General features: G+C 37.7%; 3 protein-coding genes and 2 pseudogenes across 3 annotated transcripts; 3 read left to right on the forward strand and 2 right to left on the reverse strand.

Moving 5' to 3' along the window:
- Positions 1–4263: 4263 nt before the first annotated feature.
- LOC102959293 (olfactory receptor 52N2) lies at positions 4264–5229 on the forward strand. Its single transcript, XM_007083133.1, has one exon. It carries the CDS (start codon positions 4264–4266, stop codon positions 5227–5229), a length of 966 nt encoding a protein of 321 aa, XP_007083195.1.
- A 28745-nt stretch (positions 5230–33974) lies between these two features.
- LOC102950677 lies at positions 33975–34848 on the forward strand (annotated as a pseudogene).
- A 6991-nt stretch (positions 34849–41839) lies between these two features.
- On the forward strand, positions 41840–42778 carry LOC102959579 (annotated as a pseudogene).
- Positions 42779–52663: 9885 nt separating this feature from the next.
- On the reverse strand, positions 52664–53611 carry LOC102950988 (olfactory receptor 52E8-like). Its single transcript, XM_007083265.1, has one exon. The coding sequence runs from the start codon at positions 53609–53611 to the stop codon at positions 52664–52666; it is 948 nt and encodes a 315-aa protein (XP_007083327.1).
- Positions 53612–62294: 8683 nt separating this feature from the next.
- On the reverse strand, positions 62295–63245 carry LOC102951276 (olfactory receptor 52E8). Its single transcript, XM_007083266.1, has one exon. It carries the CDS (start codon positions 63231–63233, stop codon positions 62295–62297), a length of 939 nt encoding a protein of 312 aa, XP_007083328.1. The 5' UTR covers positions 63234–63245.
- Positions 63246–72089: the final 8844 nt, after the last annotated feature.

Here is a 72089-nt window from a genome sequence, read left to right on the forward strand (position 1 = left end):
AATGCACTATATATTTTGCTTATTATGTTCCAAGTGGTGGTGAAAATTTCCATGGTATACTTAATGTTTCCATGGTTTGCTCATTTTACAGTTGGGCAATTTGCTTTAACAAGCCATCGGTTCTAATCTTTTCGTACTTTCTAGAAGGAAAATTGCTTTTATCATTTTTACATGTTGACATATTTTTGTATGGCATCACTTGAAAGTTTTCACTTGTTAAAAGTAATGGGTAAAATCACACAAACAACTACCTGAGGCTAAATTGCTCTGTCTTTCTCTTTCTTTCTTTCTCTTTCTTTCTTCTCTTTCTCTTTCTCTGTCTCTCTCTCTCTTTCTTTCACACACACACACACACGCAATGGAGAGATAAAATTGAAACAATCAAAATTAGAACTTTTGAAAAGACTGTTTAATGGGGTAGACTGAAATATAACAAAGGAATATATAAATTAATTTTTATAAATGCAATAAAATATAAAATATGTTGCTGTGCGAAAATGAGTAAGTCAAGTTGCAAACAATAGCTAAGGAAAGACTTTTCAAACATAAGAGGATTTTTCTCAGAAACAAAACAGAAAAGAAAGAGATCCTGAAGTCATAATTTCAAGCAAAAATCTTTCAGGTTAAATCCACATACCAGGACATAGAAGAAAGGTAGATGGAACTGTTTTCAAAAAACAAACAAATTAAGAATGCTTTTCCCTATCCAATATAATTTTCATAGTTATTTGGGACTAAACATAATATACCAAAAGTAACTAAAATAATTATGATTGTTGTTCATCTTTTATTTAGGAATAAAACTGATGTCCTACCATCTTCTTGTATAGGACATTTTTATTGGTATAGAAAGTAACATGCTTTGCAATTGACTATCATGTATGGAGTCAACAGCTCCAGCCTGACAACAAGATACTTCATTCTCAATGGGATTCCTAAACTGGAAGCTGCACACAGGCTGACAGCTCAGAGCCTGGAGCCCACTTCCGATTCTGTGTCCTCCTCTGTCTGCACCTCTGCTGCTTGCATTCTGTCTCTCCCAGGGTCTCAAAAATAAACAAACATTTAAAAAAAAACTATTTTCAAAGAAGTTTTATAGAAAATCTGAAAAATGAACAGGATTGCACAAGATTGACTCAATTATTTTGTGAGATTATTATATGTGAGAATTTTGAATTTAACATTTCTACATTTTATATAAGGAGTCAAAGGCATAAAGTCAATAGAAAAAAGGTTTGATATTAGTCTTGGGTTTCCCCCTGGTTCCTTTGAAGCAATAAATACGTGTAGAAACTAAAAACTTACCTTGCCAAACTATACTTGCCTAAGTATAGTTTGCAAAGGTAAAGTACTGCCACCTGTTGTAGTGATAAGAACTCTGGTCGCAGTGAAAGCCAGGAGTTTGGGGGTCATAAAAGAGGACAGTCCAGAGGAACAAAGGAGAGAGAGAGAAGGGGTGGAATAGAAGGGAAAGGAGGAGAGCTGATCACACTCTGAATATTGTACAGGAAGACGTGGTACAATGCAAAAGAACAAGCAGCGATGATTTTAAGGAAAGGAAAAGGACAGATTTGGAGGAGGGGTGCAATATTCTCCACGTCTTATTACTACAAATATAGGCACTTCATTTAGACTAACATCTATATTAATTGTTACATTACAAGTATATAGTTATTGAATATTACACATAATAACTATAAAATGAGTAAATGAAGTACACAAAACTTTTTATTTTTTTAAGATTTTATTTTTGAGTAATCTCTATACCCAAGGTGGGGTTCAAACTCACAACCCCGAGATCCAGAGTAGCATGATCTACCAATCGAGCCAGCCAGGCTCTCCTGAGGTATAGAAAACTTTTTAGGGTGGTTATTCCTCTGTATTGGATTTACAAGTGATTTTCTAACTTTTTAATACTTTTCTGTGTTTTCCAGAGTTTCTACATAAAGGACGTATTTCTTTAGTAATAAGAGAAAAAACAGGTTTTAAGTTTATTTATGTCTTTTGAGAGAGAGAGAGAGAGAGAGAGACAGAGAGACAGAGCAAGCAAACTTGAGCAGGGGAGGGGTAGAAAGAGAGGGGGAGAATCCCAAACAGGCTCCACTTTGTCAGCGTGGCCCGATGTGGGGCTCCAACTCATGAACCGGGAGATCATGACCTCAGCAGAAATCAAGAGGCTGACATTTAACCCACTGCACCACACAAGTGCCCTGAGGGGGAAAAAAAAGTTATTGATGTTCATCACCACATTTGGTGGTCACATTTCTCACTTGGGAAAAGGCATTAACTTTAATGCGTTTTGTTTTTTTTGTTCCCTTTTCTACTCAGAAGCTTCTAAATATAGATCTGTTACCACCAGGCCAGAAGTTTATTCTCTTTCAATGAGAATCCCTCTGAGACATCTAATTCTGGAGCCTCAGTCTACGTGGGACATCTCACTGGAGATTCTCCAGGGAAACAAAAATCCTATGTAAGAAGATGTCATCCCAGATTTTGAAGAACTCCTAAGTACTCTCAGCCATGAATAGAATTGTGCCTGACACTGAGGTGAGTTTGGGAAATTTTCACAAATGGTTATTTTAGGAAAGGTAACAACATTGATGGCTAAGAACACAATGGCCTAGAATATGCAGACAGTTTTAAAAATAGACATTAGCAAGGGGCAATGAATTCCTCTTTCCCTTTCACTTCTGCAGGGGTAATGAGTCTCTTTCTTCCTGTGTGGCTTCTGCTGGACTCTTACTTTCCAGTCACCCACTCATTTTATTGTGGTGTTCACATAAAAGACAGCGGACACGGGAGATTGTAATCTTTACATTTCTCTGGTCTAGGGCAATGAAATGCTGGTTCCTCCATGGGGGGGACATTTCTGGAGAGGTCTGGGAGAACTCTCTCACAAGAAGAGTTTATTTACATGAGAGGCAATCACCTTAGGAGCCAAAGACCATGAGCCAGTGAACCTTGTATTCTTCTGTATACTCTTTCCGTGGTGACTTCTATGTACCCTGGCCAATAGGAGTGGACACAAGAGTGATTTCCAGATGATTTAGGTAACAGGAATCTATGTCTTGTGTCTTTAGAGCCATGTGCTACATGTCATCGTATTGCAAGTTTCTACACAGTCCTGCTGGATGGGGGATTGTTCGGCATTGATTTGCTGCATGGAAAGGTGCCCACCCGGAGCTTAAGGACCATTTTATTTTTTTCAATGGAGAGAAATAGTTGACCATTTGGTAACTACAACTTTCCTCAAACATCCCTGAGTCTGTAAATTCCTTGAACCATCACTCAGTTCTATTTTCTTTACAAGTATTAGCAATCCAAAAATATGATATTATCTTTTTTACTGATAAACTGTCCAGTTATAATAAAAGAAATATTATTTACATTAAGCATTATAGACAATTAGTAATCCTTAGACCTTCAAGGGCTTCCTAAATATAAAGCTTGTATTAAAAATGGCTTGGAAACTAATTTAAGAAAATGCAGAAAAGCAGAGAAGCCATTTATGAAGTTGGGGGTATCTGATTGAATTCATCTCTTCAGTAAAATTTTTACAAAAATTCCATAAAACTTGCTAATGATTTAGAAGCAGAAGTGCTTTGTTTCTTCTCAAGAACTTCCTTTGAAATTTCATTGTGTAAGAAAGCATGATATTGATATCAGATACTAAGTTCTTACTAATTCAAACAATCATTTGCTCATATATATTTTTATTGAGTATCTAAAATGTGTTACCTTAAGCACGTTATAGGGAACATTATGGGAAGACTTTACCTGGATCATTAGCTTTCTTCATAATCTTCAAGGCAGGACAAAAGTCCTGTTGATAAGAACTAGTCGGATTAGGGTGATCCTCGAAACATACTCACATGATCATAGTGACAAGACTCAGAAAGAATCTGAGAGGAGAGAATAAAAGTGGCATATTGGAAGACAATTATGGCCCAGTTCACAGAATGTGGAGGAATATAAGAGGTGTGCTGGAACTTTAGAAAGTGAGGGTAGATACTTAGACAAAATATTCAATGAGCCTCCAAGTAGTACTGTTTAGTTATTTTTAGACACCACAGTTCAAAGACTGTCTTGCTAGAGTAGAGGAAAAAAATAACAAGCTGCTACCATGACAAGGTTCATGGCATTTGTGAGTATTATTACCTGAACTACTCCCTCTTATGTGGTTTCTAAGCCCACCTCTCTCTCTCCTATGCAGAAAGCAAATGCTGATAAAGAGCATAAAATGCTCTCCTCTTCTCCACAGTCATGTGCGGGGAAAACAGCTCCAGCCTGACCCCGGGATTCTTTATCTTGAATGGGATTCCTGGGCTGGAAGCTGCACACACCTGGATCTCCCTGCCATTCTGCTTCATGTACGTCATCGCTGTCGTGGGGAACTGCGGGCTCATCTACCTAATCAGCCATGAGGATGCCCTGCACCGGCCCATGTACTACTTCCTGGCCCTGCTCTCCTTCACAGATGTCACCCTGTGCACCACCACTGTACCCAATATGCTGTGCATATTCTGGTTCAACCTCAAGGAGATTGACTTTGATGCCTGCCTGACTCAGATGTTTTTCGTCCACATGCTGACTGGGATGGAGTCTGGGGTGCTCATGCTCATGGCCCTGGACCGCTATGTGGCCATCTGCTACCCCTTACGTTATTCCATCATCCTCACCAACCCTGTCATCGCCAAGACCGGTCTTGCCACCTTCCTGAGGGGTGTGCTGCTCATTATCCCATTCACTTTCCTCACCAAGCGTCTGCCCTATTGCCGGGGCAACTTCATTCCCCATACCTACTGTGATCATATGTCTGTGGCCAAGGTGTCCTGTGGCAATTTCGAGGTCAATGCTGTCTATGGTCTGATGGTTGCTCTCCTTATTGGCGTGTTTGACATCTGCTGTATTTCTGTGTCTTACACTATGATATTGAGAGCGGTAGTGAGCCTGTCATCTGCAGATGCTCGTCACAAAGCCTTTAGCACCTGTACATCCCACATATGTGCCATTGTGATCACTTATGTTCCAGCTTTTTTCACTTTTTTTGCCCACCGTTTTGGAGGACACAATATCCCCCACCACATTCACATCATTGTAGCCAACCTTTACCTGCTCCTACCTCCTACAATGAACCCTATTGTTTATGGAGTCAAGACCAAGCAGATCCGAGAAGGTGTGTTCAAGTTTTTACTTGGAGACAAGGTTGTCTTTACTCAAGACAAATGAATTGGAAAATATACATATTGCTTAGTAGGTGGGGGGGGGGGGATAAAAAAAAGTGACTAAAATGGTATTAAACACATGAGTCCCTCTAATACGTAGATTCTCTGAAGGCTTTGCAAATATATACTATGAAACATTTCTCCTGTAAAGATCTGTCTAGGAAGAGAATGCAGAATAAAAAATTATATACCCATTCTTTACAAGTTTTATGTTTTACATAGGGTTTACAGACTCATATGTCTAGTGAGAACTGGCAGGTAGTAAGATGACTGATGCAGACCTGGTGTCAAAGTTCTATTGTGTGAGAGAAGTGGAGGCTATGGGGAGTGATGGGGAGCAAGGATGTGCTCTCTGTAAAGAACAAATTTACACAAATCAAGCATGTTATTGCAATGGGTAATAGGCCCAGTGTTGCAATAACCTCCAGTATTTTATTTTATTTATTTTATTTATTTTATTTTTTTAATTTTTTTTTAACGTCTATTTATTTTTGAGACAGAGAGAGACACAGCATGAACGGGGGAGGGGCAGAGAGAGAGGGAGACACAGAATCGGAAGCAGGCTCCAGGCTCTGAGCCATCAGCCCAGAGCCCGACGCGGGGCTCGAACTTGCGGACCGCGAGATCGTGACCTGAGCTGAAGTCGGACGCTTAACCGACTGAGCCACCCAGGCACCCCATATCCTCCAGTATTTTAAAGACAAGCTGGATTTAGATGTTTTCTCTCATCTAAAATTGGGTAAATCCAATTTTAATTATTGGATAAATGATTTTAAAAAATTTTTTAACGTTTATTTATTTTTGAGACATAGAGAGACAGAGCACAAACAGGGGAGGGTCAGAGAGAGAGGGAAACACAGAATCTGAAACAGGCTCCAGGCTCTGAGCTGTCAGCACAGAGCCTGACGCGGTGCTCAAATTCACAGACTGTGAGATCATGACCTGAGCCAAAGTCAGACACTTAACCGACTGAGTCCCAGGCACCCCTGGATAAATGATTTTTTAAAAATACCCTATATTTTATTCAAGACATGTCTAGGAGTTATTTTTTCCCCCATTTCAACAGTTAAACCTCCATTTAGGATGTGCTTATGATATATAATTTTGATCTTTTAGCGAAACAGACAAAAGCAATGAATTAATTGCTAGTATGTGTTATAATTCATTCACTAATTCATTAATTTTTTGAGAAACTTATTTAGGTCATATTATTTGTCATACCTTAGTTTTCATGAAGATGAGACCACCCCTTGCCTCAGGGTGCTCAGAAGCTAGGCTCTGGCCAAGTATGCACAAGAGGAATCGTAAGTGAAAGAAAGAAGAGGTGTGATAAAAATTTATGCAGTATGGAAAGAAGAAAAGTTGGTAGGGAAGAGTGGGGGAAACATGAATTTTGTATTCAGATAGTCCCAAAATTTAAATCTTGTGTCTTAATTTCTAGTCATTAGACTTTAACAGGCTATTTTAATCTCTCTAAATTTCAGCTTCTATACTTTTTATTGATTGTGGGAAAAACATACCACAAAAATTTATCTGTCTGGTTAAATGCTCTAATGTAAAAAACAAAAAACAAAAAACAAAAACAAAACTTTAGTATAATTTCTAATATATACTAACTACTTAATAAGTTATACTGAGATTGCTGTTTTTATTATAACCTATGTGTTTCAACTCTGATTCCTTCTGAACATCGTAGTTTGAGGAGAAATCTTTCCAATTATATAGGCAGTAGAAAATCAATTTTATTTTATCTCCCAAACATGTCATCAAAATCAGCCAACAAGGTTTTCTGGATACCTTCTATGTGACTGACTCCATGTTATGCACCGAAAAATATAAAAGAATACAAGAACACTAATGCATTTCTAGTCTAGTAGAAGACATAAAATGCAGTTGAATCATTATTTTAAAATGGTAACAAGGTCATTGTACAAAAACATTATTACAAAATTCATGAAAATTAAATGCTTATCAACGGCCATTAGGGATGGTAGGTAAAGATTTTACAGAGAAGGCACTAGATGAGCTGAGTCTTGATATGTGTGTATTTTAAAAGAAAGAGTGGATGGGGATTATTATTTTTAAAAATGCAAAATAGGCTACACAATCATCGCCATTCTGAGCCTAGAGATGTTTCACGGTGACAGGAGATAAACAAGAAAGAAGGAGGAGCAAAAGACTGGGTTGGAAAGGCAGATGGAGGCACCACCCGGAAGTGCCCTATGAGTTTCAGCATGATCTCAGTAGGCCAGCCGCTGCTCTTCAACTTTGAGAGATACCAAGTTCTTAGAATTGCCCTTGACCCAAAAGCAGTTACAGCCTCATTTGTCACTTGCCTGGACTCCTCAGATCTCCAACATAACCTCTGCCTCTTAAGCCTGTCTTGCTCTTTCTTCCTTCTCCAAAGTTCTTCTCTCATTCCTAGAAAGTCCATTTCTCAATTTCTACTCACTTCTTCAGCACCCCACAAGAGCTTCCCAGCATTTGAGTCATTCCGGCCAAGGGAAGATTCCTTATGTATTCCTCCTGAGTTACTTTCTGTCAAAGGGTTGACAGCTTGACCCCACAGAAAAATGGCTTTCAAGAAAATAGTAAGAACAGCAAGAAACATACCCAGCATTTATTTTCCACGTACTTTTCCAAGAATTGTATACATATTTGATCCTAAAAACAACTATCAGAATGATGCTGTTTTATGCCCAGTTTACAGATAAACAAACTGAGGCACAGAGAGGTTAAATGACTAAATGAAAGCCACATACCCAGTAAGAGACAGAGCATGGATTTAAACTCAGGCCATTTGGTTCCAGAGTCTTTGATTGTAATGTCTATAATGTACTGTGTGGTTTCTCCAAGAGATTAAAAACTTAAGGGTTTGTGGCTCACTCTTTATGACTGGGATGGTGAAAAGTCCCGTGATGACCCTGCACTACCTCAAATGATTTATTTTATATTTTTTTGGACAAAATGACATACTAAAATACAGAGGCCCGACATCAGATTCTTCAAGGTGCCTCACAGGACAGTGTCATGAGCAAACATTATTATTGCCTCTTTTCTGGTTCACTCTGACAGATGACTGCTACAAAGAGCCTGAGGACAAATTTTTGCAAGTAAATACTTCACATTGAAACTTCTGGACTTGCTCCCACCGTGAATGTAAATATCAATTCCTTGTTCCAATGGGACCAAATCAAAGATGACCCGAAGACCATATTTGCAAGTGTTGCCTAGTACTCCTGATTTTCTTTACCTTGCTCTCATTTTTTATAGTGGTAGTTCTATTTTAAGATACATTTTTTAAAATTTTTATTTATTTTTAAATATGAAATTTATTGTCAAATTGGTTTCCATACAACACCCAGGGCTCATCCCAACAGGTGCCCTCCTCAATACCCATCACCCATCCTCCCCTCCCTCCCACTCCCCATCAACCCTCAGATTGTTCTCAGTTTTTAAGAGTCTCTTATGCTTTGGCTCCCTCCCTCTCTAACTTTTTTTTTCTTCCTTTCCCTCCCCCATGGTCTTCTGTTAAGTTTCTCAGCATCCACATAAGAGTGAAACATATGGTATCTGTCTTTTTCTGTATGACTTATTTCACTTAGCATCACACTCTCCAGTTCCATCCACGTTGCTACAAAAGGCCATATTTCATTCTCATTACCACGTACTATTCCATTGTGTATATAAACCACAATTTCTTCATGTATTCATCAGTTGATGGACGTTTAGGCTCTTTCCATAATTTGGCTATTGTTGAAAGTGCAGCTATAAACATTGGGGTACAAGTGCCCCTATGCATCAGCACTCCTCTATCCCTTGGGTAAATTCCTACCAGTGCTACAGCTGGGTCATAGGGTAGATCTATTTTTAATTTTTTGAGGAACCTCCACACTGTTTTCCAGAGCGGCTGCATCAGTGTGCATTCCCACCAACAGTGCAAGAGGGTTCCTGTTTCTCCACATCCTCTCCAGCATCTATAGTCTCCTGATTTGTTCATTTTAGCCACTCTGACTGGCATGAGGTGATATCTCAGTGTGGTTTTGATTTGTATTTCCCTGATGAGGAGTGACATTGAGCATCTTTTCATGTGCCTATTGGCCATCTGGATGTCTTTTTAGAGAAGTGTCTATTCATGTCTTCTGCTCATTACTTCACTAGATTATTTGTTTTTTGGGTGTGGAGTTTGGTGAGTTCTCTATAGATTTTGGATACTAGCCCTTTGTCTGACATGTCATTTGAAAATATCTTTTCCCATTCTGTTGGTTGCCTTTTAGTTTTCTTGATTGTTTCCTTTGCTGTGCAGAAACTTTTTATCTTGATGAAGTCCCAATAGTTCATTTTTGCTTTTAATTCCCTTGCCTTTAGGGATGTGTCAAATAAGAAATTGCTGCGGCTGAGGTCAGAGAGGTTTTTTTCCTGCTTTCTCCTCTAGGGTTTTGATGGTTTCCTGTCTCACATTCAGGTCCTTCATCCATTTTGAGTTTATTTTTGTGAATGGTGTAAGAAAGTGGTCTAGTTTCATCCTTGTGCATGTTGCTGTCCAGTTCTCCCAGCACCATTTGTTAAAGAGACTGTCTTTTGTCCATTGGATATTCTTTCCTGCTTTGTCAAAGATTAGTTGGCCATACTTTTGTGGGTCTAATTCTGGAGTCTCTATTCTATTCCATTGTCTATGTATCTGTTTTTGTGCCAAAACCATGCTGTCTTGATGATTACAGCTTTGTTTTTAGTTAGAGGATAAATTCTGGGATTGTGATGCCTCCCGCTTTGGTCTTCTTCTTCAATATTACTGTGGCTATTCGGGGCCTTTTGTGGTTCCATACAAATTTTAGGATTGCTTGTTCTAGCTTCGAGAAGAATGCTGGTGCAATTTTGATTGGGATTGCATTGAATGTGTAGATTGCTTTGGGTAGTATTGACATTTTAACAATATTTATTCTTCCAAACCATGAGCATGGAATGTTTTTCCATTTCTTTATATCTTCTTCAATTTCCTTCATAAGCTTTCTATAGTTTTCAGCATACTGATCTTGTACATCTTTGGTTAGGTTTATTCCTAGGTATTTTATGATTCTTGGTGCAATTGTGAATGGGACCAGTTTCTTTATTTGTCTTTCTGTTGGTTCATTATTAGTGTATAAGAATACACTAACGCAACTGATTTCTGTACATTAATTCTGTATCCTGCGACTTTGCTGAATTCATGTATCAGTTCTAGCAGACTTTTCTGGTTTTCCATGTATAATATCACGTCATCTGCAAAAAGTGAAAGCTTGACTTCATCTTTGGTAATTTTGATGCCCTTGACTTCCTTTTGTTGTCTGCTGATGCTAGCACTTCCAACACTATGTTAAACAACAGCAGTGAGAGTAGACATCCCTGTCGTGTTCCTGATCTCACGGGAAAAGCTCTCAGTTTTTCCCCATTGAGGATGATATTAGCTGTCGGCTTTTCATAAATGGCTTTTATGATGTTTAAGTATGTTCCTTCTATCCAGACTTTCTTGAGGGTTTTTATTAAGAAAGGATGCTGAATTTTGTCAAATGCTTTTTCTGCAGCGATTGGCACGATCATATGGTTCTTTTCTTTTCTGTTATTAATGTGATGTATCACATGGATCGATTTGCAAATGTTGAATCAGCCCTGCAGCCCAGGAATGAATCCCACTTGATCATGGTGAATAATTCTTTTTATATGCTGTTGATTTTGATTTGCTAATATCTTGCTGAGAATTTTTGCATCCATATTCATCAGGGATATTGGCCTGTAGTTCTCTTTTTTTGCTGGGTCTCTGTCTGGTTTAGGAATCTAAGTAATGCTGGCTTCATAGAATGAGTCTGGAAGTTCTCCTTCCCTTTCTAGTTTTTGGAACAGCTTGAGAAGGATAGGTATTATCTCTGCTTTACATGTCTTCTAGAATTCCCCTGAGAAGCCATCTGGTCCTAGACTCTTATTTGTTGGGAGATTTTTGATAACTGATTCAATTTCTTCACTGGTTATGGTCTGTTCAAATTTTCTATCTTCCTGTTTGAGTTTTGGAAGTGTGTGGGTGTTTAGGAATTTGTCCATTTCTTCCAGGTTGTCCAGTTTGTTGGCATATAATTTTTCATAGAATTCCCTGATAATTGCTTGTATTTCTGAGGGATTGGTTGTAATCATTCCATTTTCATTTATGATTTTATCTGTTTGGGTCATCTCCCTGTCTTTGTGAGAAGCCTGGCTAGAGGTTTGCCAATTTTGTTTATTTTTTCAAAAAACCAACTCTTGGTTTCATTGATCTACTCTACAGTTTTTTTAGATTCTATATTGTTTATTTCTCCTCTGATCTTTATTATTTCTCTTCTTCTGCTGGGTTTGGGGTGTCTTTGCTGTTCTGCTTCTATTTCCTTTAGGTGTGCTATTAGATTTTGTATTTGGGATATTTCTTGTTTCTTGACATAGGCCTGGACTGCAATGTATTTTCCTCTCAGGGCTGCCTTCGCTGCATCCCAAAGCGTTTGGATTGTTGTATTTTCATTTTCATTTGTTTCCATATATTTTTTAATTTCTTCTCTAATTGCCCCCATTGACCCATTCATTCTTTCATTCCTTAACCTCCATCTTTTGAAGGTTTTCCAGACTTTTTCCTATGGTTTATTTCAAATTTCATAGCATTGTGAGCATGGTATGATCCCAATTACTTTATATTTATTAAGGGCTGTTTTGTGACCCAGTATGTGGTTTATGCTGGAGAATGTTCCATGTGCACTCGAGAAGAAAGTATATTCTGTCGCTTTGGGATGCAGACTTCTAAATATATCTGTCAAGTCCATCTGATCCAATGTATCATTCAGGGCCCTTGTTTCTTTATTGATCCTGTGTCTAGATGATCTATCCATTGTTGTAAGTTGAGTATCAAAGTCCCCTGCAACTACCACACTCTTATTAATAAGGTTGCTTACGGTTGTGGTTAATTCTTTTACATATTTGGGGGCTCCAATATTCGGCGCATAGACATTTATAATTGTTAGCTCTTCCTGATGGATAGACCCTGTAATTATTATATAATGCCCTTCTTCATCTCTTGTTACAACCTTTAATTTAAAGTCTAGTTTGTCTGATATATGTATGGCTACTCCAGCTTTCTTTTGACTTCCAGTAGCATGATAGTTCTTCATCCCCTCACTTTCAATCTGAAGGTGTCCTCAGGTCTAAAATGAGTCTCTTGAAGACAGAGAATAGATGGGTCTTGTTTTTTATCCATTCTGATACCCTATGTCTTTTGGTTGGAGCATTTAGTCCATTCCATTCAGTGTTGTTATTGAAAGATATGGGTTTAGAGTCATGGTGATGTCTGCAGGTTTCATGCTTGTAATGATGTCTCTGGTACTTTCTGGTCCTTGCAACATTTCACTCACGGAGTCCCCCTTAGTATCTCTTGTACAGCTGGTTTAGTGGTTGATGAATTCCTTCAGTTTTTGTTTGTTTGGGAAGACCTTTATCTCTCCTTTTCTGCATGACAGACTTGCTGGATAAAGGATTCTTGGCTGCATATTTTTCTGTTCATCACACTGAAGATTTCCCTCCATTCCTTTCTGGCCTGCCGAGTTTCAGTAGATAGGTCTGCCACTAGTCTTATGGGTCTCCCTTTATAAGTTAGAGCCTGCTTATCCCTAGCTTCTTTCAGAACTTTCTCTTTATCCTTGTATTTTGCCAGTTTCACTATGATATGTAGTGCAGAAGATCAATTCAAGTTATGTCTGAAGGGAGTTCTCTGTGTCTCTTGGATTTCAATGCCTGTTTTCTTCCCCAGATCAGTGAAGTTCCCAGCTATGATTTGTTCAAGTACACCTTCAGCCCCTTTCTCTCTCTCTTCCTCTTCTGAAATTCCTATTGTACGGATATTGTTCCATTTGATTGCATCACTTAGTTCTCTCATTCTCCCCTCATACTCCTGGATTTTTTTTTATCTCTCTTTTTCTCAGCTTCCCTTTTTTCCATAATTTTATCTTCTAATTCACTTATTCTCTCCTCTGTCTCTTCAATCTGTGCTATGGCCGCCTCCATTTTATTTTTCACCTCATTTATAGCATTTTTTGGCTTCTCATGACTATTTCTTAGCCCCTTGATCTCTGTAGCAATAGATTCTCTGCTGTCCTCTATGCTTTTTTTAAGCCCAGTGATTAATTTTATGACTATTATTCTAAATTCTTATTCCATTATATTGTTTAAATCATTTTGATCAATTCGTTAGCTGTCGCTACTTCCCGGGATTTTTTTTTTGAGGAGACTTCTTCCATTTTGTCATTTTGGGTAGTCCCTGGGGTGATGCCGAACTGCAGAGCACTTCTCCTGTGCTGTCTGGAGTAACTTGTGTTGGTGGGTGGGGCCGCAGTCAGACCCCGTGTCTCTCCCCAGCCCACCGCTGGGGCCACAGTCAGACTGGTGTGTACCTTATCTTTCCCTCTCCCAGGAGCAGGACTCACTGTGGAGTGGTGTGGCCCCTGTCCGGGCTACTTGCACACTGTCAGGCTTGTGGTGCTGCTTTGATGTGATCTGGCTTATTAGCCAGGGTGGATCCACAAGGTGCACAGGGGTGGGAGGGCCAGGCTTAGCTCACTTTGCCCTAGGTGGTCTCCTGTTGGAGGGGCCCTGAAGCACTGGGAGGGAGGCAGACCCGTGGGAGGGAGGGATCCACAGAAGCACAGCACTGGGTGTTTGCATGGTGCAAGCAAGTTTGGTGACGGGAAATGGTTCCCTTTCGGATTTCGGCTGGGAGATGGGAGAGGGAGATGGCACTGGCCAGCGCCTTTGCTCCCCATGGAGCTGAGCTCTGTCTTCCAGGGCTCAACAGCTCTCCCTCCCATTGTCCTCTTGCCCTCCCGCTCTCCAAGCAGAGCTGTTGACTTATAACACTCCTGAGGTTAAGTCCTGCTGGCTGTCAGAACTCACGGAGTCTGGCCCTTCTGCTTTTGCAAGCCAGACTCGGGGGCTCTGCCTTGCCGGGCGGGCTGCCCCTCCACAGCCTGGCTCCCTCCTGCCAGTCTATGTAGCATGCACCGCCTCTCCACCCTTCCTACCCTCTTTCATGGGCCTCTTGTCTATGCTTGGCTCCGGAGTCCATTCTGCTAGTCTTCTGGTGGTTTTCTGGGTTGTTTAGGCAGATGTTGTTGGAATCTAAGTGATCAGCAGGATGAGGTGAGCCCCGAGTCCTCCTAAACCACCATTGTCTCCACTGCAATCTTGATAATATATCGATACATCTTTTTTTTAATGTTTATTTTATTTTTGAGGCAGAGAGAGACAGAGCATGAGCAGGGGATGGGCAGAGAGCAAGAGACACAGAATCTAAGCAGGCTCCAGGCTCTGAGCTGTCAGCACACAGCCCAACACATGGCTCAAACTCATCAACTGCGAGATCATGACCTGATTCAACATCAGACGCTCAACTGACTGAGCCACCCAGGCACCTCTATTTTATGATACATCTTACCTATTCATTATGTTACTGTTTCTTGGATGCCCTTCCCAACTCTGCTCTTTAGGATTTTAGTATCATGACCACAGATCTTTACCTTATTTGTTTACTGATGTGTTTCAAATCCAGGGTGATAGCCTGTCACATGATAGATGCAATGAAAGCATTTCATCAGGGACTTAATCTAGACAACGTGAGTAGGAGACTCAGAGTTGAGAAAAGGACATTTCATTTGCCACCTGAAAGTAGACAAAGAGCCAACTAGACAAAAAAAAAAATGATCCATATATGACATGTCTTATCATATAGTTATCCTGTAAATTATGAAACTCTCATTTTATTTTATAACATAGTATGAACATTTTCATGCCAATAAGTATACCCCCAACTTATAATTTTTGTTCTAGATAGTGATCATATATTTTGTTTTGTAGGGATGGAAAAGTTTCTTTTTAGGCTGGTCTGAAAATTAAACTGATAGAGAGTCTAGCATAAAAAAAGCATGCACATTTTATTGAATTTTTACATGTACATGGGAGCCTTCACAAGAGAATGAAGTGAAGAAATGACCAGAGCAGGAAGCTTTTATACTTTATAGACAAAGAAACAATAGGTTTGGGGAGAATTGAAACAGAGGTTTGGGCTCTGGGAAGTAAAAGGTGAAGAAGTAAATAAAAAGGTAACAGTGTAACAAGGTTTGTTTATAGGTTCCTATGATGCCATTGCTGGGCTGGGAAGTCTGTCTCCACTAAAAGAATTTATTTCTTGCCTCAAAAAAAGGGGAAACTGGGGTTGGAGGGAAGATGGCGGCGTAGGAGGACGCTGGGCTCACCGCGCGTCCTGCTGATCACTTAGATTCCACCTACACCTGCCTAAAGAACCCAGAAAACCACCAGAGAATTAGCAGAATGGAGTCTCCGGAGCCAAGCGCAGACGAGAGCCCCACGGAAGAGGGTAGGAAGGGCGGCGAGTCGGTGCGCGCTCCACGCACTGGCGGGAGGCAGCCGGGGCGGAGGGGCAGCCCGCCGGCCAAGCAGAGCCCCCGAGTCTGGCTGGCAAAAGTGGAGGGGCCGGACGGACTGTGTTCCGACAGCAAGCGCGACTTAGCGTCTGGGAGGTCATAAGTTAACAGCTCTGCTCGGAAAGCGGGAAGGCTGAAGGACAAAGGGAGGGAGAGCTGCTGAGCCCCCGGACGACAGAGCTCAGCTTGGCGGGGAACAAAGGCGCTCACCAGCGCCATCTCCCCTGCCCATCCCCCAGCCAAAATCCCAAAGGGAACCAGTTCCTGCCAGGGAACTTGCTCACTCTGTGCAAACACCCAACTCTGTGCTTCTGCGGAGCCAAACCTCCGGCAGTAGATCTCACTCCCTCCCACTGCCACAGGACCCTCCTAAAGTGGATCACCTAAGGAGAAGCGAGCCAAGCCTGCCCCTCCTGCCCCTCTGCACCTTACCTACCCACCCCAGCTAATATGCCAGATCCCCAGCACCACAAGCCTGGCAGTGTGCAAGTAGCCCAGATGGGCCACGCCACCCCACAGTGAATCCTGCCCCTAGGAGAGGGGAAGAGAAAGCACACACCAGTCTGACTGTGGCCCCAGCGGTGGGCTGGGGGCAGACATCAGGTCAGACTGTGGCCCCGCCCACCAACTCCAGTTATACACCACAGCACAGGGGAAGTGCCCTGCAGGTCCTCACCACTCCAGGGACTATCCAAAATGACCAAATGGAAGAATTCCCCTCAGAAGAATCTCCAGGAAATAACAAAAGCTAATGAACTGATCAAAAAGGATTTAAATAATATAACAGAAAGTGAATTTGGAATAATAGTCATAAAATTAATCACTGGGCTTGAAAACAGTATAGAGGACAGCAGAGAATCTCTTGCTACAGAGATCAAGGGACTAAGGAACAGTCACGAGGAGCTGAAAAGCGCTTTAAACGAAATACAAAACAAAATAGAAACGACGACAGCTCGGATTGAAGAGGCAGAGGAGAGAATAGGTGAACTAGAAGATAAAGTTATGGAAAAAGAGGAAGCTGAGAGAAAGAGAGATAAAAAAATCCAGGAGTATGAGGGGAAAATTAGAGAACTAAGTGATACACTAAAAAGAAATAATATACGCATAATTGGTATCCCAGAGGAGGAAGAGAGAGGGAAAGGTGCTGAAGGGGTACTTGAAGAAATTATAGCTGACAACTTCCCTGAACTGGGGAAGGAAAAAGGCATTGAAATCCAAGAGGCACAGAGAACTCCCTTCAGACGTAACTTGAATCGATCTTCTGCACGACATATCATAGTGAAACTGGCAAAAACAAGGATAAAGAGAAAATTCTGAAAGCAGCAAGGGATAAACGTGCCCTCACATATAAAGGGAGACCTATAAGACTCGTGACTGATCTCTCCTTTGAAACTTGGCAGGCCAGAAAGGCTTGGCACGATATCTACAGTGTGCTAAACAGAAAAAATATGCAGCCGAGAATCCTTTATCCAGCAAGTCTGTCATTTAGAATAGAAGGAGAGATAAAGGTCTTCCCAAACAAACAAAAACTGAAGGAATTTGTCACCACGAAACCAGCCCTACAAGAGATCCTAAGGGGGATCCTGTGAGACAAAGTACCAGAGACATCACTACAAGCATAAAACATACAGACATCACAATGACTCTAAACCCGTATCTTTCTATAATAACACTGAATTTAAATGGATTAAATGCGCCAACCAAAAGACATTAGGGTATCAGAATGGATAAAAAAACAAGACCCATCTATTGGCTGTCTACAAGAGCCTCATTTTAGATCTGAGGACACCTTTAGATTGAGAATGAGGGGATGGAGAACTATTTATCATGCTACTGGAAGCCAAAAGAAAGCTGGAGTAGCCATACTTATATCAGACAAACTAGACTTTAAATTAAAGGTTGTAACAAGAGATGAAGAAGGGCATTATATAATAATCACAGGGACTATCCATCAGGAAGAGCTAACAATTATAAATGTCAATGCACCGAATATCGGAGCCTCCAAATATATAAAATAATTACTCATAAACATAAGCAACCTTATTGATAAGAATGTGGTCATTGCAGGGGACTTTAACACTCCACTTACAGAAATGGATAGATCATCTAGACACACGGTCAATAAAGAAACAAGGGCCCTGAATGATACATTGGATCAGATGGACTTGACAGATGTATTTAGAACTCTGCATCCCAAAGCAACAGAATATACTTTCTTCTCGAGTGCACATGGAACATTCTCCAAGATAGATCATATACTGGGTCACAAAACAGCCCTTCATAAGTTTACAAGAATTGAAACTATACCATGCATACTTTCAGACCACAATGCTATGAAGCTTGAAATCAACCACAGGAAAAAGTATGGAAAACCTCCAAAAGCATGGAGGTTAAACAACACCCTAATAACGAATGAGTGGGTCAACCAGGCAATTAGAGAAGAAATTAAAAAATATATGGAAACAAACAAAAATGAAAATACAACAATCCAAACGCTTTGGGATGCAGTGAAGGCAGTCCTGAGAGGAAAATACATTGCAGTCCAGGCCTATGTCAAGAAACAAGAAAAATCCCAAATACAAAATCTAACAGCACACCTAAAGGAAATAGAAGCAGAACAGCAAAGGCAGCCTAAACCCAGCAGAAGAAGAGAAATAATAAAGATCAGAGCAGAAATAAACAATATAGAATCTAAAAAAACGGTAGAGCAGATCAACGAAACCAAGAGTTGGTTTTTTGAAAAAATAAACAAAGTTGACAAACCTCTAGCCAGGCTTCTCAAAAAGAAAAGGGAGATGACCCAAATAGATAAAATCATGAATGAAAATGGAATTATTACAACCAATCCCTCAGAGATACAAACAATTATCAGGGAATACTATGAAAAATTATATGCCAACAAATTGGACAACCTGGAAGAAATGGACAAATTCCTAAACACCCACACTCTTCCAAAACTCAATCAGGAGGAAATAGAAAGCTTGAACAGACCCATAACCAGCGAAGAAATTGAAACGGTTATCAAAAATCTCCCAACAAATAAGAGTCCAGGACCAGATGGCTTCCCAGGGGAGTTCTATCAGACGTTTAAAGCAGAGATAATACCTATCCTTCTCAAGCTATTCCAAGAAATAGAAAGGGAAGGAAAACTTCCAGACTCATTCTATGAAGCCCGTATTACTTTGATTCCTAAACCAGACAGAGACCCAGTAAAAAAAGAGAACTACAGGCCAATATCCCTGATGAATATGGATGCAAAAATTCTTAATAAGATACTAGCAAATCGAATTCAACAGCATATAAAAACAATTATTCACCATGATCAAGTGGGATTCATTCCTGGGATGCAGGGCTGGTTCAACATTCGCAAATCAATCAACGTGATACATCACATTAACAAAAAAAAAGAGAAGAACCATATGATCCTGTCAATCGATGCAGAAAAGGCCTTTGACAAAATCCAGCACCCTTTCTTAATAAAAACCCTTGAGAAAGTCGGGATAGAAGGAACATACTTAAAGATCATAAAAGCCATTTATGAAAAGCCCACAGCTAACATCATCCTCAATGGGGAAAAACTGAGAGCTTTTTCCCTGAGATCAGGAACATGACAGGGATGCCCACTCTCACCACTGTTGTTTAACATAGTGCTGGAAGTTCTAGCATCAGCAATCAGACAACAAAAGGAAATCAAAGGCATCAAAATTGGCAAAGATGAAGTCAAGCTTTCACTTTTTGCAGATGACATGATATTATACATGGAAAATCCGATAGACTCCACCAAAATCTGCTAGAACTGATACATGAATTCAGCAAAGTTGCAGGATACAAAATCAATGTACAGAGATCAGTTGCATTCTTATACACTAACAATGAAGCAACAGAAAGACAAATAAAGAAACTGATCCCATTCACAATTGCACTAAGAAGCATAAAATACCTAGGAATAAATCTAACAAAGATGTAAAAGATCTGTATGCTGAAAACTATAGAAAGCTTATGAAGGAAATTGAAGAAGATATAAAGAAATGGAAAGACATTCCCTGCTCATGGATTGGAAGAATAAATATTGTCAAAATGTCAATACTACCCAAAGCTATCTACACATTCAATGCAATCCCAATCAAAATTGCACCAGCATTCTTCTCGAAACTAGAACAAGCAATCCTAAAATTCATATGGAACCACAAAAGGCCCCAAATAGCCAAAGTAATTTTGAAGAAGAAGACCAAAGCAGGAGGCATCACAATCCCAGACTTTAGCCTCTACTACAAAGCTGTCATCATCAAGACAGCATGGTATTGGCATAAAAACAGACACATAGACCAATGGAATAGAATAGAAACCCCAGAACTAGACCCACAAACGTATGGCCAACTCATCTTTGACAAAGCAGGAAAGAACATCCAACAAAAAAAGACAGTCTCTTTAACAAATGGTGCTGGGAGAACTGGACAGCAACATGCAGAAGGTTGAAACTAGACCACTTTCTCACACCATTCACAAAAATAAACTCAAAATGGATAAAGGACCTGAATGTGAGACAGGAAACCATCAAAACCTTAGAGGAGAAAGCAGGAAAAGACCTCTCTGACCTCAGCCGTAGCAATCTCTTACTTGGCACATCCCCAAAGGCAAGGGAATTAAAAGCAAAAGTGAATTACTGGGACCTTATAAAGATAAAAAGCTTCTGCACAGCAAAGGAAACAACCAACAAAACTAAAAGGCAACCAACGGAATGGCAAAAGATATTTGCAAATGACATATCGGACAAAGGGCTAGTATCCAAAATCTATAAAGAGCTCATCAAACTCCACACCCGAAAAACAAATAACCCAGTGAAGAAATGGGCAGAAAACATGAATAGACACTTCTCTAAAGAAGACATCCGATGGCCAACAGGCACATGAAAAGATGTTCAACGTCACTCCTTATCAGGGAAATACAAATCAAAACCACACTCAGCTATCACCTCACGCCAGTCAGAGTGGCCAAAATGAACAAATCAGGAGACTATAGATGCTGGAGAGGATGTGGAGAAACGGGAACCCTCTTGCATTGTTGGTGGGAATGCAAATTGGTGCAGCCGCTCTGGAAAGCAGTGTGGAGGTTCCTCAGAAAATTAAAAATAGACCTACCCTATGACCCAGCAATAGCACTGCTAGGAATTTATCCAAGGGATACAGGAGTACTGATGCATAGGGGCACTTGTACCCCAATGTTTATAGCTGCACTTTCAACAATAGCCAAATTATGGAAAGAGCCTAAATGTCCATCAACTGATGAATGGATAAAGAAATTGTGGTTTATATACACAATGGAATACTACGTGGCAATGAGAAAAAATGAAATATGGCCTTTTGTAGCAACGTGGATGGAACTGGAGAGTGTGATGCTAAGTGAAATAAGCCATACAGAGAAAGACAGATACCATATGGTTTTACTCTTATGTGGATCCTGAGAAACTTAACAGAAACCCATGGGGGAGGGGAAGGAAAAAAAAAAAAAGAGGTTAGAGTGGGAGAGAGCCAAAGCATAAGAGACTGTTAAAAACTGAGAACAAACTGAGGGTTGATGGGGGGTGGGAGGGAGGGCAGGGTGGGTGATGGGTATTGAGGAGGGCACCTTTTGGGATGAGCACTGGGTGTTGTATGAAAACCAATTTGACAGTAAATTTCATATATTAAAAAATAAAAAATAAAAAAAAAAGAAGGAACCCCCACCCCCCCCAAAAAAAGGAAAAAAAAATGAGAACAAACTGAGGGCTGATGGTGGGTGGGAGGGAGGGGAGGGTGGGTGATGGGTATTGAAGAGGGCATCTTTTGGGATGAGTACTGGGTGTTGTATGGAAAACATTTGGACAATAAATTTCATATATTTAAAAAAAAATTAAAAAAAATTAAAAAAATTAAAAAAATTTAAAAAAGGGGAAACTTATTCTGTGCTTACTTCTTAATTGCTTTTAGCTCAAAGTAATTTTTATGCCAAAGAGGCATATTGTGAGTTTATAGATTCCGGTCTTTCAGTTTTATACAGGAATGAAATTGAATATTCAAAATTACCAAACACTGTATAGTGAAATAAAATATCTCACAACCCAAAACTCCTCTCTGGAGGCAACCACCATCATCAGATCCTACATGTTTTTCCAGAATCTTCCAAGTGCGTAGACTTTTTAAAATCTAAATGGTAGTATACTCAGTGCTTCACTCTTTTTCATTTTATAATATATTTTGTTATTCCTATATGCCATATCTCTTTATACACAACTTCTTTTATCTTTGTATGATAATTTCCCTCTTTTACATTTGGAGTATATCTTGACAATGTTGGGGGGGGCAAAAACTGTACAAATCTCATTTTATCCATTTTAGCTTAAATGAAGCTTAAAAATTATTTCTGGGAGGAATTGTCAGATCATAGGTTATCTTCTCCTTCTTCAGAAGGTGATACCAATTCACACCCCCATGAGCATAGGACAAGATCAAATTTTTCCTACATCCACTAAAAAGTGTTTTAGCAGGTTTTCAAATATTTGCCATTTGGAGAGGTAAAACAATGTATCTTTGTAATTTACATGTTTTCTTCTTTTGAATGAAATTAACCATACATCCTTATATTTATAATTGATTGGTTTTTATATGCACTATCTATCCTTACCTTCACTTGCTGTTTTATTAAGAATTTGAAAGTGATTTTCTACAGCTGTTTACTTAGTGAGGTATTCATTCCTTTGCCTGTGATATGAAACACATCCTTCTGTGCCCTTGGGTCTCTCTCTGGATGTTGTTTGTGGCTATTTGTGAAAGGGAATTAAAAAAAAACATTTAAATGTTTTTATTTATATTTGAGACAAAGAGAGATAGAGCATGAGCAGGGGAGGGGCAGAAAGAGATAGAGGGAGACACAGAATCTGAAGCAGGCTCCAGGCTCTGAGCTGTCAGCACAGAGCCCGATGCAGGGCTCAAACTCACAGACTGTGAGATCATGACCTGAGCTGAAGTCGGGCACTTAATCGACTGAGCCATCCAGGCACACTGGGAATTCTTTAAAGAGTGAAATGTATTGATCTTTCTTTTAATGGCTACTCAGTTTTATTGCAAGTTTAGGATAGTTTTTGTTCATCTGAGGTTATTAAAATAAAAATATTCTCTGGGGTGCCTGGATGGCTCAGTTGGTTAAGCATCTGACTTGGCTTGGGTCATGATCTCACAGATAGTGAGTTCGAACCCCACGTCAGGCTCTGCTCTGGCAGTGCAGAGCCTGCTTGGGATTCTACCTCTCTCTCCCTCTTGCTCTCTGACCCTCTCCCACTTGCATTCCCTCTCTCTCAAATACATAAATAAATAAACTTAAAAAAATATTATCCCATATGTTCGTCTATATTGTTCTTTTATTTTAACCCTCACTACTTAAAATAAGTGAAATGTAACACATATTCACAACAGTGCACTAAGCTTAATAAATTGTCAACACTCATGCAACTACAGCATAGATCAAGAAGTAAAACACTGCCAGCCCCCGGAAGCCACTGTCACGACTTTTCTACTTACTACCTTTCCTTCCACATACATTCAAATAGTAACCACTATCTTAACTTTTTTTGCCAATATGTTAATGGTTTTCTCTGTGTACTTTCATCATTTAGCATGCATCCCTAAATGTTTAGCTTGATATATTCTGTATTCTATCTTATATGAATGGAACCATATAGTATATGTTCTTTTGTGTGCCTGGCTTCTATTGCTCAACATAAGAATAATGCATGTTGTTGCACATATCTCTGATTCAGGCATGTCTATTGCTGCATAGCAATTCATTATGTGAATATAGCACAATTCCTTTAATCCATTCTACCATCAATAGGCATTTAAGTTAGTTTCAAGTTTGGGCCATTATGAATAATATTTTCACACATTTCTTCATACTCATTCATATGCATGGCATTCCCCTGATCCAGGTTGATCTGTTAATGGATTCTTCTGAATGCCCAACCATCCAAAAGCAGAGACCAATGTTTGAACTTCTGATACAAGACCATTTCCATGGGAGAACGGCCAGCCAATTGTTGGTGGATTCCATGATGATGAGAGTAATAGCAGGGGTATCATTTCCTTATGTGAGGAGACATGAATGTCAAATACAAATATGCCTTTACTGTCTGCAATACTACTCACAGAACCACTACTTGTGCCTAGAGTTCATATTATACTATTCTGAGGCCAAATGAACTCATTTTTCAAATAGAGTTGTAACACTGTAATCACACCAATAGGATTCATGAAATTTACTATGTACTTTATTACCCAAAGCAGATGGGCTGAGAGAATAAAAGGATAGATTATACATGATAAGGAAAGCTGACAGCTGGGAAAAAATCTTCAAATAAGAGGTGCTATTCCCTACAGCATATGGTATATGCTTGAATAAGGACAATTTATGGTGTCATATCCTCTCTAGCCATATTTCTAAATCCAGTAACCAAGGGATGGGGGTAGGAGTAAACTTTCTTACTATTACATGTCATAACTGAGGGGGTTCAGGGAAGGCCACTTCAGAATGTGCCTCTTTGGCATGTGGATTATTTAGAGCTGAAAGACAATCTAGGCCCAGAAGACACAGGAAGAGCTTTTTACCTCCCCCTTGCCTTCCTAAAAGAATTTAGATAGGGGGCACTGTACCAGGAAGACAGCTCTGACCAAAAATAACTTTTTATATGGGAAAGATGTATCTGCATGGTGTGGCAAACCTTTGTTTACTAAAGATGTATTCTTCTCAGCTTCCTGTGAATTGCCTTCCTCCCCTTTGAGACCTCATTTCCCTCTCCCCTTCTGCTTAGCTCAGGATGGTATATAGGTTTCCCTCACTTACCAAAAATAAAACATTTCTATAACATCTTTTGTAAGCTGAAATGGCATAAAGCAAAAGAAGAAATTACCATTAATTTACATGGAAAAAATTTTGAGCATATCCAGAATATATTTTTGTATCGCCATAACTATGGATTTGGCAGCTTAGAGGTCCGAGTTTCCAAGAGAGATAAACTTCTACTAGAAAATACAGCCATGATTCTATTTAATTAAAATGCAAGATTACCCCCCAATCATTATGGATATGTCATGGCATTTTCCTAGCTGGGATGGTTAATCTCGACTATCAAGAAGAAATTGTGCTGCTTTTACACAGGTTTTGAAAGATGAAATTAATTTATGGCTTGACTAGAAGCATCGCATATTTATCTCTGGAGATACTGGATGTATACTTTTTAATTCCGGGACAAGATAAGGGCAGTAAGGTTTATGATGTGTCATTTAAAGTGTGAATTTTCCCTGGAGACCCCAAGGTCAGTTTGCAAAAGACCTCACTGATTAACAGACACTTATTAAAAGTAGAAATTTAAATGACCAAGAAATAAATACCAAGATTTTAAACCTCATTAGTAACAGGGAAATGCAAATTAAACCACAATGACACGTTTTGACATATTTAGCAATTTTCTACATGGAAACATTTTTCAATAAGCATGGTTAATCAGAAAATAGAGCAATGGAAGCTTCTATACTGTGAAGTCCAAAGTATAAATTGGTACACTCCACTTTGGACAGTATTTTGAACTTACCAAGTGAAGTTAAACATACCCCACGACCCAGTAATTCAACCTCGGGGATACATCCTAATGAAATTCATAATTCTGTCTGTGAGGATCTGGTTTTCCTAAAGTAGACTGCAGATGTCAACATAATGATCTAAAACCACGGATGACCAATGTAACAACTTACATTCCAGCGAACGAATGAATGAAGATCATCTGTATACGGCAATCCTCAAAACTGATCTCCCTCATCCTGGGGATAGTACATGTGAATGAAGTCAACAGTGGCTACCATGAACAGAAACGAAAACCAATTCAGGTGTACATTGCTTGCAACCATAGAACTCCCACTAGTAAGACAGGAGCTGTGAATCTGAGTGCCATTCCAAAGAGATATCTTACCTTTCTTCTTTTGGGATTGGGGGGTGGGGGGTGGGGTGGTGAGTGGGAACAATGGCAAAGATAAATGATCAAACACAATAGCAGTTGGGAGTTAGGAATCAGGTAGGGGCGCCTGGTGGCTCAGTCAATTAAGCAACGGACTCAATTTCAGCTCAAGTCATGATCTCACAGTTTGTGAGTTTGAGCCGCACATTAGGCTCTATGCTGATAGTCTGCATCCTGCTTGGGATTCCTCCTCTCTCTCTGCCCCTCCCTTGCTTGCATTCTCCCTATCTCTCAAAATAAATACATACATACATAAATAAATAGATAAATAAGTAAACAAACAAACTTTAAAAGAAGTTCAGAATCAACTAAATATTTAAGGATATCATATGTCAAGCTATGTAGTTTGTATTTTTCAATTCCAACAAATAATTGTTGAATAATAATATTTTTGTTGAATAATTGTTGAAATTGTTAAATAATTGTTGAAATAATAATCCCTACAAACCAATGGAACAAAACAAGAAATGAAGACAATTTGAAGTTTCTAATATTCCGGGGTCCAGGAAAGAGATTTGGGGGGGGGCTAAAACATGGAAAAACAAAAGATAGGTCATAAGAAAGCATTTTTAAACGTTAAAATCAATATTACTTCTTTTTTACTTGAATGTGTAGGATGTCATATCTGCAATATAATTCTAGTACTTCCAGAATGTAAATGTTTAATTTTGTCAATTTTTTCTTCCAAAATGAAAACTCAGCCCCGTCCTTCCTTTGGCTTACCTTTTTGTTCACTTAAAATTCCACTCTTTCATCTTCAATACCTGGCCTTTAAGTGGGTAATACGAATTAAAGTTTTATTTCGTAATGCCTCCTCCCACATTCCAAATCCCATCACTCAAATGTAAGTAATTCACTGGCTATCCATGCCTTGAGGGACAAAATGAATGGGGACTTATTTTGCATGAATTTGCTCACTAGTTAACAAGATAACAGATTCCTTGCCCTGGGATGCTTGAAGTACTTCAATACAATTGTGTAAACTTTCTTCTGGATTCCACGGAATACAATAAGCCAGTCCAGTCTATTAGCCTGCCAGGAAACTTTGGACAAAATCACTCTTACAGCAATGACTCCTCAGTTTCAATTGTTTGTCATGTTGAGGATATTTTCTACCATTTTCTTAGGAAGAACAGATTGAATGAAAAGTAAAAGAAAAATAGGAGGCAGAATTCAGACATCAGACTGGGAAAAAAGTAGCCTTTAGTGGGAGGTATAGTGGACAAGATCATTTTGATCTCTTTCTCTTCCTGGTAATTTGTCCTGCTGCCCAAGTTTGTGGTGTAATAAAGTGAGGCTAGAGCATTTCATGTATTTTGAAGCTGCTCAGCCTTACAAGTAAAATGAGACCCTACAGATAGGGTGGCAGTGGGAAAGAATTAGAAAATATCTTGCTTAGCAGTGCTTCCGCTTTAAACATTGGGGAAGATGGCTTTTTAAACAAATGGAGTAGTGGGGCACCTGGGTAGCTCAGTCAGGTGAGCGCCCAACTCTTGGTTTTGGCTCAGGTCATGATCTCACAGTTTTGTGAGTTCGAGCCCTGCATCTGGCTCTGTGTGGGCAGCGTGGAGCCTGCTGGGGATTCTCTCTCTCTGCCCCTCTCCTGCTCGCACTGTCTTTGTCTCTCTCAAAATAAATAAATAAACTTTCAAAAATGTTGTTATCTCATTTAACAAAGTAGAAGTTTCATTATGAGTTTAATTCCTAGTTATTGGTGGGGAACAGGATGGAGGGCAATTGCATATGTAACTAGAGTAGCTTCTAAAAATTATGCCTTTCATGGAGGAAATTTAAATGACACCTCTCATTGTACTTTTGCTACAGAGGCAGAATTCTTCCATTTTTGCCTCAAAAGCTTCAACTTATTCCAATGAGAGTTTGAAGGTTAGAGATTTAGCTCTTGGCTACCTGAGTTTAGGGACTTCCATGAACAATAGCACCTGCCTTAGCCATGGCCCATGGCATCTCTCAGGAACACACTGCTGCCAGACTCTCTCCTTTTGAGTCTGTCTGTTTGAAATCTCCATAGGTCATTTATACCTGTGCTGCAACTTCCCTTCAAACTGCCTTCTAAGAGTAAATGGCGCGACCAGAGTCATTTTAAAATAAAACCCAAGGGGAGCCTGGGTGTTTCAGTCAGTTAAGCATCCGACTCTTGGTTTCAGCCCAGGTCATGATTTCACAGTTCATGAGTTTGAGCCATCCGGCTCTGCTCTGACAGTGCAGAGCCTACTTGGGATTCTCTCTCCCCCCTCTCTGCCCCTACCCCATTCATGCTTGCTCTCCCTCCCTTTCTCTCTCTCTCTCTTTCTCTCAGAATAAATAAATAAACTTAAAAAAAAAAAAAGCCAGAGCAGGTACTGCACAGAAAGTACCTTACCTGCCTTGGTTTGCATTGGGCCAAAACCTCTGGACTGGGCAAAATGGCAATTGTTTTAAGCAAGTGCTTGAGAAGTCAGCGAGAGAACAGACATCCTGATCACAATAGTAACAGTTGTGGACTTTCTGAAGGTAAAACCAGCAGTCTGTCAATGTATAGCCCAGAGTAGTTTACCCTGTTAAAACACTCATGGCAACTTGTTTCCTTTTTCTTTACCTCGTGTAATTGCCCCTTTCTTTTCCTTATAAAAATTCCTTGCTTTTGCCCTATTAGTGAGACGCTATTTGGGTTTCTACCTGAATCTATTCTCCCTGAATTGCAAACCTTTGATCCCAAGTAATTGCTCATTTGCCTCTCATTATGGCTCTTTATTTTCAGGTTAACAGAAGGTAATGATCACATGAAGCCTAGAATCCTAGAATCTAGAAAGTCCCTAACGCTGAAAGCATAGATGTTCAATCCATCTGCACCCACCACGGCCTGTCTGAGCCAAAGAACTACCATTCTTCATTACTACTTTCCTCCTTTTTTTCTCCACAGATACTTACTGTTAGCTTAAATTACACCTCATTAGAATTAACCTCTTAAAAGACATTGGGTTTGAATACTTATCACAAAGACAGAGTTTCATAGAAATGTGTACATAGCAGTCTTGCTATACTGAAAATGGAGGATGTATTAGATTATAAGTCAAACTCAGACTAAACTCATACTAAAATTCTATGACTGAAGAAACAATAAGAGTAAGAGAGCTCCTAAGGTCTTCTAATAGAGTACCAAATAAGTATGAATATATTTCTCAAGATTTCCTAAGTGCCCATTTTATCTCCCTCACCAATTATGCAATGATGCATTCTAACTTTTTTTCTTGTTTTTTTTTAAGTTTATTAATATGTTTTGAGGGAGACAGAGACAACACAAGGCGTGGAGGGGGACAGAGAAAGAGAGAGAGAGACAATCCCAAGCAGGCTCTGCACTACTAGTGTGGAGCCTGATGTGGGGCTCGAACTCACAAAACCGTGAGATCATGACCAGAGCTGAAACCAAGAGTCAGTCATTTAACTGACTGAGCCACCCAGGTGCCCCACATTCTAACTCTTTATCTTCTTTTTATTTTCAAGCTTCTCTTACTTTATGATTGATTAAGTCTATACATATTTTGTGAACTTGAATTTATTCACCCATTCATTCATTTATTCATTCATTCGTTTGTTCATCCACCCCACAAATACATGTTGAGTACCTGCTGGATGCCAGATACTGTTACAGGAAGCAAGATATATTACTGAATAAAACAGTCTTCCCCATGTACACTGTTTACTACAGGCTTACTTCTTTCTTATGGTAAGGCTTTGAGCTCAGGGACTTTTCATTTTTCTCTAATAGCCAAGACCTTTCCTTCTTCAATTTGGATAAATTTTTACTCTACTCATTGCCTGAGTTTTTTATTAGTAAAGACTGGACATAACATAGATAACTATTAACTGAAGACTATTTAAAAAGATTTCACACATAAATAAAGTTCAAAAGTATAAAGCAGTAAAAAAAATAAAGAAATAAGTATAGATTATTTTTGAAAGGACAAAATTAAAGCTGATACTAGATTGACATCTGGAGAGAGAAAATGAAGAATAAAGCTTTCGAAATTAGAAGGAAACTTTTTTTCTACATAGTTCTCCAAACTGGGTGTTGCTCAATGCCAAAATAATAAATGTTTTAAATTTTGCAAACCAAGAGGCAAAACTAAGGATATTATATAATTATACAAAAAAGAAAACAAATTTCTATATTTTTATTGACAAAAATTAAAAACATAATAATAATTATTTAGTACCTTTTGTTGGTCACACAGGTCTACTAGTAAGAAGAGAATCCTTTTTTGTCTGTGATAACATTTCACTTAAGTATAAGTGGGATTCAAAGTTACTGTTCCCTACCATCAGAATTGATTGCAAATGTTCATATGTTAATACTGATCTATAAAATAATCATAGGGCGAAAAAAAGAGAGGGGAAAACCAAGAAACAGACTCTTAACTATGGAGAACAAATTGATGGTTACCAGAAGGAAGGTTGGTAGGAAGATGGGTTAAACACGTGATGGAGATTAATGATTATGTAAGTATTGAATCACTAAATTGTATACCTGAAACTAATACTACACTGTATGTTAACTAACTGGAATTTAAATAAAAACTTTAAAAAATTCCTTTTCATGAAGATAAGAACTCTCAAATACTGATATTAATTCTTCAGCATACAATTTTAATTGAGCACATTCATCTCTTAGAAGGCACTTGTAGAATCCTATCAGACTTTCATCTTGACATTTGCCTTTTGCATTTTATTATATTGGAGATGATGGGTTCCGGACAGGGGACCCCAGGAGTGCCTCTTTCACAGGCCTGTTATGGTCCTGAAGACAATCAAGACCTAACAGACTTAAGAAGAGCTTTTGGCCTCCCCTTAACTGCCTAAAAGAGTTTAGATAGGGGACCAGCACCAGAAAGAGAGCTATTGCCAAAGACAACTTTTTTTTACACAGGGAAGATTTTGCATGGCATGGCAAACTTTTGTTTACCAAACATTGACTCTTCTCATCTCCTGTGAATTGTCTTCATCTCCTTTGAAGTCCCAAACCCATACCTGCTTCTTCTTACCTCGGGACTGCATGTAAGCTTCAATTGCTTATCAGTAGGTCTCATATATATGGAACCCCCCATACTTAGGAAATTAAATTTATTTTTCTCCTCTTAATCTGTTCCATGTTAATTTAATTATTAGACCAATCAAAGAACAAAGAGGGGTTAAGGGAAAATTTTTCCTGCCCTAGAGAGATCAATCATTTCCAAATGAAGGTCAGATGTTATATTTCTTTATACTTAACTCCTTGCCCCATTTTCATAAAAAGTTTTCATATTCTCAGAAATCAGCAAATCCCTGCACTCTACATATATTGCAAAACTTTTTTTAGGTACAGCTGTTTTTAAAGTCCGTCTGTTCCTCATCTCATTTCTACTTGTAGGTGGAGGAAGGTAGTGAGGAGTTTGGGGTTCTATAATGGAAGAGAAAATATATGTGGGAGGGGAAATTACTGATTATGGCAGCACTTTATATCTCTCAATTGAAATATTAAGAATACATATTGTTCATAGTAGAATAATTATAACCATATATAAAAAGTGCTATGCCGGGGCGCCTGGTTGGCTCAGTCAGTTAAGCGGCCAACTTCAGCTCAGGTCATGATCTCGCGGTCTGTGAGTTCTAGCCCCGCGTCGGGCTCTGTGCTGACAGCTCAGAGCCTGGAGCCTGTTTCAGATTCTGTGTCTCCCTCTCTCTGACCCTCCCCCGTCCATGCTCTGTCTCTCTCTGTCTCAAAAATAAATAAACATTAAAAAAAAATTTAAAAACAAGTGCTATGCCTTGTCACTCCTACCTAACACAGTGATATTAGTCACTACCCATTTTAAGTATGGGTGAGGATGTTAATTCTGTCATACCATGATTAAAGTACATACATTTCCCAAACTTTGTCATGTGTATTCATGTTCTTCAGGGTCACAAAGTGTGATTTTGCTGTGACAAGATTTAGGATTTTAGTTCCCTATTATAACTCATTTCCCCTGCGTAGAGATTGAATTTTGAAAATAAGTGACATTTTGTTACACCTAAGACTAACCAGCCACCTCTCTACATATCAAGCTATCTTTACCCAGTGATGCTAGCATTCATGCATTATGGCTTTTACACAAAGTCAGTGTTCTGAAACCTAGAACTCATTGACTTTCACTGAATTGAAGATTACACAATCTCCAGGAATTCCATAGAGTCCTATAACCTGGATTCCTGTGTGGAAATGGTGTAATCAGGGGGAGTTGAGGTCCTTAGAGTTAAAACTCAGAGTCTGAAATACAGAAATGTTATTGGCCCTAAAGATTTTCCTTTGAAGAACAAGAATAGAGGCCTTGGCCCTGTGGAGGATAAAAACAGATGCATGTGGCCATCATACATAGGTTGGGGAATTAGAGTTCTTTCTGGAGAGAGAAGCTGGGAACTGGTAAGTAATTTCCTGGGTAGACTGAGAAAACAAGGGAGAAAACTGTTGGAAACATAGCAGGGCCTTAAAAAAAGGAAACAGGTGGCTATTTGATTAGTTTCTCCATGAATCATTCTAAGATAAAATCCCCTACTCTACTTCTACCTTGAGTTTTATACTGTTGGTAGCTGATGGGAGAAATAGAACACTTCTGAGGTTATAACAGAAAAATATATGGCCAGTATCTTTGGTACTTTACTCAAGATTCTAGGAGGCAGTGTAGCCTGAGACACAAAAATCAGTGTGACTAATTGAGGTGGCATGAGGAAGACAGAGGAAGGAGAAAACTGATGAGCAATTTCTGGAAGGCATATTCATCAGTGTCATTGGATTCCTAGGCCAGTATTCTTTCTTTACACTAGTGGTGCACAAATAAATATATGATATCTATGAAACAAATTTTCCAGTTGGAGATGCTTTCTTCAATGTCATACATTGTTACACCATCGAAAGAAAGAAAGAAAAGAAAGAAAGAAAGAAAGAAAGAAAGAAAGAAAGAAAGAAAGAAATATAAATGCAGACAGAGAAGGACTGGGGACTGAAAACAAGAGTGTTAAAATTTTCAATTCATTCAAAGGTATAGTGAGCAACATGTTGCTACACTCAGTAATAAGTCTTAGGCAGATCTAAAGCGCTCAATCACATTTAGGTTTTTTAACAAGACTGAGAGCCCAACATGAAGCTGAAGAGAAAGGTAAGGAAACAAATAACATCCTGAAGGAGCAATGTGGCTGTAGTGATTTGAGAGCACCTGATGTGGTGCCAGTAAATTTGTTCTGATGGGTTAGTTCCATGTATTAGCCATGTAAAAACATTAATAAGTCTCCTTAATTAATGAGTTCAGTTTCATTATTCACTACTGATAAAACTATCTATGTTATAGGGAGAATAACCAAGAATATATGGTGCCTGGGTGGCCTAGTCAGTTGGGCATCCGACTCTTGATTTTGGCTCAGGTCATGATCCCAAGGCCATGGAATTGAGCCCTGTGTCAGGCTCTGTGCTGAGCATGGAACCTGCTTGAGATTCGCTCCTTCTCTCTCTCTCTCTCTCTCTCTCTCTCTCTCTCACCCTCTGCCCCTCTTCCCTGCTTGCACTCTCTCTCTCTAAAATAATAATAATAAAAGAATATTACTGTGCTTTGATATCTCCTATTTCATAACCTGAAGAATAGTTAGTACCCATGATGATAAACAGATTTCCTTACCCATATCCATACACAGAAATACAAAAATCCTTATAACTCACTTGGAAGTTCACTAATAAAAAGACTTCCAACCATCCTAATGTTCACTATTTGATACATTCTCATTGGTCTAAGAATGTGATAATGCTTAATTAGGAACAGAATACGAGAGCTTAAGAGATTTAGTATAGAAAAAATTTTTATCTATTATCCATCTATCTATCTATCAATCAATCAATCAATCATCTATTTATCTATCTACCTATCAGTAGATAGATTATCTTCAGGGTAAAGAGCCAAGAATCCTAGATTCAAGATTTATAGTCAATGATACTACACTAATATCAGTTACTCATCTACAATACCATAATAATTACCCTTATTTAATATAATAAATATCTCTCATGAGGTAATTAAGATAATTGAGATGATTTAAGCAAAAAATTTTATAATACTAATTAATGCATTGTAAGCAATCAATACACATTTGCCTAAACTGTTCCTTTTCAGAGAGACATCAAAGTTAACGTCAAAGCTGAAGAATGTAACATACCCTTTACTGGTCGCCATGGATGATTACAACTGTACTACACTGACACTAGCATTATTCCTATTGAATGGATTGCCTGGCCTATAAAGTGCACATGTGCCTTGTTACTGCACTGGGGAATTATGGGCTCCTCTATCTCATTCATCTGGAGGAGTCCCTACACTGGGCCATGTATTTCTTGGCCTTATTCTTCTTCATTGACATTGTTCAGTGTACTAGTTCTGTACCCAAAATGCTATGTATCTTCTGGTTTGATCTAAAAGATATTAGCTTCAATGCTCACCTGACCCAGATGTGCTTTCTCCATACCTTCACAGAGATGGAATCTGGGGTGCTCATATTCATGGCCCTGAACCACTATGTGGTCATCTGTTATCCTCTGTGCTATGCCACTATCATCACCAATTCTATGATTGCCAAGGCTGGGTTTCCCACCTTTTTTTTGAGGTGTGATACTCATCATTCCCTTTACGTTACTCACCAAATGCCTATTATATTGTAAGGGCAGTATAATTTCCTATACCTACTTTGACCACATGACTATGGCCAAGTTGTCCTGTGGCAATATCAAGGTCAATGCAATCTATGGTCTGATGGTTGCCCTTCTGATTGGGGGCTTCAACATCCTGTGCATCACAGTCTCCTAGACAATGATCCTCCAGGCAGTGGTCAGTTTCTTCTTAGCAAAGTCTGAAGGCCTTCAGCACCTGAACTGTCCACATCTGTCCACATAGGACATCACCTATGTCTGACCCTTCTTCACCTTTTTCACCCACTGTTCTTGCAGTTATACAATCCCCCACAGCATTCACATTTATAGGCTAACTCATGCCTGCTCCTGCTGCCCACCCTGAATCCTATTATCTAGGGGATAAAGACTAAAAAAATACAAGAAGCTGGAAGATGGCGGCGTAGGAGGACGCTGGGCTCACCATGTGCTGCAGGTCACTTAGATACCACCCACACCTGCCTAAATAACCCAGAAAACCACCAGAAGACTAGCAGAACGGATTCTCTGGAGCCAAGAGTAGACAAGAGGTCCACAGAAAAGGGTAGGAAGGGTGGAGGGGCAGTGCATGCTACATGGACTGGCAGGAGGGACCTGGGGCAGAGGGGCAGCCCGCTGGCAAAGTGGAGCCCCCGAGTCTGGCTTGCAAAAATAGAGGGGCCGGACGGAGTGTGTTCTGACAGCAAGCAGGACTTAACACCTGGAAGGTTATAAGTCAACAGATCTGCTCAGAGAGCAGGAGGGCTGGAGGACAATGGGAGGGAGAGTTTTTGAGCCCCAGACCACAGAGCTCAGCTTGGCAGGGAACAAAGGTGCTCGCCAGCACCATCTCCCTTGCACATCCCCCAGCTGAAACCACAAAGGGAACCAGTTCCTGTCAGGGAAGTTGCTTGCACTGTGCAAACACCAAACGCTGTGCTTCTGCGGATCCATCCCTCCGGTGGGTCTGATTCCCTCCAGGTGCTGCAGGGCCCCACCTGAAGCAGATCTCTGAAAGAAAAGTGAGCTGAACCTACCCCTCCCACCCCTGTGCACCTTGCCGATCCACCCCAGCTAATACGCCAGATCCCCAGCACTACAAGCCTGGAAGTGTGCGAGTAGTCCAGATGGGCCACCCCACCCCACAGTGAATCCCACCCCTAGGAGAGGGGAAGAGAAGATACACACTAGTCTGACTGAGGCCCCAGCGGTGGGCTGGGGGCAGACATCAGGTCTGACTGCGGCCCCGCCCACTAATGCAAGGTATTCAAGACAGCACAGGGGAAGTGCCCCGCAGTCCCGCACCACTCCAGGAACTATCCAAAATGACAAAACGGAAGAACTCCCCTCAAAAAGTTATTTCCTCCAGGAAATAACGACAGCTAACAAACTGATCAAAAACGATTTAAACAATGTAACAGAAAGTGAATTTAGAATAATAGTCATAAAATTAATTGCTAGGCTTGAAAACAGTATAAAGGACAGCAGAGAATCTATTACTACAGAGATCAAGGGACTAGGAACAGCCAGGAGGAGCTAAAAATGCTATTAATGAGCTGCAAAATAAAATGGAGATGACCACAGCTCGGATTGAAGAGGCAGAGGAGAGAATAGGTGAACTAGAAGATAAAATTATGGAAAAAGAAGAAGCTGAGAAAAAGAGAGATAAAAAAATCCAGGAGTATGAGGGGAAAATTAGAGAACTAAGTGATGCACTAAAGAGAAATAATCTACACATAATTGGTATTCCAGAGGAGGAAGAGAGAGTGAAAGGTGCTGAAGGTGTACTTGAAGAAATCATAGCTGAGAACTTCCCTGATCTGGGGAAGGAAAAAGGCATTGAACACCAAGAGGCACGGAGAACTCGTAACTTCACACGTAACTTGAATCGATCTTCTGTATGACATATCATAGTGAAACTGGCAAAATACAAGGATAAAGAGAAAATTCTGAAAGCAGCTAGGAATAAACGTGCTCTAACATATAAAGGGAGACCTATAAGTCTCGTGACCAATCTCTCTACTGAAACTTGGCAGTCCAGAAAGGAATGGCAGGAAATCTTCAATGTGATGAACAAAAAAAAATATGCAGCCGAGAATCCTCTATCCACCAAATCTGTCATTTAGAATGGAAGGAGAAATAAAGGTCTTCCCAAACAAACAAAAACTGAAGGAATTCGTCATCACTAAACCAGCCCTACAAGAGATCCTAAGGGGGATCCTGTGAGACAAAGTACCAGAGACATCGCTACAAGCATGAAACCTACGGACATCACAATGACTCTAAACCCATATTTTTCTATAATAGCACTGAATGTAAATGGACTAAACGCGCCAACCAAAAGACATAGGATACCAGAATGGATAAAAAAACAAGACCCATCTATTTGCTGTCTACAAGAGACTCATTTTAGACCTGAGGACACTTTCAGATTGAAAGTGAGTGGATGGAGAACTATTTACCATGCCACTGGAAGTCAAAAGAAAGTGGGAGTAGCCATACTTATATCAGACAAACTAGAATTTAAATTAAAGGCTGTAACAAGAGATAAAGTAGGGCATTATATAATACTTACAGGGTCTCTCTATCAAGAAGAACTAACAATTATAAATGTCTATGTGCCGAATACGGGAGCCCCCAAATACATAAAACAATTCATCACAAACATAAGCAACCTTATTGACAAGAATGTGGTAATTGCAGGGGACTTTAATATCCCACTAAACCAAGGAAACATAAACTAATTAAAAGGAAATCCTCACAGAGGAATTTATAAAGTAACTTCCTATCACTGATTTCCATTCTCCAGATCTCTTCCCATAAAAAATATCTGATACCAGTTTCTTGTGATTCCTTCCAGAGCCAATTTATGCATGTCTCCTCATTTCTTTTGAAAGCTACATAGCATCACATTATATTGATGTACAGTAATTAAATGTAAATAGTTCTTTGTTGGTAATCATCTATATTATTTCTAATCTTTACAGTAAAAATTAAAAATATGAATACATTAATGTTCAAGAAGTTAGCGTCTTATCAAAAAAACACAGAAAAATAAAAATCTTTTGAGCACAGACATTTTAGCACAGTACAAGAAAGTATAGAAATAACTAAAGAGAAAGAAAATCATGATAATAACATGATTTTGTTCACCAGAACAATTCTTGGAACATATCAAGTGCTAAATAAATATTGGTTGGAAAAATGGACAGTTGGATGGACAACTGCTAGTCTATAAAATGGGAGTTCTTTCACCAGCTGGAAAGTCAAGTAGATATTGAAAGAAGTTCTAGAAGAATTTGTCTGTATCATAGATAATACGGATAGAGTGGGATACTAAGGACGTTTGAGATCTACAATCAAATGGAGTTACAAGTTAGGTTTAATTGAAGGATTCTCTCCATGGATGCCCTCCAGAAATATAGTTGGCTCCTAAAACGTTCCATGAAAAAAACAGTCACTGTTCAAGTTTGTTAATATTGGTAGTATCCTAAGGTGCAGATCAGGGCACTTGTCAGCCATGTTATAATCAGTTACCACAAGGCTTGGCTGCAAGTCGTTGGGTGATCCTGAAGGGTTTGATTCTCATCCCCTGATACTGAGTGGCAGAAAGTGGTGAGTGGTCAAGTCTCCCAAGTGACATACTGTTTAATCAGCATTATTTGGACCCATCCCCACCTCCACCCCCTGCAAGCTCCCTAATCACTCTAGTTATTATTCCCCCGTTTAATGAATGTGAGCTGGTAGAATAAACGTAGAAGCCAGTTTTCTAGCCCATCTTATTATCTTGGATCCTGGTATCTGCTTATCCCAGGCAAGGGATTGGTAATTTAATATAATTTAAGAACCCACAGCCCAAGGGTCAGTGTTCTTTTCCTAGAGTCTAACATCTGGCCCCACAAAGTATCTGCATACTACTCCAGAATAAATCAAAGAGCCACTTTAGAGTTAGGAACAGTCAAAGTGACAGTAACAAAGTTAAGGAACGGAATGGGGAGGAAGGTCATCAAATATTTATGGTGACTTGTTTTCCCATATGTGCAATTTCGCAGTGGTGAATATCTCATAAAAGAAGCAATATTCTAAAGTTGTTTTTTTAATGGCTCAGAAGGGCCTTAACCAAGATGTCATAGATTTATTGAAGGACAAGGTAAGCTAGCGTCTAGATGTGGAGGAAGGAGATGAACTCCAGTGTGCAGAAGAAAATACAATTTAGAAATCCAAATGTAGAAGAGACTGGTGATGAAATTCACTTGCATCTATAGGTCATAACAAAGTGAAAGAGAGAAGTGAATTCCCTGAGTCTCATCCTGAGACTGAGAGCATCACTCAGATACCACACCATAGCTGGGCTGCTATTTGTCCTCATTAAATGGGAACAAGAAGAGAGGTTTACTGTGTATGGTACATGTATGGTACTATGATTTCCCTTCTTCTTCCCCTCATTGTGTACTTGATAATTTTCAAGGCAAAACCAAGTGAGTTCATTGAGCTAACAAGTGACTTTCCCTGATTAAAGTGACAATTGAGATTTATTATATTCGCAACTCTGTTTTATGGCAAAATCACTGGGTTTTAAGGGGTCTCTTCATGATTGTCAAAGCTCATGTACTCAGTGATCACTAAACTCACAGCATCTGGAAGATAAGGGTAATAAGAATTACAAAATTGTACTTCACCCCTAAGAGATTAGAATTGTCAAACAGTTATTCCACAGATGTGACCCTGGGAGAATCACATGCCAAATTTCCTCCTGGGACCCTGGAGTTACCTGATTACTTGAATGACAAATCAGAGACACTGACTTCCAACTATAGACTCTACTGCATACTAGTTTAAGCACTGCAAAGATAATTCACTAGCATTAGAATATCAAAACCTTATCTAATTTTTATACCATGCTTTATATCTTCAACAGGTCTGGGAGCAAGAGACCACTGGAAAGGCTGATACAAAGACAAATTGTATTTGCCTAGTGCCTGCTTCCCCTGAAGAATTAAATGAATGTTATTCATCATGACATAAACACATTGAATAAACTCATTCCTTATAAACTGAACCTTGGTGGTGTTCATGAGTATATTTGTCACCATCCACCAGTGTCATCTTCGATGTGTCAGTGAGGAGACTCTAAGTATTATGGATTTAAATGGCCTGGGTTTCTGATGTAATTGGATAGGACAAATAGAAGCCACTCCTTGGAATAAGTGGTTAGATTTGAACAAAAAGGACATAAAGCTTAGAAAGCATGAGAAGGAATGTCTTAACTCTGAATTCTGACTTGGCAAAATAGGGCTGTTTCTTTCACATCACAGTGATGTTGGATCCCATGGGAGGGATACTGGATCTCTGTGTATGAATCCAAAATGCAATATGTAACAGAGGACCTAAAAACCCACTACTGCTCCAATTTCTGTCATTGGATTACACAATTCTAAAATATTTGGCATGAACACTGTCTAGCCACCTTCCTTAATTTAAACCAGAGTAGGAATAACTCAGAAGGCCTTGGGGCCTCCTCCTCACTGCTATTCATTACAACTTTGACGCCATGACATTAGCATTATTTTTATATTCATTATTTCTGCAGGCTGTGTGATACATTTCCAATTATATTACCTTTATTCTGTTATTGTAAGTCAAAGTCAACACCTTTTAAAAGTTTAATGCTATTAGGCCACAGGTGAAACTGGGGGATAGAGTCTGTGGTGATGGTCAGAGTAGAGACTAATAATGGAAGGTAACAACCATAGATCCCATGGTTCAGAAATAGAGCCACTGGGGGATTACTATCTTTTTTTCAGGAAGAGGAACCTTCCAGACCCTAGGGATTAAGGGCTCTGTGGGAGATGGGCTGGGGTTTGGAAGTCTGTTGCAGCGCAAGTATAAACGTTCTTTTTGTAGGCATGACAAATGCAATGAAGCCAGAAAGGGAGATATTGCTGTAGGCTGATCCTAAAAAAACCATCGTCATGGCTAAGACAGGTGGTGCTGCTCAAGGCTGTGTTCTGGGATCCAGACACTGTAAATAAGGGATAGAAGTCTGAGAACTAGTTGCAAACAAGAAACCCCTGAAATAGGGTTAGGGCTGAGGAACAGAAGAGCATAAGGTAAGTATTGTTTAAATATTTTTGGTAGGAGTAAAGTCTCTCACGTGGTTCTTCTTAATTTCAGTTTTTTTTTTTTAAAGTATAGATCAACCAGGGTATTTTTTAAGTGTATTTTGTTTTTGTTTTTGTTTCTGCTATCCAGAATTTTTAGAGTAAGTTTCTATAGAAATTGCAATAGAAAACTTGAGAAAGCTCTTGGAAATAAATACTTCCTTGATTTATCTTACCTGAGTTTCACTGAGCTGAGGGCCTTGGGGAAACCTTGCAAGCAGCAGTACCTCACTCCAGCTTACCACACCAACTAAATACCAGAGAAAAAGAAGAAAGTAAGAAGGAAGAATTCAATTTCCTTCTTTACTCTTCACAAACTTGCTACCTGATCCCCTAGAGAGAGTCACCAGCTTTCCTAGAGGCCTTATTACATATACAGCCTTATCAAAGAAAAGCAATTATTGTTCCTTCTGGTTCATGTACCACAGGCCCAAAAGAGTATCCTTTCCAGAATTCAAATCCAAGTGTCATTCCATGTCTTAAACATATTTAAGGGAGGAGTGTGGGAGGAGGATGGACAAAATGGGTGAAGGGGAGTGGGAGATACAGGCTTCCAATTACGGAATAAATAAGACGCAGGAATAAAAGACACAACAAAAGGAATTTGGCTAATGATATTTTAGTAGGGGTGAAATGGGGGCAGATGGTAGCTACACTTGTGAATATAGAAGTTGTGCACTTAAAACTAATGTAACATTGTTTGTCAACTATACTCAAAAAACAAAAACTATTTAATGATCATTATTAACTTTACACTAAATTATCCCCATATTGCATTCATTTATCTGCTTAAAGCGAACTTCCTTCATGATAAATTTAAAGTGACACCAGCTTCATTATTATCCAACCATCATGTTTTGTTTTTCTTTAAGTCACTTATATCTCTTAATATCTACCTGATATATATGTGAATATATACATATATGACACCTATACATATTATGTATACCCACACACACTTATTTTTTGCTTATTTGGATACTGTCTGTCTCATTCCCAGAATAATAATATTATAAAATCAGATTTTCTTCGATTTGTTTGCTACACTTAGCAGAATTGTTAGTATTTTTTAATGTCTGAATGAATCTATACTTTCAAGGCTAGCATGAAATCTCTTTCACAATTTCCCGCTGATCACCACTCCAAATTTATTGTATTCTTTTATGGGATATAGTATGACTTTTTAAATGTTTGATAATTTGTTTTCTCTGTGATTCCAAAAGAACAGAGAGAAGATGTCCCCCTCAAATGATACCAAGCTCCACCCCTCCTATTTCCTCCTGCTGGGAGTTCCAGGTCTTGAACAGATGCACATATGGATTGGGTTTCCTTTTTGTTCTGTGTATTTGATTGCCCTTGTGGGGAACATCACTATCCTGTTTGTGATCGAGACTGAACGCAGCCTTCATCAGCCTATGTTTTACTTCTTGGCTATGTTAGCCTCCATTGATCTGGGCCTGTCCACATCCACTATCCCCAAAATGTTAAGCATATTCTGGTTTAATTTAAAGGAGATTAGCTTTGAGGGCTGTGTCACCCAGATGTTCTTTATTCATATATTCACTGCCATGGAGACTGTCGTATTGGTGGCCATGGCCTTTGATCGCCATGTTGCTGTCTGCAACCCTCTGTGATACAGCCTGATTCTCACTAACAGAACGATTGGTCTCATCCTTGTTGTTGTGTTTGGTGTCAATTTCATTTTGGTTATCCCTCTGGTGTTTCTCATCTTGAGACTTCCCTTTTGTGGACACCATGTAATCCCCCACACATACTGTGAGCACATGGGAATTGCTCGCCTAGCCTGTGCCAATATAAAGGTCAACATGATATTTGGATTAATTCTTATATCACTGGTGTTTGTTGACGTGGTTCTGATCGTCATCTCCTATGTGAGAATACTCCGAGCTGTCTTCTGCCTTCCTTCCCAGGATGCCAGACTCAAAGCACTTAATACATGTGGTTCCCATATCTGTGTTATCCTAGCCTTCTTTACTCCAGCTTTTTTCTCCTTCATGACTCACCGGTTTGGCAGGAACGTTCCCGTATACATCCATATTCTCCTTGCCAATATATATGTGGTTGTTCCACCTGCCCTCAATCCTGTCATCTACGGAGTGAGGACCAAGCAAATTCGAGAAAGGGTTTCAAGCATCTTTTTGAAAAGAGGCTGACATAAACTGTCTCAGATATTCATTTTAATCTAGGTAAAAGAGATTGTGTTTCTCAACTACAGAATCTTGCAACAGAAAAAAAAAGACTCTAAACTTAGTATTATTTCATTAATAATATCCCTAAATATCCCATCTAGAGCATATAATGGGATTAATGTCCAAACAATCACTGTGAAAATTTATGGAATACCTAAAGCTTTGGACAACTTAGTTACAAAATTTTATTACTTTCCTGTATAACCTCTACAGAGCAGGTCTTATGGACACGACTATGTGGAATAAAATGCTTCTTTTTATTTGCAAACAGTTAACTCTGTTGGCCACATTACCAAATGTCTATATCTATATCTATATCTATATCTATATCTATATCTATATCTATATCTATCTATATATATCTACATCAAGGACTATAGGCATTAAGTACTTGTGACAGATTCTTTCCTTACTTTCTTAATTGCTTATTTGTTTTTATCCATAGTTTTATTGATACTTTATTATATGCCAGAAACTTATAAGTCATAGAAGTATAAAAATAAAAATATAAATGGTGTTTCAAGGTCTCATAGGAAAAAGAATTAGGAGAAATTTTCCCCATGATTGACTCTGTGTGGAATCTTCCCAGACTCATCATATCTATGCAGATCTCCCATAAGTGTCTTACTGTTCAAAGTGAACTAGTCTGTCTGTAGATGCATGTATATGCAATACTGCAAAACTTATAGAAATATAAATACATTTATATAAATGTATATCAATCTCTATCAGTGAAGGGGGACTTCACAGAAGTATCAGTATGGTAAGGAATTTAAGATGCTCAGGAATAATACCTCTAAATGGGTGAATTCCTATACATCTCAATTATATTCTCAAAGGTCGAATCTAATGCCATAGATAGTAATTACTCTTAGATTCATGAACTTTAGATATTCATTCATTCATTATTAAGCACTTTGGCACTTTTTAATTTTCACTTATTCCTCATGGCTTATCAGATAAGCCTCAGTATCCTATGCTCATTTTATAGTTTTTGATCAATGATATGTATTTGGCCAATGTTTACTTCATGGTATCTTGCTGCTCACATCTTAGGTGCTTAACAATTTTTTTCTTTAAAAAATTCATCTTCCAAAGAAGACAGAGAGATGGCCAACAGGTGCATGAAAGGTGCTTAGCATTACTAATAATCACATAAATGCACATCAAAACTACAGTGAGATATCACTTCATACCTGTTAGAATGACTATTCTCAAAAGACAAGAAATAACAAATGTTAGTGAAGATGTGGAGGAAAGGGAACCTTTTTGCTCTGTTGGTAGGCATGTAAATTGGTGCAGCCATCATGGAAAACACTACGGTAGTTCCTTAAGAAATTAAAAATAAAAATTATTCATCATGATCAAGTGGGATTCATTCCTGGGCTGCAGGGCTGGTTCAACATTCACAAATCAGTCAATCAATGTGATACGTCACATTAATAAAAGAAAAGATAAGAACCATATGATCCTGTCAATCAATGCAGAAAAAGCATTTGACAAAATACAACATCCTTTCTTAATAAAAACCCTCAAGAAAGTCAGTATAGAAGGAATATACTTAAACATCATAAAAGCTATATGAAAAGCCCACAGAATATCATCCTCATTGGGGAAAAACTGAGAGCTCTCCTCCTGAGGTTAGGAACACAACAGGGATGTCCACTCTCACCACTGTTGTTTAACATAGTGGTAGAAGTCCTAGCCTCAGCAATCAGACAACAAAATAAAATAAAAGCCATAAAAATTGGCAAAGAAGAACCCAAACTTTCACTTTTTGCAGACGACATGATACTCTACCTGGAAAACCCGAAAGAGTCCACCAAAAGACTCCTAGAACTGTTAAATGAATTCAGCAAAGTTGCAGGGTACAAAATCAATGTACAGAAATCAGTTGCATTTTTATACACCAATAATGAAGCAACAGAAAGAGAAATCAAGAAACTGGTCCAATTTATAATTGCACCAAGAACCACAAAATACCTAGGAATAAATCTAACCAAAGATGTAAAAGACCTGTATGCTGAAAACTATAGAAAGCTTATGAGGGAAATTGAAGAAGACACAAATAAATGGAAAAACATTCCATGTTCATGGATTGGAAGAATAAATATTGTTAAAATGTCAATACTACCCCCCAAAGCAATTTACACATTCAATGCAATCTCAGTTAAAATTGCACTGGCATTCTTCTCAAAGCTAGAACAAACAATCATAAAATTTGTATGGAACCACTAAAGACCCCGAATAGCCAAAGTAATATTGAAGAAGAAAACCAAAGTGGGAGGCATCACAACCCTAGACTTTAGCCTCAACTACAAAGCTATAATCATCAAAACAGTATGGTATTGGCACAAAAACAGACACATAGACCAATGGAATAGAATAGAGACTCCAGAATTAGACACACAAATGTTTGGCTAACTAATCTTTGACAAAGCAGGAAAGAATATCCAATGGAAAAAAGATAGTCTCTTTAACAAATGGTGCTGGGAGAACTGGACAGCAACATGCAGAAGAATGAAACTAGACCACTTTCTTACACCATTCACAAAGATAAACTTAAACTGGATGAGAGACCTAAATTTGATACAGGAAACCATCAAAACCCTAGAGGAGAAAGCAGGCAACAACCTCTTTGTGTCAGTTATATCGCAATAAAAATATTAGAAGATATTAACAAAAAATTTTCAAATACAACATACACATAGTAAAATTAAAGAATCTTACACATACAACTTGATGGACTTTTTATGAACATATAAAATATATAGGGTCCTGAACTTTGGAATACCATTCTTTAAAGTGTCTAAGTCCCTTTCCAGTGGCTGGGACTAGTTACTCTTTCCCAAGCTCAAAGTATCCCTCTCAGGCTGCTTCCCTGTTTCTCCACTTTAGCACACTCCTTTTTGGGACACCCCTAACCCAATAATCTGCATTCATTGAACTCTGCATTCATTCATTTGAACAGATGTCCAGAGAGTTCCAGGGGAAATGCCTATAGAGTTTCCCAAGGCTTTTTGAATAGTCTCAACTCTAGGGTGGTATCCTGGAGAGCAGAGCGCTCCACTGGGTGGTGCAATATTTATTTCACGGGATTGCTAAAGGCTGATCTACCAGAATGGTACTGGCATGCTGATTTAGAGTGATTCAAATTTTGTATGTGGTCAGAGTCCCTACAAAAATGTTTTCTGAGTGCCTACACACCTTGTAGGTAGCCCAGAACATATGTCACCACTGCTTAGAAGAAAATATGTAGCACTACTAACAACCCAGAATACTTCATGCCCTTTATCAGTCGATTACTTCCAGAGTTCATCATTTTTTGTATCTATGACTATAGATTGTATAGTTTATGATTTTAATAGTAATTAAATCATATAGGTCTTTTGTGATGGCTTATTTCACTAAAAATTATGTCTATGAGATTAATTCATGTGATTGCATTTAACTGTAGCTTGTTACTTTTTATTGTTGTATAGTATTCCATTTTATAAATGTACCAAATTTACTTAATAATTCTGGATGGACGTTTGAGTTTTATCTCATTTTTTACTATTTTGAATATGGTTCTTATTAATATTTCTCTACATGTTGTTTGACAGACATTTGCAATCAGTAATAATTCCTGTGTATGATTGCTAAGTGATTGGGAGGGTATGTTTTTATCTTTATTAGAAAGCTCCAACAGTTTTTCATATATATATATATATATATATATATATATATATATGATTTTACACTTTCACCTGTTACATATAAGCCAATTGCTGCACATCCTTATCAGCACTCTTGGTTTTGTATATGTGTTTATGCGGGGGTAGGTATGTATGTTTATTTGCTTCCATTATTTGTTAGCATCATGTAATGCTATTGGATGTGGTTTTAATATACATTTCCTTACCACTAATAATGTTGTAAAAACTATAGCTATTGGCTACTTGGATGTCCTCTTTAGTGGAACATCATTTTATTTAAAGTCTGTGTCCATTTCTTTAGAAATGTGTTATATTTTTCTTAGGAAGCTGTAAAAGTCTGTGTATGAATCCTTTCTTAGATATATCCCCTGAAAATATCTGCTTCCACTATGTGAATTGAATTTCTACTCTTCCTATGGAAATTTTGAGGAATACAAGTTTTCATGTTCAATGAAGTTGAATTCATTAATATTTTCAGTTAAAGTTTTTGTTCTTTGTGTCCTGTTGAAGAAATCTTTGTTGAACTCAATAACATGATGATATTCTTTCAAGTTAGTGTCAATATCATTTTTTAAATTTTTTAAAAATTCTAGTTAATATACAGTGTAACATTATTTTCAGGTGTACAATATAGTGATTCAACACTTCCATACAATACCTGATGCTTATCATGACAAGTGTACTCCTTAATCCCCAACACCTATTTAACCCATCTCCCTGCTCACCTCTCTTCTGGTAACAATCAATTTGTTCTCTGTAATCGAGAGCCTATTTCTTGGTTTTCCTCTCTCCCCCTCTTTCGACCTTTGCTCATTTGTATGTTTCTTAAATTTCACATATGGGTGACATCATATTATATTTGTCTTTTGATGACTAATTTATTTTGCTTAGTATTGTACTTTCTAGTTCTATCCATGTTGTTGCAGATGGCAAGATTTCATTCTTTTTTATGGCTAATATTCCATTGTATAGATATACCACAACTTCTTTATTTTTACATTTATGTCTATGATCTATCTAGAATTGATTTTTGTGTTTGACGTGAAATAAGGATTAAATTTTCTATATGAATATCCCAGTTGACCCAGAACAATTTATTGAAATGTCCTTCTTTTCCATATTGTACTTCATGACACTTTTGTTGTAAATCAGATATTAGCATATAGATAGGTCTTTTTCTTGGCTCACTCATCTACTTTTCTATCCATGTGCCAATAATTTACTGTCCAAATTACCGTAATTCCATAATAACAAATATTAGTATCTGGTAGGATCTATACATCATATCCAGGAGTTTGGATAAAAGTAAATGAAGATTCCAGATCCTAGGCCACATCAAAGATAAGTAGGTCCATCAAAGCAGCAACACAAAGTGATCAGTGGGAAAAAGTTGGCAATCATTCCAGATTTTTATTGACATGGGTTATCATATTTACTGAAGGTGACTGGAGGGGAATGAAAAAAAAAGAGACTAGGAAAAGAGGAAGAACAGACAGAAGTTTAAATTCCTTACTGCCCCAACTGGGGTCTAATTCTAATTCTTTTAGTAGTCCTGCAAGGCAGAGAGTTGGTCCCCAATTCTGTTCCACAGTTTCAGCATTTGAAGGAACTTCATCTGCTCCTGCTCTAAGGTCCAAACACTGCTTGAAATTTATCTGATATAGCATGTTAGAGGCTTGATTCACCACTTCATCATTTTACCAAAACCAGTTGCCTTCATCTGTTTGCATTTAGCTGTATCCAATTTTTATGGAACTGTGCAGGAGGCCAACCCCATCCCTAAGTTACCAGACTGCAGGGAATCAGTCAAATGATCCCTGCTCTCCTACCCATAATATATTTGAGATTTCTCAAGCTTCCCTTGGAACTTACTTTAGATTTCATAATGCAGCCAAATTTTCCTTTATAATAATCTGTACCACATATTTTTTATACTACCATTCAACACTTCATCCACCTATCCATCCATTTAAATGCCAGTGTTAAATATGTCAAGAAGTGTCCAGGAACTGAGCATTTAATTGCTGTACCCTTGTGGAGTGCATTTTATAGAGCGGATTCTGTGCTAGGTCCTGAAATTCTTGTACCAGTGACTCTTAAATATCCACTTAATGATATAAAATTAACCTCTTTGACCCTGAATTATTTTTTATTCTATAATTTTTATTAGCAAAGGCTAGACATAACTTAGAATACTGAATACTGAGAAAATTTTAACAGTATGTCATATGTCAATAACATGTAATTATAAATAGTTGTGGGAGGAAAAAGAAACATGCTTAAATAGCTATAAATAAAATACAACTAGCATGAAAGCTGGTCTCTGGGAGGAGGAACAAGAGAAACAAAAGTCTTTGAGGTGAGTATTTACACAATTTGGTGAGTATTTGTAAAAATAATTCTTCCATATGCAAACTCCTCATCATCATATACACACAGACCTTACACATCCCACGAAAATTAACTCAAAATGGATCACAGACTTAAATGTAAAACACAAAACTATAAAACTCCTAGATGATAATATAGGAGAAAGCTAGCTGACCATGGGTTTGGTGATGACTTTTTAGAATCAACATCAAATGGAGAATCAATAAGGCTGGAGTTTGTTAAAATTAAAAACTTTTGTTTTGCAAAAGACAATGTGAAGAGAATGAGAAGGCAAGCAACAGACTGGGACAAATATTTGCAAAAGATACATCTGATAAAGGACTGTTATCTGAAATATACAAAAACTCTTAACACTCAACAATAAGAAAATAAACAACCCAATCAAAAACTGGGAAAAAGACCTGAACAGGCACTTGACCAAAAAAGACATGAGGATGGCAAATAAGCCTATGTAGTATATTCCACCTCACATGTCATCAGGGAAATACAAATTAAAAGGACAATGAAATACCTGTCAGAATGTCAAAATCCAGAATATGAACAAAACCAAATACTGGCAAGGATGTGGAGCAACAAGAACTCTCATACACTGTTGGTAGGAATATAAAATGATACACTCAGTTTGGAAGAATTTGGAAGTTTCTTACAAAACTAAACAGATTCACCATGTGATCCAGAAATTTCACTTCTTAATATTTATCCAAAGAGTTAAAAACTTATGTCCACATAAAAACTTGCATACGGATGTTTATAGCAGCTTTACTCATAATTGCCAAAACTTGGAAGCAACCAGGATATCCTTCAATGGATGAATGGATAAATAAACTGTGGCACATCTAGACAATGGAATATTATTCAGTGATAAAAGAAATGAGTTGTTAGGCCATTAAAAGACATGGAAGAAAATTAAATGCATATTACTAAGTGAGAGAAGCCAATCTGAAAAGCCTACATACTATGATTCCAAATTTCTACATCCTAGAAAAGGCAAAACTATGGAGACAGCAAAAAGATCAGTGATTGTCATGAGCTGGGGGTGGGGAAGAGGGGAATAGCACATGAACACAGAAGATTTTTAGGACATGAAACTATTCTGTATGATTTTGCAATGATAGGTGCATGCCATTATACATATGTCCAAACCCATAAAGAGTACAGCACTGTGAGTGAACCCTAATGTAAACTATGGACTCTAGGTGATAATGATGAGTCAGTGCAGGTTCATCAATGATAACAAATGAGTGATGTTGACAATGCGGGAGGCTAAGCATGTGTGTAGGCAGAGGGTATAAGAAAAATATTCATACCTTCTACTCAATTTATCCATGAATCTAAAACTTCTCTAAAAATAAATTCTATTGAAAATATGGTACTCGTATTATCATTTTAAAAATTTACAAGATATAATACACACTTAAAAATATTAATATTGGCTTCTCTTTCTTCTAATTGAGTAGGAAAAGTTCTATTTTTACTTCTTCAAGTTTTTTAAAAAAAATTTTTAGATAGTACTACACAAAGGTAACCACCAACCAAATAAGCACGTAAAAGTCCAGTTCCCAGGCACAACTAGTAAGCATATAAAGATTATATTAATGACCTAGACTAGGGCATTGTAGCAGAGCTCTCCAAATACCTACCAGAGTACATATTCACACAGTAAATGTAAACCCTCTATGCATGTTCAGTGAATAAATTTATATTTAAATATTTTTAGCTTATAATATTCAACATTCATTATTAGAATATTTTATGAATTATATCCAATAGTCTAGAAATATTTATAATGGCTATATTTACTTAAATGGAATTAGTAACAATTTGTTTTAGTTAGTGCTCACTAATTTTGCACCATTTTGTGTTCCTATTTTTAGTTTATTTCTTGCTTAACTGAAATGTTTGACTAGTTGTCTCAGGTACACAAGTAGTATAATGTATGAGGTATAAATCAAAAGTTTTTATTTCCTTTATGTGATTGTGTTAAAAAATTAAGATCATGTAGATTCATCAGGATGTTTTAAGTTCAGAGCTATTAAAATAAAGCTGCTATGAATATCCATGTACAAGTCTTTGTATGAACAAGTAAGGGATAAATACCTAGGAGTATACTTGTTGGTTCATAGGATAAGTGTATGTTAAATGTTATTTTTAAAACTATAAAACTGTTTCCAAAGTCTTTCTTCCATTTTGTACCCACCTAGATAGAAGTGTATGAGAGTTCCAGTTATAGCACATTGGGTATGGACAGTCTTTTGAATTTCAGCAGTTTTATTATAATGGTATCCCATGTGGTTTCAATTTGTATTTCCCTAATGACCAGTAAGGTTAGCATATTTCACGTGCTTACCGACCATTCACATATTTTTTTGTGTGTGAAATATCCATTATAATTTTACCTTCCTTTTTTTTTAATTGGGTTTTTACCTTTTTATTATTGACTGTAAAAGTTCTTCATATAGTCTACATACAAACCATTGTCTATGTGTTGCAAGTATTTTCTCTCCATCTGGACTTGCATTTTGCATTTTCTCAGTAGTGTATTTTGTCTTTTTTTTAAGTTTTTATTTAAATTCCAGTTAGTTAACATACAGTGTAATATTAGTGTCAGGTATATAATATAGTGATTCAACTCTTCCATACAACACCCAGTGCTCATCACAATAAGTATACTCCTTTTGAAAACAAATATACATATTTCTTATTTTTATGGAGTCCTTACAGTCATAGTAAGGACTTTGTAGGTCAGGTGATCAGTGGGTCTCCAAAACCATTATTGTGGTTCTTTCTCTAGTTCCAGAATGCATAATGTGAATAGATATACTTAGCAACTGGCAGAATCTCTCTTGCTCTATGAAGGTCAGTCTTTGTTCTAGGCAAGGCTTTAACTGATTGGGTAAGGCCAACATATATGCAACTAGTAAGATTTAAAAAATTCTCATTAAACTTGTGAGTTGACTTAGGTGAAGCAAAAGTGTTTTTCCATATTTTTAATCATTCACAACAAAGATGAAGTTCATTCTGTACAACCTAGGAAAGGTCCTAGGAGTTGTGCCTCATTATTTTTTATCTTTCTACATTTACCTGTTCTGTTTCTTTTTCCTGCTATATTTTACCTTGACCTTAGTTAAAGCCTAAAATGAGTATACCCTGTGAAGTCCCATGAGTCCTTTCAAATATTTGACTCTATGTAGTTGCTGCAGTTGCTATTTCAAAACTTATAAAAATGGAGTATTACTATGATGTCTATGGTGTTTTGTTGATTATTTTCTTCCCTGCGGTTACATGATTAAGGAAGCCAACTGTACCAAGGGAGAAATAAAATCAGTATTTAATTTCTTTGATTGTTGCTCCAGGAGCCCATACCCTATAGCATGTTTAGTCAGTCCCATTACAACCATGACTGTGCTTGGCAGCTCAACATTCCTCCACCATAACCAGTGAATTCTGTAAAGAGACTAAACAATATTACGTGAAAAAAAAATAGTACTTGAGTTGTGCTAAGACTTTATCCCCAAATCCTGATGTTAATGAGTTACAGAAATAAGTGACCCCTATTTATTTAACAATAATGTTTATAGTTAGTCTAGGAACAACTATCTGCTATGTAAACTCATCTTTAATTTGATACTGCACATAAATGAGGAAACATTATGTTTAACATCATATTCTGTAAAGCATTTGCTCTATAGAAGCTTAACAACTTAAAAGAGCTTCCCTCTTTTAAGGAAAACATTTTGAAGACTCTTTCCAAGACAAGAGTTTAGAGCCAAACTTCCTTAAAAAGGAAGATCATCACCACCCGTTCTCGGATCTGCTTAGTTCTCACCCCATAAATAATGGGGTTAAGAGCAGGTGGGATTATCACATATAAATTTGCCAGGAGGATGTGGATATAACGTGGAATATTGTGGCCAAATCGATGAGTCATAAAAGAGAAAAATGCTGGAGTGAAAAAAGCTAAGATGACACATACATGGGAACCACAGGTATTAAGAGCTTTGAGCCTGGCCTCCCAGGATGGGAGTCTGAAGACAGCACGTAGAATCTTCACATAGGAGATAGCAATCAAAATAACATCCAGAAGTATCATAGAGATAAGAATTAATCCAAATAATATATTGACCTTTATGCTGACACAGGCCAGACGGGCAATGCCCATGTGCTCACAGTAGGTATGGGGTATAATATTATGTCCACAGAATGAAAGCCTTAGAAGGAGAAACACAAGTGGAAACACCAAAACAAAATTTTTCAACATTCCTACTCCAGCAATAATACAAATAGTTCTGTTGGTAAGGATTGTGTTGTATCGAAGAGGGTGGCAAATGGCAACGTAGCGATCAAAAGCCATGGCAACAAGCATGAATGTTTCGAAACCTGTAAACAGGTGTATGAAGAACATTTGAGCTAAGCATCCCCCAAAGTCAATCTCATTGAGACCAAACCAGAATATACTCAGCATTTTGGGAATAGTTGCGGTGGAGAGGCCCAGGTCAGTGAGAGCCAACATGGCCAATAAGTAGAACATGGGATGGTGAAGGCTGTGCTCAGTCTGGATCACAAAGAGGATGATGCCATTCCCCAGGAGGGCAATCAGATAGACTGTACCAAATGGGACACCAAGCCAGAGCTGCATATTTTCCAGTCCTGGGATTCCCAACAGCAGGAAAGATGAGGGGTGAAAACATGAGGTATTGGCTAGAGACATACTGGCAAAGGCTTCTGATAGTCACACTCTCTTCATCTTATATAAGGCTCCTCAACTCCTCATCAAAACTGCTAATATTGAATAAGAACAAAAGAGATGTCAATACTATATTTTCTCTAGGAATACAGAAGAAACATCATGTTTTCCCTATCTTTTCCTCTCTTTTACTTTCATTGATACGTACATATTACAAATGAAGGAGAATATTCCTTAAGAAATGAATGGATATTTAGATATTGGATGTGATTATCTAAATTAATTTTAGTGAAAACATTGACTAAGCTTGTTGATATGAGTCTATATTAGCCTCTAACTACTAAAAATATTTAATTATACATTGGGAGAAGATCTGTATACACTGATATCCCACAGATAAATGATCACAGTCCGTGAGCACTGACAATACTGTAGATTTCAGAAGCATCCTTTAAGATCATTTGTTTAAAAACAAACAAAAACCAGAAACAGACCCATAAGTACAGAGAACAAACTGATGGTTGCCAGAGGACAGGGTTATGGGAGGATGGACAAGATAGGCGAAGGGAAGGGGGAGACACAGTCTTCCAGGGGATAAAATGTATAGCATAGGGAATATAATTGTGGGTATATAACTGTGGTGGCAGATGGTAGCTATAGCTTTAGTGAACATAGCATAATGTATAAACTTGTCAAATCACTATGTTGTACACATGAAACTAATGTAACATTGTATATCAACTATAGTTCAGTAAAATAATAACAGGAAGAAGAAAGTTATAGATCAGTTGTTTAACTAGAACAATATACTCCTCTGTGTATTTCCACTTACAACCATTGAACTTTTTAAAAATACCTTTTAGTGTTTGTTTATTTTTGAGTGAGAGGGAGACAGAGCACGAGCGGGGTTAGAGAGAGAGGGAGACTCAGAATCCGAAGCAGGCTCCAGGCTCTGAACTGTCAGCACAGAGCCTGATGCGGGCTTGTACCCATGAACTGTGAGATCATGACCTGAACCGAAGTCATACGCTTAACTGACTGAGCCACCCAGGTGCCCCTACAGCCAATGAACTTTTATTTCTGCTACTTAATGTGGCCTATGTTTCTTCCTCAACTTGTTTATAAATAACTTTCATCAAAATATAAGCATATTTTTTTTCTAAATTTGTGTTACTTTTGTTATCAATGGATGAGGACATTTTCTTTAGTTTTTGAAATAAAGACCTTGCTTTAGGAAGCCATCAAGTTCACAAAATTCAGTGTAAATTGATTAATCTTATATATAAAACCACTGTTTATAGAAAGATTGGCTGAAGCTTAAAGCATTGACTGAACCATTCAGGCTCCCCATTTATTTCCCTTATTCCTCATAGGAGACAAGTTGGATTCACTTTATTTGTAAAGAATCCATAATATTTCCAACTTTGTCCCTAAATGGGAATTCATTATTATTATTATTATCATTATTATTATTGCTATTAGAAGGGAGAGAACAATTTCAGAAATAATAGTATTATATAAGCATTTAATATTATTTATTTCAGTTTCACAAAGAAATTTCAGACAAATTACACCACTTGTTACTCACATCAGCCACACAGAAAAAACAGGACAGATTCTAGCTCCTGAATCAATGAATGTCTTTTATGTCTGGATCACAGAAGCATGTCTCCATCCTCAAAATGACTGCTTGGTTGCAGTCACCAGCTCTTAGATCTGGTATTCATAGGTTTCTGCCCAAATGCATGTATTTATGGAATTTTCGTATAGTCTCAAGGGTTTAGCCCTTTATTCAGTTTCTTGAGCTACTTTGCCCTCATAATCAGCACCCCTAGGTTTGTTCCCAATTTCCTCTTCTTCATTCTCTACATCTCTTGCATATTTTACTAATATAATTGCTATAAATTACAACTCTAAAGAACTGGGAACCAAAGATGAGTGTCTCTTAATTATAATCCATAAAGAATAGCCCTTTGAAGAGGATGAAATAGTGTTTATATGAGAAAGGACCTCTTCTTACAAGCCAAGGAAGTTAAGATGTTGCACAATATACTATGTACTTGGGATTACAGACAATCAGAGTAGATTTTTGAGAATAAAAGAGAAATGATTCTGTGAGAGAAAAGAGAGGAAGATGAAATCTGTAAAGGTGGAAATATGCTGTAGGAGAGATCCTCAAGACAGCTGTGAGGAAAAGGGAGGAGGAACCTGCATCATCCTCTTGTCAGTTCTCTACATCTTACCTTAGTCACCCACTTTCAAAAAGGCCTTCACTGAATTCAGTGGACTGGCTTATAATACTCTCTCCTAAGACCTTAGTCTACTACACAGCTCTCTGTGACTACCTAAGCAATGCCTGAGTCCCCATTTAATTGTAAGCTTCATGAAGAGTTGCAGAGGAGGCCAGGAAGTTTTGTTCATCATTATTTTTCTAGCACAACATCTGGCAGATAGCTGCCACTCAAAGCATTTGTGAATGAAAGACTGGGTAGGTGGATAATTGTTAATTTTAACTCTTGGTCAAAAGTCCTCAGGTTAGAAGGATGGGAACAGAAATCAAACAGTGTATCCAGCAGTTAAGGATAGAGAAATGAGAAGCAAAACCATGATCCTCATAAGAGGATACTCTGAATATATATAAGAAAGATAACTCTTTGATCAGAGGCTTTCCTGACTAGGAGTCAATTAATGGGTCTCTGGCATAACAAAGGAAGAATACAAAGCAGAGGCTACAGGGAAAGCTTGGTATAAGCAGGGGATGACAATCAGAAATAGGCAATAGAATTTTATTTGTATCTTATTCTTCTCATGGAAACTTTTGACTATTGTACTCCTCTATGGCATTAACAAAGTATCAATAAAATAGTTTCATAGTGGTACATTTTCCAAAATCTGAGTTATTTGGTCTTTTACAATGTCAACTTGTTTTCACATAAAAGCGCCATTTATACTAGAGTGCCTAAACAACTAGAATGTTCCAAGTCCAAAAGGATGAGGTCAGAGACTTGTAAAATCTGTAATCAATGCTTTAGACTTGCAAGGGAACTCAGGAAGGCTCATATAAGACAAATAGATTAGGACAGGAGGTAGAAGAGTAATTGCTGAAAAAGAACCTCATTCTGCATGTCACCTCCAGGAGATGCTTATGCTTTCTATCTAGATTTTTATCCGTGCATAGAATGAACAACAAAAGTTCAAGAACTGTATTGAAATCAGCAACATGTTCTATCAGGTATTCTGCAGCGCTGGGTAAAGGGGGAGCCTCCTCTGAGATCGGAATTGTTCCTTTGCACACCACTGAGCAGGACTAGTTCAGGAGTCACTGCCAAATGCCAGATTCATATCAACCCACATGAGATCCACGCTCCCAAGCCATACCAAATATAAAGGTGGAGAGCTAAATAAATGCAAACATGTTCATGATGTGGTGGAGGGAAAGAGTATCATCTTACTTTTATCAAACGAGGCCCTAGTATTAGGAAAATAGTAAAAGATAGACTGGAAAAGTCACTAATGATGACTGAGTGAGTTCTGCCAAGAGGAAAGTGATGTCTTTAAATAAACCTATTGTTTCTTTCGATTGTTCTGCATTTTTTACCTACAGTTTATATATGTAATGCTAAAACTGCTTGATAAAAGGGAAGACTAAAGCAAGAGTGAATATGTCTGTAAACATGTACTGTATAGAATGCATAAATCAGAATGAAAAAAATTCATTACATACTTTTAAGAAGATACATGCTCTTCAGAAGCTGAAGGTATTAAACAATTGGTATTCTTCACCATTAGTGACAATGAAATAAAAATAGAAAATGTATTGATCTGATTTGGGAAAATATTGAGAGTGTCAAATTTTTTTGATATTAAATACAAAAGAAATTATGAAATAAGCAATCACATGAAAAAATTAAGTAGAATTGGGCTAAAAGAGAGTTAGAAATGGGAGGAAGAGGAAGAGAGACAAAGAGAGGAGGAAAGAGAACAGAGCAAGCGGGAGAGGGAGAGGGAAATGAAGCAAGACAGAACAGAGAGTGAGAAAGAGAAAATAGAAGAGAAATGCAATAATACCTCAACAAAATAAGTTATTTGACTGCTTAGTTTTCTATTTTCCTTATTATTAAAGTGGGTATGCTTGTTATGAAAAAATGATAAAATACTAAAATATGCAAAAGTACCTGAAATTCTACCAATTAGAAATTTTAGGTGAAATATGTAAAATATGTCCTCCAAATTAAGATTTGTATCATATATAAATATGAATTGCCAATTTAGTGAGGGGATTAAATTAATAGACCTGAGTTCAAACCTTCCCAACCAAATGTTTAAGTACATATAGCAGCCAAACCTGTACCCAACTCACCAGCCTCAGGGACAGCCAGTATTGGAAGAAGCTACAATCATGACCAATAATTGTTCCAAGTGTGTCTCAGCATCACAACTGTAGTTCAAGGAGAAAAGTTTATACTGAGATTGAAAAATCCTCTTCCTGATGGGGAGTAGCTGCTCTTCTGGGCCCACATGGGATGAGAATATGAAAGATAATGAATTCACAAGTTCTCATCACAGGTTTGTGAGCAGAAAAAAAAGCACAGGGCTCAGGAATCCCTTGGGACATTGAAGTTTCTCCCTTTAACTTCCCAGCTTGAAAACATTTCTCATTTACTACCAACCCACTCTTTCTAATCTTTCGCCATCAATCCCCCAAGAGTCAGTCTGTAATTTCTCCCTCTCATTAACCACAGCTGTTCTACCCCCTAATGATTGTGTCACTCTTTTCCAGCAAATATCATTTACTTGATCTAGAAGTCAGGTTAGCCATTAAGCAAGCACTCATTTAAAATTAAGTATGTAGTCAGTAATGTTTTGTATATGTAGATCTTTCCCCCAAGAAACTTATATTCTGGTTGCATAGTTAATACTAACCATGTATAAATATGCAAATAACTAAGTTTTTTTAAGTTTATTTATTTATTATGAGATAGAGACAGAGCATGAGTGAGGGAGGGGCAGAGAGAGCAGGAGAGAGAGACAATCCTAAGCAGGCTCTGCACTGTCAGCACAGAGCCCAATGTGGGGCTTGAACCCATGAACCATGAGATCATGACCTGACCTGAAATAAAGAATCAAACGTTTAACTGACTGAATCACCCATGCGCCCCACAAATAACTAATTTTTTAACATATATGGAGCCAACTTTAAGCAGGGAACTTATGAGTTTTCTAGACTTTCTAACTCAATTTCCTTTAGAAGAGGCTTAGAAGGTGGCATAATAAAAACTGCAAAGTAAAATAGAAACATAAATTATTTGAGGACATCATAGAAAGATTATGTACTGTGTTTAGCCTGGATAAGTATAGAATCATGAGATACTGGCTTTCTTCCGAGAAAGAAAATAGCAGCTCTAATATCTGTCAACTGATAGCTGACCTGATAATAACATCTTGACTGTAATGATGTCCACTTAATATAAACAGTTTCACTAAGTATAAACATCAGGCAAGGTCACTTTGTGTTTGTGTTGATGGAGTGAAACATAAACCCTTCTATAAGCATGTCTGAGTGGAGACAAAAACTTCTCCCACTTTCTATATAAAAGTTATTGATATCCAGTAATAGAATTAGTTCTTTCTCTGAAAGCACCTACTTCAGAAAAATATCCCCTAATCAAGTCCAAATCCAATATCAAATCTTTCCTTAAACACTCTTACTGAGACCCCTAACATTGCACCACTGCATGTGGTATCTCTTGTTGTAACAGCTAATAAACCTTCCTTTTTTAAAAAGTATAAATATACTCCTTGTGGCTGTTGGCTAGAGAGCATTGATACTCCCTATGTATAAGAGTGTTGGATGGCCCACGTGCTCACCAGTAATTGGCATTCTGAACATTTTTTAAACCGCCAAAATGGGTTCTAATGCTGCCTCATAGTGTTTTATCGTGCATTTCCCTGCAGTCCAGTGATGCTGAGCATCTTTTAATGGGTTTATTTGCCATACATATAATTTTCTTTGGTGAAATGCCTCTTCAGATTATTTGTCATTTTTAAACTGGGTTGTTTTATTATTATTGAGTTTTAAGAGTTCTTTATATATTCTAGATACAAGCCTTTCATGACATACATGTTTTGTACATATTTTCTACTACTATGTAATTTATTTTCTCCTTCCCTAAAGAGTCTCTTTTAAAGAGCAATTTTTTTTTATTTTTTAAGGTTTTATTCATTTTAATGTCTATTTATTTTTAGAGAGAGAGAGAGAGTATGTGTGCACAGCACACAAGCAGGAGAGGGGCAGAGAGAGAGAAAATCCCAAGCAGACTCTGCACCATCAGTGCAGAGCCTGAAGCAGGGCTCAAACTCATGAACTGTGAGATCATGACCTGAGCTGAAGTTGGACACTTAATGGACTGAACCACCCAGGCTCCCCTAGTTTCATATTCTTTATCCCTTAAAATAATGAGGTACCAAATACCCCCTTGATTTAGACATTTTATGCTGGATATGAGTTGTAAAATATGTGATGGAGATTAAAGAGTACACTTGTGATGAGCACAGGGTGATGTATGGAAGTGTTGTATCACTACATTGTACACCTGAAACTAATATAACACTGTAGCTATACTGAAATTAAAATAAAACCTTAATAGGGGCGGCTGGATGGCTCAGTCAGTTCATCATCTGACTCTTGACTCTGGCTCAGGTCAGGATCTCACAGTTCATGGGAAAGCTGGAAATATCACCAAACACCATTAATGTCTAACTTAGATGGGCCAAGCAGATATTTCTAATTTTTATATTGTGTTACTAAAACCCATATTTGCCAGTGATATATTCTTCCTCAAAAATCTTCAGGAACATTTTTTTTTCTTACTGGGATTATTTCATCCAAAGGTCCAAGTTGCTGTAAATAATGTTACTAATTTTTACATTTACTTATGTCTGAATGTGATATTATTTTTGTTTGTTAAAGTACCAACAGATAAGCTCCTCTATTATGAATTTGGATGACTAAAGCTTTGTTACCTTATTTAGAGTCAGAGGCTTTGAATATACTGATCACCTTGACAATTAGTTTGTCTGATGTCTCCTTATTCAATTGCCCTGGTGTGCTCTCTTAGCCTCTTAGATTTTCTAAATACAAAACATTTAACTGTAGTATATGAATATTGCTAACCAATATTATATTTGAATATCTATGCTGTCCTATTTACAGTATTTTTGCTAGAATTAACTACAAGATTTAAAATATTTTTTAACGTTTATTTATTTTTGAGACAGAAAGAGACAGAGCATGAACGGGGGAGGATCATAGAGACAGGGAGACACAGAATCTGAAACACTCTCCAGGCTCTGAGCTGTCAGCACAGAGCCCCACGCAGGGCTGGAACTCACGGACCGCGAGATCATGACCTGGGCTGAAGTCAGACGCTCAACCGACTGAGCCACCCAGGCGCCCCATAGAATTAACTACAAGATTTAGAAGGCCGTATCTAAATTTTTTTTATTTCTCTATGACACTTTCTGGTCATGCAGTAGAATTTCCATGCTCATAAACTGATGAAGAATCAGAGGTCTTAAATGAAGTAAAAGAGAACACAACTCTGGCAGACTCTCTTGAATGTAGTTTCAAATAACCTCTTCTTAAAAATCAAAATAAAACAAACAAACAAAAAACTAGGTTTTTTTTGACTAGGTCAATAATTTTCCATGTCATTATTTTAGAAATTCAAAAAAGGTCAAATACATTTCTAGTTTTGTGTGGCTAACTTTAATATATTGGCCCAGCATTTGGGATATTTATTGAATACTATTACAAAGTTTCTAAAAAATAGCCTTCCAAATATAAGTTAATATGTAATCTTATAGCATAATGTTTTTTTGCCTTAATAGCCTAACTCCCATCATTGTTTTCTCAGGACATAGGATTCTGTCTTTCTATTTGTCTATCACCAAACAGTGACATATAATTGAGCACATGTAGAAGTTAATGAATATTCATTTAATGAATATATCTTTCATTGTTATGCACCATTATCCCTGCTCTCTTTATTTCATTTCTAAATGCATGGCTACTATTTCTCTAGATATCTGGAGCCAAAATCTCAATCATATTTTTTTATGGAGAGTTTTTTAATCCATAGTTTACTTATATGGAAATGCAAATATTAACAATAGCCACATCATAGAATTCACACAAGAAATAAGTGTGTTAATGTAAGTAGATTATTTAGAACAGTATATCCTAATGAGTTAAATAATGTCATTGTTATTATTTCAAGAATTCTGTCACCAAAATTGTCTAAAATCCCTGAACAAATTCCACTCTGTTGACTTCATATTTCTTCTGGTGATTCTAAAACTACCTGACTTAATAATCTACTTCTCACAAATAGTTGAATTTTCAGATGAATCTTTTAGTGATCCTAAGCATCAAACTTTCATTTGAAAATTTGTGAATATGGCAACTACTTTATAGAACTACCTTGATTATCAAATAGTATAAATATAAGCACTTTGTAAGAGATGTAATAATTACAAATTGTAAGATTATCACCAATAAATTTATTATCTTTAAAATCAAAGGATTATAAAGAAATATTATTACTGTTCATATTCACCTTTGCTACATCTCTTCTTTTTAGACAATAACCCCCTTTTAATGAGCAAAGGGAGCAAATATGAACTGTAATTCTAAGACTACCAATGGTTAACTGTCTTTTAAAAAGATCCTCAAAACCTGCTCCTTAATCTTCTTGGTCCTGACCCCATAGATTACAGGATTGAGAGCTGGCGGAACAACCACATATAGGTTGGCTAAGAGGATGTGGATATATTGGGGGATGTTGTGGCCAAAACGGTGTGCCAAGAAAGAGAAAAATGCTGGCGTGAAAAAGGCTAAGATAACTCCAGTGTGGGAGCCACAGGTGTTGAGAGCTTTGAACCGGGCCTCCCAGGAAGGCAGGCAGAAGACAGCATAGAGGATCCTGACATAGGAGAGAATTATAAGGAGCACATCCAATAATAAAATAGACATATCCCCAAGACCAAATATTATGTTGACTTTGATGCTGGAACAGGCCAGGCGAGCAATGCCCATGTGTTCACAGTAGGTATGAGGGATGATATAGTGCCCACAGAAGGGCAGCCTCAGGAGGAGAAATACCAGAGGGGCCACCATGCACAGGCTCCTCAGAATAGCCATGCCTGCAATGAGGCTGATGATTTTGCTGGTGAGGATCATGGTGTACCGAAGGGGTTTACAAATGGCAACATAGCGGTCAAAGGCCATGGCCACCAACACAATGCTCTCCATGGCAGTGAAGAAGTGGATGAAGAACATCTGGGAAAGGCAGCTTTCAAAAGATATATCCATGAGGCTGAACCAGAAGATGCCCAGCATTTTGGGGATGGTGGCTGTGGACAAGCCCAGGTCGATGGAGTCCAACATGGCCAGGAAGTAGTACATGGGCTCATGGAGACTATGCTCAGTCTGGATCACAAACAGGACAGCAGCGTTCCCCAAGAGTGCAACAAGATACACAAAGAAAAAGGGAAATCCAATCCAGACGTGCACATCTTCTAGCCCTGGGATACCCAGGAGGAGGAACGAAGAAGGATGGAACTGGGTGTCATTAAGAATGGACATTCTCTCTGCCACTGTTGGTGAGTGCATATAACAGAGTGAGATGTCAACTTGTCATTAGTGATTCTTCCTCCACTTCCATCTCTTTCCTGACTCCTGGTTAAATGCAAAATAAATTTGTAATATTCATTTTCTCCCATTTCTCCCAATGTTATCAAAATTTTTCTGCCACCCTTACCTGAAGATCAGATAGCTCCAGGAATAGAGCCAATCTCTCTATTCCCCATATCATTCCCATTCATCAAAGGTTTAATAAGAAAGAGGAGAAGAATATCCATCTATCAGGTAGATCAAAGTGAGGAGTAGGAATAATACAGGTTTTTGTTCTTTGTATCTCATGGTGTTAAACACACTGCATTAATTTATATGAAAAATGCTTTTTCATATGTAATTCAACCCATTATCTTTTAGGGAATTTGAGGACCAGTTATGTGTGTGTGTGTGTGTGTGTGTGTGTGTGTGTGTGTGTATTATGTATATGTATATGCATATATATATATATATGTAAATTTGCATGTCTATATGTGTATATTTATTTGACTGTGCATATAACTCTATTTGATTCTGAAACAGAAGCCAAAAATTTACTTCTTTTTTACTCGTGCACCTAAAACTACTTCACACATACAAATTCTCAGAAAAAGATAATAACATTTATTAAATGAATAGGTCACAGGAAAGTCATAACAACAATCAGCATGCCCCAGATTATTAGTAACATAATTTCCATCTTAACTAACTCTTCCAAAAATCATCTTCATTCAGAATATTTTGGATCATGTATAAAAACAATAAAATAGAGACATTTGCATAGGAACTTTTAATGTGATAGTGAAACTTGGATTTATAAAATATTTTAAATTGAAATTATCTCATTATACACTGAATCCATAAATTTCCAAATTAATTTCAGAAGCTGTTTTGGGAAGTCTAATCAGGGATACCTAAAGAGTTTCTAGTGTTTTGAGCACTATCCTATTCAAATCCTATCTATTTCTATTTATACAAGGAAAAGGGAGTATTACTTTGGACATCCTTGAAATTAGAGTCCAACAAAGCAGTCCTCTATTCCTTGAGGTCTTCCTGGATATCTCCTTTTAAGGACTAAATAGCAAGTAATTTATTAAGGGATTTGTTATATAGAACTAGCTTGAGCAGCAGAATGTTGGAGCTACTTATCCTGAACTAATATTTTAGGAAAATCAGGAAAAGATAAGTTCTTTATCGACTAACTTCTTGAGATAAAATGATTTTGAAAACAGTGTGTAAATGATAGATGGTTGGGATAGATGGTTGGAAACTGGCAGAGTTCATACTTGAGTGGGACTAATCAGAGATAGATGCACAGAAAAAGCATCACAGCCTGTAGTGAAGAAAGTGGTCTATGTGAGGCCTGTTTGAAGTGGCAGAAAGATGGGATAAATTGAGATAGACATTTAGATAGAAAAATTGAATAAGATCTGATTGATGCCGTCACGGTGTAGTGAGGGAAATACAAGTGGAAAGATGAAATCTGAATAAAATGTTGCATTGTGGTAGAAAAATACAGCAAATGCTGTGAGTATGAATAAGACAAAAGAAATTCCATGAAAGAAGTAAAATGGATCAAGGACAACTTTGTGTTTCACTGACAAGCATAGGAAGTTTATTCTAGGTAGAGACAAACACATGTATGATTTTTAGAACAGGAATCAAAATTTTTACTCACCCTACCTTGTAGGGTGAGTACGCTGGTTTGCCATCTAAGTCTTGGGCTCTGTGGCCCTTTTTGCAATCTCTTCCAGATTCCAGATTAATGGTTCTATCTTTAAATGAAAACTGTCTGGGTTACTCAAGTGAACTACAGCATGAGGTTGTAGAATTATTATGGTTTTACATCCAAAGAAGGAAGCCCATCTTATTCTCACCCCTGATTTTCCAGGAGCATTAACCTCCTAAGAATTGGTTCCCTTCTAAGTGCTTAAACAGCTGCATTTCCGAACCAGTTAACCAACCAGTTACTTAATTCATTCCATAAGTATATGCTGATCTGTTCTATCAATATATGTTCACATATCCTCAAACCTTTGCCAGGTTCAGTGATGAGACTGGGCCCCAGCTTCTCCCCTTGAGTATCAAGATTTCTAATGTCCTGAAATGAATTATATCAGACAGTCATTTCCTCAGTTCTGTATCATGTTACTCATTACTTTACCATATTCCACAACCTCTACCTACCATACACATAAACACTATTTCATGTCCTATAACTGATAAAGAATGGAAGAAAGATTCTTTATTCCAGTGTTTTGTAACCAGTGGTCATTTTCTCCCTAGGGTATATTGGCAATGTCTGGAAACATTTTGACTGTCAAAATTTGGGTGAAGTGTTACCACTGTCTAATGCGTAGGTGCCAGGGGTGCTGCTAAATATCCCACAGTGCACAGAACTGCATAAATTTAAAGAGATATATGAACATATAGGAATGTCTGTAGCCATGATAGTTTATGGGTATACAATTTGTAATGGCCAAAGCTTATCTGTGTATTCTCCTTATCCCTTCCCTGTATTTATGTATTTCCTGTATTTATCTTCATTATGTAATTACTTTCCTTCTTTCTCCCTATTCTAGGTTAGCATGAACTCATTCCCCATTTCCCATGCTATTTCTCACAGCCCTAACCAAAGACTACACAGCCTTACCTTGCTTTCCAAGTGTATTTGAGAGGGTGGACTTTGGAAACATCATCTGACATCTCTCTGGGTCCACACTTTCCTAGGCAAAGAATGGGCATTTATATTGATGCAGCTACCCTGCTTCCAATAGGATGGGACTGTAGTCTCCCTGGGTTCTTGGCATAGACTGTGATATTCACTGGAGAGTTCTCTTAAAAGACCTCCCTGCCTTCACTAGAACTATGAGGCAAAAGTCATCTACTTTTTCTTTCCAATGAAACTCTGTATCTTTTCTGCTTTCCAAATTAAAAGTCTAAGCTCCTGATTAACACCTGAGCTGTTAAGATTATTATCAGCTATCTTCTTCAATGACACATTCCATTAGTCTGCCCTGGCTTTTTTGGTTCTACATTATCTGTGTTACAACTTAAGTCTGATGTATCTGTAATTCCTTTGCCCTACTCCTCATGAACTATTTTGGTGAAAGACGGATAAAGAAAGCAACAAAGATATGAGAAGCCAAGATCCTGCAAAGAAGGAAGTTCAATAAGGTGAGCCCAACTTCTTACTCATCATTACCCCACTGGTTGTTTAATGATTATAGGAGCAGGGAAAGAGGCTGATGACCAAGGCAGAGGAAAGACACTCAGACACAAGGAAACTTACAGAGCTTAGATCCATACACTCTTGTATGGTTAACTGAGCCCGTCCATCCACTTTCCTAGCCTGGGTCCCAGATATCAACGTGAAGAAACTAGCTTAGGGTCACCTACTCCGTCTGTTGCAGTTCTTTAAAGCAATCTTATCCATTTCAGTTACCCCAGCTAAGACTTTACATTTTGCAGAGAAAATAAGAGCCTCCCCTAGTATGCTTTTTCTGAATTGTTGACCTATAAAATCTGTGAACATAATAAAATATATGATCTGTTGACTTTATACTATGAAGTTTTAGAGTGATTTATATATAAGAATAGAAAACCAAGAGAAAATCTGCCACCTTTAATCAGGTTCCATCTTCTTTTAAAATTTTTATTTATTTAGTTTGAGAGAGAGAGAGAGAGAGACAGAGGAGGATAGGGACAGAGAGAGAGAGGGGAGAGAGAATCCCAAGCAGGCTTCACACTGTCAGCGCAGAGCCTGACGCAGGGCTCAAACCCGCAAACTGTGAGATAATGACCTGAGCCAAAACCAAGAGTTGGATGCCTAACCAACTGAGCCACACAGTAATCAGGTTCCATTTTATTAAAACCCAAAATATGTGTCATTAGTTTGACAACTGTGATAGACAGGAGATTGATAGGTCTAAGAAGACTGTAGGTGAGGGCAGAAGAAAAGTGAGGAAGACAGAATTGAAAGCTTAGGTAAAAAGGATATTTTCTATGTGGAAATCTAAATTTGACCAAACTGTTACATTCAGTAACATGGAAAATAAAAAAAGGTTTATAACAAACTGATAGATTTGGCCAAAGAGATTTCCAGGCAGAATGCCAAAAGTGCCAGGTGGTTTCTTTTAGCTATGTATAATAAAATTTAGACAGAGAGAGACAAGTTAAAATATGAAGGAGCCAGGACTTAGTGGCTTTTAAAACCAAGTCTATTTCCATTCTCACCCTCTCCTCACTGCAAAACATTCTCAAAATAAGAAACAGCTCCAAGGCAAAGATCATACGAGTGTGACTGTAAAACCTTTAAGATCTCAGTGGCTTAAATTAGTTTCTCATACAGAATTTCTGACAGATTAAAAGGTTTTACAGGATGTTAGGGGCATGCCTCAGAGACTCTCTTTATCAATTGTAAAGCTACTAAAAATCTTAATGGCAGTACCCCTAAAGAAGCCTCACAGAAGGTCCAGATGTATTTTGAAGGGAATTCTAATTGTGGCTTTTGTTTAATGGACCAGATTTTTAAATTGACACACAAGAAACCCGCAAAATTTTAAAGAACTTATATGAGCTTGGGATGAAAAAGACAAAAACAGTAAAAAGGAAAAGAAGACTTTGGACCACCGAATTTTGAAAGACAAGAAGGAAGTGGAGAACAATTACCAAGGTTTCAGCATGAGCGGTTTTATTTAAAAAGAAGGATGACTCAGACGGTGGAATCAAGAGCCCAGAGGGCAAAACCAGGAGCAATAAGGAATCACTTCCAGAGCGATAATCAGCAAACATGTTCTCCAGGGCCATGGGCTAGTGATTACTGTGTCTCTCTCATTTTCCCTTTATTAAATCAGAATGTCTCATGTGCTTGTGCTCTGCCTATTGTATGTTGGATATGTGTAGGGCAGGATACTTTCTGTATGAATTCACAGGTCTCTATATAAAGGTAAATAATACTCAGCGAACCACAGAGTCTCATCTGCACCTGAAACTGATTTGGAAAGTGAGATCATGTGCCTTGAGACTAAGTATGATAGTATAATGGGATAGGAACTTCTTTATGTTTGTTTGTTTGCTTACATGAAGGAGGAACATAAATAATTATGGCCTTCTGGTAGACTATGATTTTATTTCTAATGTTTTTTAATTGTGAGAAAATACATATAAACTCTATCATTAGTGACATTTAGAACATATACAATGTTTTGTTACCATCACCACAACCCAGTTCCAGAGCATTTCAATCACTTCAAAAGGAAAGTGTACTCATGAAGCAGCCAGTGTACATTTCCTCCTTTTTCTCCAGATCCTGGAAACCAATTTGCTTTCTGTCACTGTGGCTTTTCCTATTCTGGGTATCATACAATCTGTGGCCTTTGCATCTGGCTTCTTTTACTTTCCATAATGTTTTAAGGCTCATGCATGTGGTAGCATGTGCCAGTACTTCATTATTTTTTATGGCTGAATATTATCAATTGTATGGTTCTACTCCATGTTGTTTACCCATTCTTTAGTTGATGAACACTTGAGTTGCTTCCACCTTTTAGCAAGTAGTACCATTAAAAACATTAGTATAGAAGTTTTTGTTCAGACACCTGTTTTCAGTTCTTCTAAGTATATATCTAAGAATAGAATTGTTGGGTCATAGGTCAGTCTAGGTTTGAATTTTAGAGAAACAACCAAGTTGTTCTCCACAACACCTGCACTATTTTACATTCCAGACAAAAATATATGAGAGATATCACTTCTCCCCATCTTCATCAATACTTGTTTTGTCTTTAAAAAAAATTATTATTATAGCTTTCATTGTGTGTCTTGTGATATCTCATGCCTTTTATCTGCATTTCACTAATGACTAATGTTATTGAGCACCTTTTCAAGGGTATGTTGGCCATTTACATATTTTATGTAAAGAAATGTCTATTCAGCTTCTTTGCCCATTTTCTGATTGTGTTGCTTGTGTTTTTGTCGTTGAGTTGCAAGTGTTGTTTATATATTCTAGGTACTAGACCCCTTTCAGTTATATGGCTTGCAAACATTATTTTACCATTTTACAGGTTCTCTTTTCACTCTCTTGATAGTGTCATTTGATGCATTTTTTAAATTTTGATGAAGTCCAAATTTCAATTTTCTCTTATTTCTTGTATTTTGGTATTATATCTAAGTAACTATTGCCAAATTCAAGGTCTCAAAGATTTACTCCTTTGTATTCTTCTAACATTTTCATATTTACGGTTCTTGTATTTAGTTCTTTGATTCATTTTCATTTTATGTGTGTTTATGTGATGTCAGGTAAAGGTCCAACTTCATTCTTTTGCATGTGGATATCTGGTTGATCTGTTACCATTTTTAAAGAAACTATTTGCTCCTCTTTTGAATTGTCATGACCACAGATATTTGACTGTATATACTTGAGTTTGTTTTTTGAATCTCAGCTCTATTCCATTCATCTATATGTCTATCCTTATGCCAGCACCACATTGTATTAATTACCATAGCTTTGTAGGCTGTATGAGTGTTTCAAACTAGGCAGGGTTTTTTTTTAAGATTATTTTGACTATTTGGCACCCCTTGTAATTCAATATGAATTTTAAGATCTGAGTTTCTAGTTCTGTAAAGAAGGTTGTTGAAATTTTAATAGCTTTTGCATTGAATCTATAGAGTTCTGTGGAGACTATTACCAACTTAACAATATCATCTTCAACCTATGGCTGAAGGATGCATTTCCATTTAATTAGTTCTTTCATTTCTTTCGTCAATGTTTTGCAATTTGCACTGTGCAAACTTTGTTTAAATGTGTTTTTAAGTATGTTATTCTTTTAATGTTACTATAAAGGGAATTGTTTTAATTTACTTTTTGTATTTTTTTATTAATAGTGTATAGAAATATATTGGTTTTGTGTGTTTCCTTCTTTTCCCTCCAACTATGCTGAATTTTTATTATTATATGACTATGAATATGTTAATATGGTCATTCACTCTAATAGGTTTTTTATATGTATTGCTAATTGCTATGGCTAGAAATTTCAGTACTATGTTGAATACCAAGAATGAGAACAGGCATTCTTGTTCTGTTCCTGATATTAGAGAAAACTGTTCCATCTTTTATCATTAAATATAATGTTAGCTGTGGATTTTTCAGATGAGATCGGGCGCATTCAGGGTGGTATGGCCGTAGACCAGCTGTGGATTTTTCAAAAATGGCCTTAATGGTGAGAAGTTCTCTTTAATTCCAATTTGCTGAGTGTTTTATTATGAAAGGGTGGCCTGTGTTCTTTAAAAAATACTGACACTTCACTCATCAAAAACTGTGTTTGACTCCTCTCTCTATGAATTAGAGGAGGCAAATAGTTGTTTAAATAAATACAGTATGGTGAAGGCAGTGCTATATAATTTCTCAGAATCGGTTTTAATAGATCATGCAACTTCCATTTTGTATTGCTGGGAAGACTACTTGTTGGGGCCTTTGTAAGAAGGTTGATCCTGATTACACCATACTGGAGAAACCACAGGCAGTTTCTCTGGATACGAGTTCTGGATTGAGCCCTTCAATTATCCTGGCCTAGAAAACAGACATGAGAGTAGAAATTAGTCCAAATCCCACTAGTCCCAGCCACCAGTCATATGGGTCACCCTCAACAATTTGAATGATTACAGCTAACGTCCTAAACATTATGAAGCAGAGAACAGTCCTTACTTAACTTTTCTAAATTCCCAGTCAATAAAATTTATGAGATTAATTTATTTGTTTCATGCCTTCATGCTGCTAAACATAAAGTTGATTAAACAGTAATAGATAACCAAACCACTTACATTTATCTGGAATCACATGAGGCAAGGAGACAGAAAATGACATAGAAGAAATAATTTGAAGGATTTCTGCTAACATATGATAACATATACATTATAAAACTACAGAAAGACATAATTCCATACATGGTTTCCTTTGATGTGCAAAAGATTTTGTTTTGATGCTGTCCAATAGTTTATTTTTCTTTTGTTTCCTTTCCCTTAGGAGACGTATCTTGAAAAAGTTGCTATAACTAATGTCAAAGAAATTACTGCTTATGTTCTAAGAGTTTTATGGTTTCAAGTCGCATATTTAGGTGTTTATCCATTTTGATTTTATGTTTGTGTATGGTGGCTGAAAGTGGTCCAGTTTCATTCTTTTGTATTAGCTCTTCAGTTTTCCCAGCACCACTTACTGAAGAGAGCAAAAGAAACCATCAACAAAACAAAAAGGCAACGTACTACATAGAAGAAGTTATTTCAAATGACATATGATGAAGAGTTAGTATGCAAAATATATAAAGAACTTACACAACTCATCACCAAAAAAACCCCCAAAATCCAATTAAAAATGGGCAGAAGAAGCAAGCAGACATCTCTCCAGGTAATACACACAGATAGCCAACAGACAAGTGAAACGAAGATCAGAGAAATACAAATCAAAACCACAATGATATATCACTTTACATCTACCAGAATGGCTAGCCTCCAAAAGACAAGAAATAACAAGTGTTGGAGAGGATGTAAGGAAAAAGAAACCCTCATGCATGGTGGGAATTCCCTCATGTTGGTGGGAATGTAAATTGGTGCAGCCACTGTGGAAAACAGTATGGAGGTTCCTTAAAAAAATGAAAAATAGAAATACCATATGATGCAATAATTCCACCACTGGGTATTTACCCAAAGAAAATGAGAACATTAATTTGAAAAGATATATGCATCCCTATGTTTATTGAGCATTATTTGTAATAGCCAAGATATGGAAACAACCTAAGTGACCATTGATACATGAATGGATAAAGAAGATGTAGTACACAC

The sequence above is a fragment of the Panthera tigris genome, chromosome D1 (assembly GCF_018350195.1).
Source record: "Panthera tigris isolate Pti1 chromosome D1, P.tigris_Pti1_mat1.1, whole genome shotgun sequence".
Lineage (NCBI taxonomy): Eukaryota > Metazoa > Chordata > Mammalia > Carnivora > Felidae > Panthera > Panthera tigris.

Coding starts and splice junctions, on each gene's coding strand:
- LOC102959293 (XM_007083133.1), top strand. CDS start 4,264: ATGTGCGGGGAAAACAGCTCCAGCCTGACCCCGGGATTCTTTATCTTG.
- LOC102950988 (XM_007083265.1), bottom strand. CDS start 53,611: ATGTCTCTAGCCAATACCTCATGTTTTCACCCCTCATCTTTCCTGCTG.
- LOC102951276 (XM_007083266.1), bottom strand. CDS start 63,233: ATGTCCATTCTTAATGACACCCAGTTCCATCCTTCTTCGTTCCTCCTC.